Source organism: Lolium perenne, chromosome 3 (genome assembly GCF_019359855.2).
Source record: "Lolium perenne isolate Kyuss_39 chromosome 3, Kyuss_2.0, whole genome shotgun sequence".
NCBI classification, from domain to species: Eukaryota; Viridiplantae; Streptophyta; class Magnoliopsida; order Poales; family Poaceae; genus Lolium; species Lolium perenne.
The window spans coordinates 240,492,635-240,564,723 of NC_067246.2; the positions used below are offsets into that span (position 1 = coordinate 240,492,635).

The window sequence follows — 72,089 nt, forward strand, 5'->3', positions numbered from 1 at the left end:
CATATTGGTAAGGTTCACCAACAACAAAACTTTCCAACCCTGCATTGGAAATCAGATTTTGAACATCCCGCAAGATTTCTGCACTTCTCATAAAATCAACGCACGGGTAGTAGGAATGGTATACTCCCTCTTCGCGGTGAACTCTCATAACTTGTTGCACCTCCAATTCTTGTTGGTTTAGTTGATGACTATTCCACTCCATTTTCTGAAATTTTTCAACAAACATTATAAAATTTGATTTGGTGACATATAATTGAGGGAAACTACTATAGGAACTTGGTAGAGTACTAAACATGCATCAAAACTAGTTTTTACAACTTAGAACAAGCATACAAACTCACTAAACATGTTACCTACAACAGAAAAATATTCAAGATATACTCAACCAAACAAAATTCTACTTGGATAATCGGAGGAGTCACATACCGGAGAGCAAATGTGCCAAATTTCAGACAGAAATCTGGGCTGAGCAAAGAGATCGAGAAATATTGAGCTCTTGAGCAGAAACGCGAGTGAGAGAAAGCTGGCGCGAGTTTTTTCGGGAGAGAGAATGAGATGGGAGGAAGAGATGAAGTAGTGGGGCAAGGAGGGGGCCACACCACAGGGTGGCGCGCCCCCCTTGCTGGCCGCGTCGGCTGGTGGGGTGCCACCCTGGGGTGCCCCACTGGTCATCCCCAGGTGCTCCCAGGTGCCTCTTCGAAAAATATGACCAACTGTATAATTTTTGTAACTTTTTGAAAACTTTCAAAAATGCACATTTCTGGGTGTTAAAATTATTATTACTGGGCAGAAAAAGATTTTCAAATCTCTAAATAACTAAAGAATTTTGCAGAACAAATAGTTCTACAGCAAGTAAAAGAAGTGGAGGAAGAAAGAAATGTTGTTTAGCTCCTCTATGCATATAAAATGTATTTGTTAACAAGGTTGATCAAGTCTTGCCACCAAATAAATTTTACATAGCATGAGATGAAATAAACCTCAAATCAATCATGTTACCTTGTATTGAATTGATATGGATCCAATCATAATATTTTGATAACCTTCTTTATGCTCATATATAGGACAATCAATAGCTCCCACTTTGATAGTTCTCACATTAGAAATTGTATTAACTCCACATACTTTATCAATCCTCTTGGGAAAATAAACAGTATGCTCCTTGTCATCAACATTGAAAGTAACTTTTCCTTTATTGCAATCAATAACAGCCCCTGCGGTGTTAAGAAAAGGTCTCCCAAGAATAATAGACATATTATCATCTTCAGGCATTTACAACACAACAAAATCAGTTAATATCAAGCAGTTATTAGTAACTTGAACAGGAACATCCTCACATATACCAACAGGAATAGCAGTAGATTTATCAGCCATTTGCAAAGATATATCAGTTGGTATCAACTTATCTAAATAAAGTCTCTTATAAAGAGAAAAAGGCATAACACTAACACCTGCTCCCAAATCACATAGAGCAGTTCTAACATAATTATTCTTAATAGAACAAGGAATAGTTGGTATACCTGGGTCGCCCAACTTCTTTGGAACTTTGCCATTGAAAGAGTAATTAGCAAGCATAGTGGAAATCTCCTCATTAGGAATTTTCCTCTTGTTAGAGACAATATCTTTCATATACTTTGAATAAGGAGGCAATCTAATAGCATCAGTCAAAGGTATTTGCAAGAATAAAGGTTTCATCCAATCACAAAATTTATTATAGTGTTCTTCTTCCTTTGATTTTAGTTTCTTAGCAGGAAATGGCATTTTCTTTTGAACCCAAGGTTCTCTTTCATTACCATGTTTCTTAGCAGGAAATGGCATTTGCTTTTGAACCCAAGGTTCTCTTTCATTACCATGTTTCTTAGCAATAAAATCTTCTTTAGTATACTTTTTATTTTTAGCATGCTTTTCAGGTTCATCTTCAACATCTTCTTTATCAGAAGCATCATTCTTATCATTATCTTTATCATGTTCATTACTACTTTCAGTTTCAGCATTAGAAATAGAAATACTATTAGGATCATTAACAGGCTCAGAGGATTCTACAACATTTTTATGTTTCTTTTTCTTTTTCTTAGAAGGAGCACTAGTTTCAGTTCGTTGAGGATCTTGTTCAACTCTTTTGGGATGCCCCTCAGGATATAGAGGATCCTGAGTAGAAACACCGCCTCTAGTTGTTACTTCATAAGCATGTTTTTCTTTAGAACTATTTTTTAACAAGTCATTTTGCACTTTAGTGAGTTGATCAATTTGAGTTTGAATCATATGAAAATGTTTAACAAGCATCTTAACATCATTGGAGGTTCTCTCCACAATATCATGCAAATTACTAATAGCTTGAGAATTTTCCATTAAATGATTCTCTACTCTCATATTAAAATTTTCTTGCTTAACAATATAATTATCAAACTCATCTAAGCATTGAGCAGGAGGTTTTGAATACGGAATATTTTCCCTAGTAAAGTGTTGAAGAGAGTTTACCTCAATCATGGATGAAGGGGGAATTATCTTGCATAAATCTTCTATGGGAGGTAAATTCTTTACATCTTCAGATTTAATACCTTTCTCCTTAAGAGACTTCTTTGCTTCCCTCATATCTTCATCATTTAATTTAATCAAACCCCTCTTCTTCAATATCGGCATCGGGGCTGGTTCAGGTGTAGTCCAATCATCATGATTCCGGCCTATTTTAGCCAATAATTCTTCAGCTTCGTCTGGAGTTCTTTTCCTGAAAACACAACCAACACAACTATCCAAATATGCCCTGGACTCAATGGTTAGTCCACTATAAAATATATCAAGTAAATCATGCTTTTCCAGATCATGTTCATGTCGAGCTCTGATAAGAGAGCAAAATCTTGCCCAAGCTTCAGGCAATTTCTCTCCATCTTCCTGGTCAAAACTATAAATTTTCTGCAAAGCAATATGTTGAGCACTAGCAGGAAAGTATTTCCGAAAGAAAACATCAAGCAAACCACTTGGACTATCAATAGAATCAGGAGGCAAATTATTATACCAAGTTTTAGCATCATCCTTTAATGAGAAAGGAAAAAATTTAGCAACAAAATAAGTACGCTTCTTGATATCATCAGAAAACAAGCTACTCAAAGTAGAAAGTTCATTCATGTGTTCTACAGCACTTTCTTTTTCAGTACCACAAAAGGGTGTTTTCTCAACAATAGCTATATGAGATAGATCAAGAGAAAAATCATAATCCTTATCCTTAATGTTTATAGGAGATGTGGCAAATTTAGGATCAGGAGACAGCTTATATCTAACAGTATGTTGTGGAAGAAACTTTTTAATTTTACTTGCATCAGTAGTAGCATTGCATTTAACAATAAAATCATCATCAAGTTCCACATAATCTTCATCAAGATCATCACTAGAGTATTCAGACTCAGGTGAATTAACAGGTGTAACAATATTTTCATTAGGAGTTTCAGTATTTTCAATTTGTCTAGACCTAGCAATTGTAGCATCTAGAAAAGATCCTAACGAACCACTATCATCAAGCACAACAGAAGCATCATCAAAATTATAAGAATTTTCAGATTCAGCAGAAGTACCAGCATGTGAAGCTTGTGGTGGTGAAACAAGTTGACTTATCACAGATGGTGAATCAAGAGCAGCAGAGGTACTCATAGTTGTACCTTTTCTTGTAGTGGATGGTAATATGGCGACTTTAGGATCGCGAGGTTTACCCATGATGGAGAATTTGCAGCGAACAATATCAATCCAAGTGAACTTGCAAATAAAGCTATGCTCCTCGGCAACGGCGCCAGAAAATAGTCTTGATGACCCACAAGTATAGGGGATCGCAACAGTCTTCGCGGGAAGTAAAAACCCAATTTATTGATTCGACACAAGGGGAGACAAAGAATACTTGAAAGCCTTAACAGCGGAGTTGTCAATTCAGCTGCACCTGGAAACAGACTTGCTCGCAAGAGTTTAGCAGTAGTAACAGTTTTATAGCAGTAGCAGTAGTGAAATATTAGCAGCAGTGTAACAAAGACAGCAGTAGTGATTATAGTAAACAGCAGATTAAAATACTGTAGGCACAGGGATGGATGAACGGGCGTTACATGGATGAGAGAAACTAATGTAACAATCAAAGTAGGGCATTTGCAGATAATGATAAAACAGTATCCAAGTACTAAACAATCCATAGGCATGTGTTCCATATTTAGTCGTACGTGCTCGCAATGGGAAACTTGCACAACATCTATTGTCCTACCAGCCGGTGGCAGCCGGGCCTTGATGTCTACGCGCGCTTCTATTCCTGTAGACAGTGTTGGGCCTCCAAGAGCAGAGGTTTGTAGAACAGCAACAAGTTTCCCTTAAGTGGATCACCCAAGGTTTATCGAACTCAGGGAGAAAGAGGTCAAAGATATCCCTCTCAAGTAACCCTGCAACCACAATACAAGAAGTCTCTTGTGTCCCCAACACACCTAATTGTAACATCCCAAATTTTCAGACAAAGAAGAAAATGACTTTTCCTTTTTCCAAAAATGAGAACCAACAAAAACTTTTATTACATATGGTGCTATGCATAGTACTCATGCTTAATTCTGGTGTGATTGCCATGATTGTTTGTTGAAGTATTTTGAAATAATCTTGAACCCTAAACCTCACCCCTCTTTTCACCATCCATTATAAACAAAATAAAAAGAAATGAAATTAAATAAGAAAAGGGCCTATGTGCCTATGGCTATTTTTGGTAAAACTTTTACCTAGGCCTTTCTACCTTATTTAGAGGTTTTCAAAAACATCAACAAACCTAACCTAGTACTTACCAACCAAACCAAGTGAGAGACAAAAATAAAATCAACCTATGCATGGAGGCATATGTAACACATAGCCATATTACCCAATTTTGACCTATGCCCTCCTACCTTACCCTAATGGTTTGAATACCAAACTCAATCTAATACTAAATAAACCCTAAACCATGCCTAAGTGAAGCAAATAAAAAGAAAATAAGAAACTAAGAAAAATGCACTTCATCACATATGTGGCTATGACCAATTTTGCAAATCTTTAACCTAGACCCTTTTGGCTTGCCCCATTGGTTGGAAATTGTTACTAAACACTTATTAACACTTTTGGAATCAAAGAAACTCAAATCAAATCACATTTGAAATCAAAATGAGCTCACATGCACTAATGGTCAAAATTGACAATTTTAATATCATACCCACTTTGAGCCCTTGTATCAAGAAATTTTCAAACCAAACCCTCCCAACTCTTTGCACCTCATCCAAGACCTCATCAAGATGAACATTTTTCATGTTGACCACATTGACCAAATCATTGACCATTGCTCACCATAGTCAAGCCAAAATGCCACTTTAACACAAATTCTAGATTCCCTCCACTTTTGGAATTTTCACAAACCACCTCCAAATTTCAAACCAAGACTACCCATGAGTGCCAAACATTATTTAGAACTTATCCATGCAGAAAGTTGGTCAAAATTCAAACTCAAAGGAGACCATTACATGTGATCATTTTGTTACATAGAGTAAAAATAGGGTACAACCACCCCCAACCACTATGTACCACCCCCCTTCTTTTTCTCCATGGCTCATCTATAGTGCCAATGGTACCACAGCAACTCTCATGACATCACCTAGCATTGACATGACCACCATGACACCAACCATGCCAAGTACATGACATATGCCACACATATTTTTGACTTTGATCATATGTGCACACTCTAGACCCCTCTCACCTTGCCCACCATGTCTACTAGACTCACCTCACCCCACTTAAGCTTGCAGCACCTTGGTACACAAGAAAAGTATGCACAAAGAACCAATACCATGCCATGCCACTCCAAATGACATCACATGCCAACCCTTGTCCTCCTCCCTCTCTAGTCACCCTCACCTTGTCAAATAAGCTTCACTCACCTCACTGACCCCCACCATGCCAAGGTTGACCTCAGGAGAAGCATAGCATAGCCCATGTCACACCATGCCACTCACATGCTCACCACCATGCACCCACCTGCCCTGGCTCTTTTCCCTCTCTCTCTCACCATGTCATTCCACTTGACATTGACCCTAGACACCTGCTAGACATGACCCTATGTCAAGGAGAGCAAGTGGATGACCACAACACTCGTGCCAAGCCACTTGATCACCCTCCCGTGGACACCATCACCTCCCTGCGTGCACACTGCATCCCATCGCGTCCCACCGCGCCACTAGCCTCCTCTCACCTCAGAACACCTACTAGACACGGACGTTGACCCTCTCCCGCGCCAGGACGACGCCAGGACGCGAGGACGTCGACGTCGGCCACGTCCTCGTGCACACTGCACACGACACCAGCACGCTCGCCACTATGCACGCGTCATCACCTAACCATGAGCTCACTCTCTGACGCCAAAGCCACGCCGGAGAGCCCTGCACACGACGTGCACCGTGACGTCGCCCGCCATGACCTCCACGTCACGTTCCCGTCCCTGGAGCCTATATAAGCAGCCCTCCACGCCTTGGAAATCACCACCCAACATAGCAGCATCCCTCTCTCCCTCCTAGAGCCTCCCTCTCTCCCTCCTTGCCGCACACCGGCGTCCACAAGCTCGCCACGGCCACCGGCGGCATCCCTCAAAACCGCCCATATTTTCATCACCATAGCCCCCGAGCCCTACAGAAAAGTTGTAGCCCTTGGAAAGACCTTTCCAACGCAACCAACCACGTCTTAATCCGAGCTCCGAGGTGAAAGTTAGGGCCCCCGCAAGTTAGCAGTGTCGGGAGGAAGACGACGGCCCAGCACCGTCGGATCCCGATCCGACGATCCGCGCGCCCCGCGGGAACCCAACGTGCATGCGCCATGCACGCCAGGCCCGGGCAGCAACTGGGCCGGCCCAACTTCTTCCCGCCCCCTTCTCGAATTCAAACTTCGTTTAATTTTATTCCCTTTAATTTGCTTATAGATACTTTGCTAGATTTTGAATATCTTAAATTGTACAAATCCAAATTTAGTGATTCAAAATGTTTTGGAAAGCTCATGAAAGTACCTAGCTAATCACACTGGATTCAGTTCAAAATTCTTCGTAGATCCTCTACAATAAAAATAACAAATCAGTAACTTTTCAAACTTCAAATAAATCTTAAAAATCAACCATAAACTATTTTGAGGTGGTTCCACCTCTCATAAATCAAATTTGATGTTGTCTAATTTATTATGTAATAAAATACTATAGTTGTTTCATATGATCATGGGCTAGAGCAAAGTATTGGCTATGTAGTCAAAATCTAGCCCATTTAAACTATTTCAAAAGTAGGGTTTCAAATCTATGTGGTGTAGCACCTCATTTAAATCATCTTCCCAAGTGGTATGAAGTAATATGATGACCCTTGTTGCTTGGTCTCATACATGCTCACTTGTGGATATTAAATCAAATAGGATTTAAATTGCATGAGGTATGGAACCTCATTTAAATCTTGTTTCTCAAATGGTAAATGTGAAGTATTGACCTTGGTCAACATGATCTCACCTTTATGAATTGAGGAAATTAAATCTTAACAATGTTCAATGAGAGGAAATTATTTCTCCCAAACTAAAGAGAAACCCTAATCCACATTTCAATAAGGGGAGTTGTTTTCCAAAACCTAAGAAGAAACCTTAGTCTAAGTTTGAATAATGTTTGTGATGATAATAGATCATCTTGAGTGAGCCAATAAGGCTAAGTAGCCATTTAATATTTGTTTGGTGATTGTTACCCTCATATTCGTTTATAGACGCTAGCACCGGAGACTATCAGGAGGAGGAGGTCTTCTACCAAGAGGAAGGAGAAGAGAACTTTGACCACCACCTCAACCAAGGCAAGCTAATATTCTTGCAAGATTACCCAAGTGCAAAGCTCCTCAAGAGCAAGGCACCATTACTTTTTACTTTATGCTTAATGATCCTATCCCAAGTTTTTACCTTACAAGCTTTTGGTTTTATTTGTCAAAGTTTATTTTTGATTCATGAGTCACTTGGTTTAGTTATGGAGTAGTACAAGAGCATCACACTTAGCCTAGAAAGCTATAAGCTAGTTTGCACCTCTCATGACTAGTTGCTAGTGCTAAACTAAATTAGACTACTCTAGATGGGAACTTGTGAAAACCAATGACTTTGAAAACCTTGGAATGATGATTCATTCTATTGAAAGATTTTGAAGGTGAATATGACTTGTGAATGACTGGGTGAAACTTACCAAAAACTGATGGTTGGGTTCGGATGCGATACCATTCCAATTCTTGAGTATCCCCACAATACCTGAATCTGGGTAAGGCTTAGCTGGAAACTTATGTATTTTAGTATGAGTTCCCTCTGAACAAACGTCATAGGGGTTATGCCGAGGCTGCCTCCGTTGAAAGTGAAATGACGTGAATTGAGGTAAATTGTACGGCCAAGCCCTGTGCAGTTCCCGGGATAACAGTTGGCTATCACCGGGAGGCCAAGCTCATGGGGAGAGGTGCCTATACTAGGATATGTAAATGAAAGGTTAGGATTGGTAGTTCGCGCACTGAGTGTGATAAATCAGGGCCAGTTACCCATGACGGACTATTGCAATTGTTGTGGCACAAGTGTACAACCTCTGCAGAGTGTAAACCTATTCGAATAGCCGCGTCCGCGGTCATGGACAGTTGGAAAGGCCATACTGTTCCGTCATCAGAACTTTTCCAAAAATATGAATGGTGACTTGTGACTTGAGTTTGAAAGGTGACTTTGACTTTGAATCACAACTGAGTTGTGGGAATGACACTAATGTTCTCATTTGAGTTAAGTTAGGCAAATGAAAAGTCTTTGTTTACTAAAGTGCTTATGAAATAAAACTGGCTTTATGCAAATGAAACTAGAGCTTAGCATCCCCTTCCATAGTTGATAATACTTACCTTAGTATTAGTTTGCGAGTACTTTAAAGTACTCATGGCTTTGTCCCTGGCTATTCAAATGGCCAGACTATGAAGAGGAGTACCAGAACCCGGAAGAAGGACAGCAGGACGTCTACGACAACTAGGATCACTCCTGACGTCAACAGTTGCCTGTGGAATAGATGGACTACTACTACGTTACTTCGCTTCCGCTATGTGTTTTGTAATTGATCAATAGATCATCTACTATTGTAATGAGACTGGATCATGTGATCCTTTGTTGTAAGACAATTACGATGTTGTAATGAATGATGTTCTGTGATATCAATCTATTATGTCTCGCAAAAACAATATTCCTGGGATTGCGATGAAGGGCATAATAGGCATCTGGACTTAAAAATCCGGGTGTTGACAAGTTGGTATCAGAGCCATTGTTTGACCTCAGGAGACCCTAATTAGAATGGACGTCTGAAAAACTTAGTTTCAAAACAAAGAAAGTGAATATTTATAAAAAATTATTCTCCCTCTTATCCTTGAAATCTTTTCAAAAAGATTATTTCTGAAAATTTATTCTTACCCTTATCCTTGAGATCCTTTTAAAAAAGGGTATTTCTAAAAACTTATTCACACTCTTATCCTTGAGATATTTTCAAAAAGACATGCTCTACTTTTCTTTGTACTGCTCCATAAAATTTTGCACACCTTGACTTCATACTGCACAAGACCCGCAAGGAATTGGACAGCATCCGTGCCTTATACCAACGACAAGCATCTCGCCTATGAAGATGAAGAAACCACCATTCAAGATGAAGAGTAGTGTCACTAGAGCACTTGCGTAAATTCTTAGCAAGAGAGCACTAAGTGTGAGTTTGGTATCATGTCCCTTGTATCGTAGAACGAAGGAATGGTTCTTAAAACCAACGGTGTGTTAGTTTTGTAATGTGTGATGGTTTGGTATGAATGAAAAAGTGTTGTTGGCTTTTACCCCCTCAACACTACTCAAGTTTTGAAACTTTTCAAATTTTATCTCAAACAAACCATAGAAATTTCCCTCTTATCTGATGATCTACCTCATTGTTCAGATGGCCCCTCCTACCCGCAACAATTCCCGTGCCCGGGCCAACCAGATGCACATTGAGCACGCCAAGATGACTGACACCATCAACATCCTTGCAATGGAACGCAAGGCACTTCGCCATCAGCACGCCAAGAAGGACTACCTCATTGCCCGCCTCCGCGTGAGGTTAGCATCACTGGAGCAGCTCATCCCAATACCCAACCATGCCCCCAGAGACAAGTCCACTGTGACTTGCTATGAATGTGGTGTTACTGGTCATTACTCTAATAAGTGCCCGATGAAAGCCGCCAACAATGCCCCAAGGACTGGAAGCAATGTTGTACCCATTGCCCCAAAGGACAAGTCAACAGTAACCTGCTATGAATGTGGAACTGTGGGTCATTACTCCAATGAATGCCCCAAGAAGCTTGCCAAGACAACCCCCAATACCCCTGAACCTGCCCAGCAACAGCGCCGTATCTCCACCGGAAGAAACCCGAACAACCGCAACGGTCGCTACTTCCGGATGAATGCCACAGAAGCCCAGGAAGCACCTCAGGCCATGCAAAGTATGTCTCCCTGTTAATCCAATTGCTCAATCTTTCTTAGGAACCTAACTTTTCTTAAAATCTCGGGACGAGATTTGTTTAAGGGGGAAGGGTTTGTAACATCCCAAATTTTCAGACAAAGAAGAAAATGACTTTTCCTTTTTCCAAAAATGAGAACCAACAAAAACTTTTATTACATATGGTGCTATGCATAGTACTCATGCTTAATTCTGGTGTGATTGCCATGATTGTTTGTTGAAGTATTTTGAAATAATCTTGAACCCTAAACCTCACCCCTCTTTTCACCATCCATTATAAACAAAATAAAAAGAAATGAAATTAAATAAGAAAAGTGCCTATGTGCCTATGGCTATTTTTGGTAAAACTTTTACCTAGGCTTTTCTACCTTATTTAGAGGTTTTGAAAACATCAACAAACCTAACCTAGTACTTACCAACCAAACCAAGTGAGAGACAAAAATAAAATCAACCTATGCATGGAGGCATATGTAACACATAGCCATATTACCCAATTTTGACCTATGCCCTCCTACCTTACCCTAATGGTTTGAAACCTTTACCAAACTCAATCTAATACTAAATAAACCCTAAACCATGCCTAAGTGAAGCAAATAAAAAGAAAATAAGAAACTAAGAAAAATGCACTTCATCACATATTTGGCTATGACCAATTTTGCAAATCTTTAACCTAGACCCTTTTGGCTTGCCCCATTGGTTGGAAATTGTTACTAAACACTTATTAACACTTTTGGAATCAAAGAAACTCAAATCAAATCACATTTGAAATCAAAATGAGCTCACATGCACTAATGGTCAAAATTGACAATTTTAATATCATACCCACTTTGAGCCCTTGTATCAAGAAATTTTCAAACCAAACCCTCCCAACTCTTTGCACCTCATCCAAGACCTCATCAAGATGAACATTTTTCGTGTTGACCACATTGACCAAATCATTGACCATTGCTCACCATAGTCAAGCCAAAATGCCACTTTAACACAAATTCTAGATTCCCTCCACTTTTGGAATTTTCACAAACCACCTCCAAATTTCAAACCAAGACTACCCATGAGTGCCAAACATTATTTAGAACTTATCCATGCAGAAAGTTGGTCAAAATTCAAACTCAAAGGAGACCATTACATGTGATCATTTTGTTACATAGAGTAAAAATAGGGTACAACCACCCCCAACCACTATGTACCACCCCCCTTCTTTTTCTCCATGGCTCATCTATAGTGCCAATGGTACCACAGCAACTCTCATGACATCACCTAGCATTGACATGACCACCATGACACCAACCATGCCAAGTACATGACATATGCCACACATATTTTTGACTTTGATCATATGTGCACACTCTAGACCCCTCTCACCTTGCCCACCATGTCTACTAGACTCACCTCACCCCACTTAAGCTTGCAGCACCTTGGTACACAAGAAAAGTATGCACAAAGAACCAATGACATGCCATGCCACTCCAAATGACATCACATGCCAACCCTTGTCCTCCTCCCTCTCTAGTCACCCTCACCTTGTCAAATAAGCTTCACTCACCTCACTGACCCCCACCATGCCAAGGTTGACCTCAGGAGAAGCATAGCATAGCCCATGTCACACCATGCCACTCACATGCTCACCACCATGCACCCACCTTCCCTGGCTCTTTTCCCTCTCTCTCACCATGTCATTCCACTTGACATTGACCCTAGACACCTGCTAGACATGACCCTATGTCAAGGAGAGCAAGTGGATGACCACAACACTCGTGCCAAGCCACTTGATCACCCTCCCGTGGACACCATCACCTCCCTGCGTGCACACTGCATCCCATCGCGTCCCACCGCGCCACTAGCCTCCTCTCACCTCAGAACACCTACTAGACACGGACGTTGACCCTCTCCCACGCCAGGACGACGCCAGGACGCGAGGACGTCGACGTCGGCCACGTCCTCGTGCGCACTGCACACGACACCAGCACGCTCACCACTATGCACGCGTCATCACCTAACCATGAGCTCACTCTCTGACGCCCAAGCCACGCCGGAGAGCCCTGCACACGACGTGCACCGTGACGTCGCCCGCCATGACCTCCACGTCGCGTTCCCGTCCCTGGAGCCTATATAAGCAGCCCTCCGCGCCTTGGAAATCACCACCCAACATAGCAGCATCCCTCTCTCCCTCCTAGAGCCTCCCTCTCTCCCTCCTTGCCGCACACCGGCGTCCACAAGCTCGCCACGGCCACCGGCGGCATCCCTCAAAACCGCCCAGATTTTCATCACCATAGCCCCCGAGCCCTACAGCAAAGTTGTAGCCCTTGGAAAGACCTTTCCAACGCAACCAACCACGTCTTAATCCGAGCTCCGAGGTGAAAGTTAGGGCCCCCGCAAGTTAGCAGCGTCGGGAGGAAGACGACGGCCCAGCACCGTCGGATCCCGATCCGACGATCCGCGCGCCCCGTGGGAACCCGACGTGCATGCGCCATGCACGCCAGGCCCGGGCAGCAACTGGGCTGGCCCAACTTCTTCCCGCCCCTTCTCGAATTCAAACTTCGTTTAATTTTATTCCCTTTAATTTGCTTACAGATACTTTGCTAGATTTTGAATATCTTAAATTGTACAAATTCAAATTTAGTGATTCAAAATGTTTTGGAAAGCTCATGAAAGTACCTAGCTAATCACACTGGATTCAATTCAAAATTCTTCGTAGATCCTCTACAATAAAAATAACAAATCAGTAACTTTTCAAACTTCAAATAAATCTTAAAAATCAACCATAAACTATTTTGAGGTGGTTCCACCTCTCATAAATCACATTTGATGTTGTCTAATTTATTATGTAATAAAATACTATAGTTGTTTCATATGATCATGGGCTAGAGCAAAGTATTGGCTATGTAGTCAAAATCTAGCCCATTTAAACTATTTCAAAAGTAGGGTTTCAAATCTATGTGGTGTAGCACCTCATTTAAATCATCTTCCCAAGTGGTATGAAGTAATATGATGACCCTTGTTGCTTGGTCTCATACATGCTCACTTGTGGATATTAAATCAAATAGGATTTAAATTGCATGAGGTATGGAACCTCATTTAAATCTTGTTTCTCAAATGGTAAATGTGAAGTATTGACCTTGGTCAACATGATCTCACCTTTATGAATTGAGGAAATTAAATCTTAACAATGTTCAATGAGAGGAAATTATTTCTCCCAAACTAAAGAGAAACCCTAATCCACATTTCAATAAGGGGAGTTGTTTTCCAAAACCTAAGAAGAAACCTTAGTCTAAGTTTGAATAATGTTTGTGATGATAATAGATCATCTTGAGTGAGCCAATAAGGCTAAGTAGCCATTTAATATTTGTTTGGTGATTGTTACCCTCGTATTCGTTTATAGACGCTAGCACCGAAGACTATCAGGAGGAGGAGGTCTTCTACCAAGAGGAAGGAGAAGAGAACTTTGACCACCACCTCAACCAAGGCAAGCTAATATTCTTGCAAGATTACCCAAGTGCAAAGCTCCTCAAGAGCAAGGCACCATTACTTTTTACTTTATGCTTAATGATCCTATCCCAAGTTTTTACCTTACAAGCTTTTGGTTTTATTTGTCAAAGTTTATTTTTGATTCATGAGTCACTTGGTTTAGTTATGGAGTAGTACAAGAGCATCACACTTAGCCTAGAAAGCTATAAGCTAGTTTGCACCTCTCATGACTAGTTGCTAGTGCTAAACTAAATTAGACTACTCTAGATGGGAACTTGTGAAAACCAATGACTTTGAAAACCTTGGAATGATGATTCATTCTATTGAAAGATTTTGAAGGTGAATATGACTTGTGAATGACTGGGTGAAACTTACCAAAAACTGATGGTTGGGTTCGGATGCGATACCATTCCAATTCTTGAGTATCCCCACAATACCTGAATCTGGGTAAGGCTTAGCTAGAAACTTATGTATTTTAGTATGGGTTCCCTCTGAACAAACGTCATAGGGGTTATGCCGAGGCTGCCTCCGTTGAAAGTGAAATGACGTGAATTGAGGTAAATTGTACGGCCAAGCCCTGTGCAGTTCCCGGGATAGCAGTTGGCTATCACCGGGAGGCCAAGCTCATGGGGAGAGGTGCCTATACTAGGATATGTAAATGAAAGGTTAGGATTGGTAGTTCGCGCACTGAGTGTGATAAATCAGGGCCAGTTACCCCTGACGGACTATTGCAATTGTTGTGGCACAAGTGTACAACCTCTGCAGAGTGTAAACCTATTTGAATAGCCGCGTCCGCAGTCATGGACAGTTGGAAAGGCCATACTGTTCCGTCATCAGAACTTTTCCAAAAATATGAATGGTGACTTGTGACTTGAGTTTGAAAGGTGACTTTGACTTTGAATCACAACTGAGTTGTGGGAATGACACTAATGTTCCCATTTGAGTTAAGTTAGGCAAATGAAAAGTCTTTGTTTACTAAAGTGCTTATGAAATAAAACTGGCTTTATGCAAATGAAACTAGAGCTTAGCATCCCCTTCCATAGTTGATAATACTTACCTTAGTATTAGTTTGCGAGTACTTTAAAGTTCTCATGGTTTTGTCCCTGGCTATTCAAATGGCCAGACTATGAAGAGGAGTACCAGAACCCGGAAGAAGGACAGCAGGACGTCTAACTAGGATCACTCCTGACGTCAATAGTTGCCTGTGGAATAGATGGACTACTACTACGTTACTTCGCTTCCGCTATGTGTTTTGTAATTGATAAATAGATCATCTACTATTGTAATGAGACTGGATCATGTGATCCTTTGTTGTAAGACAATTACGATGTTGTAATGAATGATGTTCTGTGATATCAATCTATTATGTCTCGCAAAAACAATATTCCTGGGATTGCGATGAAGGGCATAATAGGCATCTGGACTTAAAAATCCGGGTGTTGACACTAATACACTTGTCAGATGTATAGGTGCACTAGTTCGGCGAAGAGATAGTGAAATACATGTGGTATGGATGTATATGAGCAGTAGCAATGGCGCCAGAAAAGTGCTTGCCGGCGTGTAGTTGACGTGGGAGATATTGCAGGAAGTAGAGATGCAGTAAAATAGTAAACAAGCGATGATTGCAGTATTTGGAAACAAGGCCTAGGGATCATACTTTCACTAGTGGACACTCTCAACATTGATCACATAATAAAACCACTCTACACTCTCTTGTTGGATGATGAACACCACTAATTGTGTAGGGCTACAAGAGCACCTCAATGCCGGAGTTAACAAGCTCCACAACATTCGATATTCATATTTAAATAACCTTAGAGTGCATGATAGATCAACACAATTATACCAAGTACTAACATAGCATGCACACTGTCACCATCATACTATGAAAGGAGGAATATATCACATCAATACCATCATAGTAATAGTTAAACTACGCCAAGTACTACATGATGCACACACTGTCACCATTACATCATGGAGGAGGAATAGAGTACTTTAATAACATCACTAGAGTAGCACATAGATGAATAGTGATACAAAACTCATATGAATCTCAATCATGTAAGGCAGCTCATCAGATCATTGTATTGAAGTACATAGGAGAGAGATTAACCACATAGCTACCGGTACAGCCCTTAGCCTCGATGGAGAACTACTCCCTCCTCATGGGAGACATCAGCGTTGATGGAGATGGCGGTGGTGTTGATGGAGATGCCTTCCGGGGGCACTTCCCCGTCCCGGCGGCGTGCCGGAACAGAGACTTCTGTCCCCCAGATCTTGGCTTCGCGATGGCGGCGGCTCTGGAAGGTTTCTCGTACCGTGGCTTATTCCTCTCGAAGATTTAGGTCAGGGGCCTTTAAATAGGCGAAGAGGCGGAGTCGGAAGGCTGACGGGGCCACCAGACACTAGGGCGGCGCGCCTAGCTCCTTGGCCGCGCCTCCACCATGTGTGGGCCCCCTGTGGCCCTCCTCTGGTGACTCTCGGGTGTTCTGGAAGCTTCGTGGAATTATAAGATGCTGGGCGTTGATTTCATCCAATTCCGAGAATATTTCCTTACTAGGATTTCTGAAACCAAAAACAGCAGAAAACAGGAACTGGCACTTCGGCGTCTCGTCAATAGGTTAGTTCCGGAAAACGCATAAAATTATCACAAAGTGTGAACAAAACATGTAAGTAATGTCATAAAACAAGCATGGAACATAAGAAATTATCGATACGTTGGAGACGTATCAGCATCCCCAAGCTTAGTTCCTACTCGTCCCGAGTAGGTAAACGATAACAAGGATAATTTCTGAAGTGACATGCTACCAACATAATCTTGATCATACTATTGTAAAGCATATAAGATGAATGCAGCGATTCAAAGCAATGGTAAAGACAATGGTTAAACAACTGAATCATATAGCAAAGACTTTTCATGAATAGTACTTTCAAGACAAGCATCAATAAGTCTTGCATAAGAGTTAACTCATAAAGCAATAAATTCTTAGTAAAGGCATTGAAACAACACAAAGGAAGATTAAGTTTCAGCGGTTGCTTTCAACTTCAACATGTATATCTCATGGATATTGTCAACATAAAGTAATATGATGAATGCAATAGGTAAACATGTAAGAATCAATGCACAGTTAACACAAGCGTTTGCTTCTAAGATGGAAAGAAGTAGGTAAACTGACTCAACAATAAGTAAAAGAATGGCCCTTCGCAGAGGGAAGCAGGGATAAATAATGTGCTAGAGCTTTTCAAGTTTTGAAATCATAAAGAGAGCATAAAAGTAAAATTTTGAGAGGTGTTTGTTGTTGTCAACGAATGGTAGTGGGTACTCTAACCCCCTTGCCAGGCAGACTTTCAAAGAGCGGCTCCCATGAAGGACGTTATCTCTACCAGCAAGGTAGATCATCCCTCTTCTCTTTTGTTTACACATGTACTTTAGTTTTTATTTATGGGTGACACTCCTCCCAACCTTTGCTTACACAAGCCATGGCTAACCGAATCCTCGGGTGCCTTCCAACAATCTCATACCATGGAGGAGTGTCTATTTGCAAAATTAAGTTGCTTACTGATGAATCAGAGCAAAACATGTGAAGAGAATTATTAATGAAAGTTAATTAATTGGGGGCTGGGAACCCCGCGCCAGCTCTTTTTGCAAAATTATTGGATAAGCGGATGAAGCCACTACATTGGTGAAAGCTGCCCAACAAGATTGAAAGATAAAACACCACATACTTCCTCATGAGCTATAGAACATTGACACAAATAAGGAGTGATAAAGTTTTGAATTGTTGAAAGGTAGCACATGAAGTATTTACTTGGAATGGTAGGAAATACCACATAGTAGGTAGGTATGGTGGACACAAATGGCATAGTTTTTGGCTCAAGGATTTTGGATGCACGAGAAGTAATCCCTCTCAATACAAGGCTTAGGCTAGCAAGGTTGTTTGAAGCAAACACAAGTATAAACCAGTACATCAAAACTTACATAAGAACATATTGCAAGCATTATAAGACTCTATACTGTCTTCCTTGTTGTTCAAACACCTTACTAGAAAATATTTAGACCTTAGAGAGACCAATCATGCAAACCAAATTTTAACAAGCTCTATGTAGTTCTTCATTAATAGGTACAAAGTTTATGATGCAAGAGCTTAAACATAATCTATATGAGCACAACAATTGCCAAGTATCAAGTTATTCAAGACATCATACCAATTACCACATGCAACATTTTCTGTTTCCAACCATATAACAATTAACGAAGCAGTTTCAACCTTCGCCATGAACATTAAAAGCTAAGAACACATGTGTTCATATGAACCAGCGGAGCGTGTCTCTCTCCCACACAAGGATGAACTTATTCAAACAAAACAAAAATAAAAACAAACAGACGCTCCAAGTAAAGTACATAAGATGTGACCGAATAAAAATATAGTTTCAAGAGAAGAAACCTGATAATTCGTTGATAAAGAAGGGGATGTCTTGGGCATCCCCAAGCTTAGATGCTTGAGTCTTCTTGAAATATGCAGGGATGAACCACCGGGGCATCCCCAAGCTTAGACTTTTTACTCTTCTTGATCACATTGTATCATCCTCCTCTCTTGACCCTTGAAAACTTCCTCCACACCAAACTCGAAACAAACTCATTAGAGGGTTAGTGCATAATCAAAAACTCACATGTTCAGAGGTGACACAATCATTCTTAACACTTCTGGACATTTCCTAAAGCTACTGGAAGTTAATGGAACAAAGAAATCCATCCAACATAGCAAAAGAGGCAATGCAAAATAAAAGGCAGAATCTGTCAAAACAGAACAGTCCATAAAGACGAATTTTTCTGGGGCACTAAACTTGCTCAGATGAAAATGCTCAAATTTAATGAAAGTTGCGTACATATCTGAGGATTACGCACGTAAATTGGCATATTTTTCTGAGTTACCTACAGACGGGGCGACTCAAATTCGTGACAGACAGAAATCTGTTTCTGCGCAGTAATCCAAATCTAGTATCAACCTTGCTATCAAAGACTTTACTTGGCACAACAATGCAATAAAATAAAGATAAGGAGAGGTTGCTACAGTAGTAACAACTTCCAAGACACAAATATAAAACAAAAGTACTGTAGCAAAATAAACACATGGGTTATCTCCCAAGAAGTTCTTTCTTTATAGCCATTAAGATGGGCTCAGTAATTTTAATGATGCACTCGCAAGAAATAGTATTTGAAGCAAAAGAGAGCATCAAGAGGAAAATTAAAAACAAATTTAAGCCTAACATGCTTCCTATGAAAAGGAATCTTGTAAATAAAAAAGTTCATGAAGAGCAAAGTGACAAGCATAGGAAGATAAAACAAGTGTAGCTTCAAAAATTTCAGCATATAGAGAGGTGTTTTAGTAATATGAAAATTTCTACAACCATATTTTCCTCTCTCATAAAGATTTTCAGTAGCATCATGAGCAAACTCAATAATATAACTATCAAATGAAACATTCTTATCATGAGTCTCATGCATAAAATTATTACTCTCCACATAAGCATAGTCATTTTTATTAATTGTAGTGGGAGCAAATTCAACAATGTAGCTATCATTATTATTCTCATCAAGTGTAGGAGGCATAGTATAATCATAATAAAATTTACTCTCCATAGTAGGTGGTACCAAAAGACCACTATCATTATAATCATCATAAATAGGAGGCAAAGTATCATCAAAGAAAATTTTCTCCTCAATGCTTGGGGGACTAAAAATATCATGCTCATCAAAACCAGCTTCCCCAAGCTTAGAATTTTCCATATCATTAGCAACAATGGTGTTCAAAGCATTCATACTAATATCATTGCTACTAGCATGCAAATAAGGTTCCATAGGTTTTTTAATTTCCGGATCAAACCATCCATGTCTTAAATCAGGAAATAGAATAAAAAGCTCATTGTTGTCCATTATGCCTAACTAGTGTAAACAAGAAACAAAAAGATGCAATTGCAGGATCTAAAGGAAATAGCTTCGAGCACTTATAACGGTACCAGAAAAGTGTTTGGTTACCTGGGACCGGAGTGTGAATGCCTTTTACCTTTCCTCCCCGGCAACGGCGCCAGAAAAGTGCTTGATGTCTACGCGCGCTTCTATTCCTGTAGACAGTGTTGGGCCTCCAAGAGCAGAGGTTTGTAGAACAGCAGCAAGTTTCCCTTAAGTGGATCACCCAAGGTTTATCGAACTCAGGGAGAAAGAGGTCAAAGATATCCCTCTCAAGCAACCCTGCAACCACAATACAAGAAGTCTCTTGTGTCCCCAACACACCTAATACACTTGTCAGATGTATAGGTGCACTAGTTCGGTGAAGAGATAGTGAAATACAGGTGGTATGAATGTATATGAGCAGTAGCAACGGCGCCAAAAAAGTGCTTGCCGGCGTGCAGTTGACGTGGGAGATATTGCAGGAAGTAGAGATGCAGTAAAACAGTAAACAAACGATGATTGCAGTATTTGGAAACAAGGCCTAGGGATCATACTTTCACTAGTGGACACTCTCAACATTGATCACATAATAAAACCACTCTACACTCTCTTGTTGGATGATGAACACCACTAATTGTGTAGGGCTACAAGAGCACCTCAATGCCGAAGTTAACAAGCTCCACAACATTCGATATTCATATTTACATAACCTTAGAGTGCATGATAGATCAACACAATTATACCAAGTACTAACATAGCATGCACACTGTCACCATCATACTATGAAAGGAGGAATAGATCACATCAATACCATCATAGTAATAGTTAACTTCATAATTTACAAGAGATCACAATCATAAACTACGCCAAGTACTACATGATGCACACACTGTCACCATTACATCATGGAGGAGGAATAGAGTACTTTAATAACATCACTAGAGTAGCACATAGATGAATAGTGATACAAAACTCATATGAATCTCAATCATGTAAGGCAGCTCATGAGATCATTGTATTGAAGTACATAGGAGAGAGATTAACCACATAGCTACCGGTACAGCCCTTAGCCTCGATGGATAACTACTCCCTCCTCATGGGAGACAGCAGCGTTGATGGAGATGGCGGTGGTGTTGATGGAGATGCCTTTCGGGGGCACTTCCCCGTCCCGGCGGCGTGCCGGAACAGAGACTTCTGTCCCCCAGATCTTGGCTTCGCGATGGCGGTGGCTCTGGAAGGTTTCTCGTACCGTGGCTTATTCCTCTCGAAGATTTAGGTCAGGGACCTTTAAATAGGCGAAGAGGCGGAGTCGGAAGGCTGACGGGGCCACCAGACACTAGGGCGGCGCGCCTGGCTCCTTGGCCGCGCCGCCACCATGTGTGGGCCCCCTGTGGCCCTCCTCTGGTGACTCTCAGGTGTTCTGGAAGCTTCGTGGAATTATAAGATGCTGGGCGTTGATTTCGTCCAATTCCGAGAATATTTCCTTACTAGGATTTCTGAAACCAAAAATAGCAGAAAACAGGAACTGGCACTTCGGCATCTCGCCAATTGGTTAGTTCCGGAAAACGCATAAAATCATCATAAAGTGTGAACAAAACATGTAAGTAATGTCATAAAACAAGCATGGAACATAAGAAATTATCGATACGTTGGAGACGTATCAGGCCTCTAGGGAATCTACTGGAAATTAAGGTACTCCTTTTAATAGAGCATCGGAGCAAAGCATTAACACTCCATGAACACATGTGATCCTCACATCACCGCCTTCCCCTCCGGTTGTCCCAATTTCTGTCACTTTGGGGCCTCGGGTTCCGGACAGCGACATGTGTATACAACTTGCAGGTAAGATCATAAAATAATGAATATCATCATGAAACAATAACATGTTCAGATCTGAGATCATGGCACTCGGGCCCTAGTGACAAGTAGTAAGCATAACAAGTTGCAACAATACCATCAAAGTACCAATTACGGACACTAGGCACTATGCCCTAACAATCTTATGCTATTACATGACCAATCTCATCCAATCCCTACCATCCCCTTCAGCCTACAGCGGGGGAATTACTCACACATGGATGGGGGAAACATGGCTGGTCGATGGAGAGGCGTCGGTGGTGATGATGGCGATGATCTCCTCCAATTCCCCGTCCCGGCGGAGTGCCAGAACGGAGTTTCTGGTCCCGAGACGGAGTTTCCCGATGGCGGTGGTGTTCTGGATGGCTTTTGGCGATTTCGACTTTCCGTCTCGTGTTTTTAGATCGAAACCCTTAAATAGTCCAGAGGGGGGCGTCAGAGGCTGGCCGAGGCGGCCCCATAGTAGGGCGGCGCGCCCCTCCCTCCAGGCCGCGCCGGCCTAGTGTGTGGGGGCCCTGGGCCTCCCCCAGGCCTGCCCTTCTGGCTCCGTGAATATTCTGGAAAAATAAGCCCTTCGACATAAATTCCGGGGATTTTCCTGAAAGTCGAATTTCTACACAAAAACGAGACACCAGGGCAATTCTGCTGAAAACAACGTTAGTCCGTGTTAGTTGTATCCAAAATGCACAAATTAGAGGCAAAACAATAGCAAAAGTGTTCGGGAAAGTAGATACGTTTTGGACGTATCAGTATCAAGAAGTGCATGCTAGCACCATTGGAAAAAGCTCGACATACTTGGCCAGAGGAGTTGCCCAGTGTGTTATGGAGTATTCGAACAACACCAAATACAGCGACACAGGAAACTCCGTTTTTCCTGGTCCATGGAGCTGAGGCAGTAGTGCCGATAGAAATAGAGCATGATTCTCCGAGAGTCACGGAATATGACGAAGAAGCTTCAAGAAAAGCATTGGAGGATGATGTCGATGCACTCGATGAAGCTCGAGACGAAGTGTTATCACGGGTCACTAAGTACCAACAAGACCTGAAAAACTACCACAGTCGACGTTTGCGACCAAGATCCTTTCAGGTAGGCGACTTAGTTCTTCGGCTTAGACAAAAAAGCCATGAAAAACTCGATCCGCCGTGGCTTGGCCCTTACATCATCACAGAAGTAATCGAAGGAGGAGCATACAGGATAAAGGACAAGAAGACAGGGGTTGCTGAGCCAAATCCTTGGAACGTGGCGCAGCTCAGGCGTTTTTTACGCTTGAAGTCAAAATATAGTCCTCCTTGTAAAAATACAATGTATTGAAACGCCCGCGAGTTTTCAGACGCACTCTTTTCCTTTTCAGGGCACCGAGTGGAGCTGAAAAGGTTTTTAATGAGGCGGGCTCGCGATGCTGCAATATAGTAAAAATATTGGTGACATACATCTTCTTTATCGACACGCTTGGGGGCTCGCGCCCGGCAGCTACAATATATATACATTACCGACAAAATAGAACTTGCAAAACAAAATCTCGCCTTGGTGCAATACACCTCGCAAATCAATATAGACACAAAGAAATAGCCAACAAAAAAGCTCGGGGGCTTGTTGAAAGAAAGATAGTTCGAGATATTTGACAATATACATATCATTTACAATATACAGGCACCTTTTGACAGAGAAAAACAATAAAGAAATTCTTCAATCAGCATTTAGTATAGCATCTATATTGACTCCCTCATTATTCGGACCCCCAAGGCTATGTTCAGCATAGCTCACTCTCACGAAGAATTCGGAATCTAGCCGAAGCTGTTCATCCATCATTTCTTCGGCTACTGGAGTTACAGCTTCGTTGATTTTATCGATATTTCTCCTCCTCCTAGTTAGTTTGGTTTGGCATTTTTCGACAATCTTCGTCATGTCTAACTTTGGGTAGCAGATCTGCAACATAATCATGGCAAACCTTGCTCCGGCCGTCAGCTGTGCCTTCACAAACCTGTGGATCCGAGGAGCATCCCGAAAATTTTCCATCAGATCAAGAAGAGTTTCTGGTGGAGGGTTGCGAGGAAACAAGGCGTTGAAAACCAAAGCCAGCGTCTTGGTACAAAAGTCAAGAAAATCACGAACTTGGCAAGCGCGATCTTGGAATCTGACAATTTGGCGGGTACGCTCAGGCGTCGCCCAGAAGTTTGAACCATGCTCCAAGGCGAGTTTTATAAGTACATTAGATCTAGCTTCCACACGTTGATCTTCTGCAGCAGTGTCCAAAAAAGAACCTACCCAATGGAAACATTAGCAGAAGGCGGAGAACAAACAAGCCGAAAAAATAAGAGAAATTGCACTCAAGATGAATACCTGCCATATCCAAGCTTGCATCATTCATCAGTTGCAGCATATGTTCCTCTCGCGAAAAAGCATGTGCAGCCTCAACAACTGCGCTATCCTTCAAAGTTAAGGCTTCTTGGGCTTGTTGAAGGGCATGTTTCTCCCTTTCAGAAGATTTTCGAGATTGTTCCATTATTACGAGAGCTTGTTTTTTCATCGACTGAAGTTGCTGTCGAAGTTCGTACATATCTCCCGTTTGATCGGTACTCGAGGAAGTCTCGATAAACTCGGTAGCAGCAGTTTTTCTCGAGAAAGATACAGCTGGCAACGCATCAGATGGACGAGGCATCACGGTATAGTTGTCAAAAACCAACTGGAGAAGAATTTTTTTGATATCAATAACTTGGCAACATAGATTTCCATTGATTCATTTGAATATTTACACAAGCATTACAAAAAAGAGAGTTCCTAGTGAACTAATGAACAGCTTTCGCCAAAGCTATTACGGCGATAGTGGCAAAAGGGAAAAGAGCAAAATAAAGATAAGAGGACAAGACGGTCTACTTGACCTCCGGCTTTGATGAACTAGGGGCAGGAGTCAGTTTGCATCCGAGGAAGGAGAGGATCTTCTTTGACTTCGGCTTGGCAGCGTTAATCAAAAATTGCCATTTCTTCGTATCCATCTTCTGTGCATCACCAACTTTCGCCCAGTCGACGTCTTGTTGGCTGTCCGCAACCAATGCAATGGTGCCTTCAACCCAATCTTCAAGCCTTCTTGACGAAGACCCATCCCAAGATCTTCTTGCGAGTTGAAGCACTTGGCCAGAGCAGCAAAAGTATTGGGTTTCTCTTTCTTCGCGAAGAAATAAGGAAAAAGCTGCGACAGACCGGATCTAGCATCAGCAAGGCCTTGGCGCGCCTCGTCTCCATGAATTTCAAGGAGGGAGAGCGCGTCGAGAAGACGATCCCCTTCAGGATGCTCGAGCTCATAAGCTTGTTGCGTTCTCCCTGATGAGGCAAATATGCAGCTTGTCAGCAAAAAAACAAAGAACAGTATGGTTACCCGAGGAAATCACAATGGTCAGACCACTTACTAACAAAACGTCGGCTCTGCGACTCCAAACGAGTGATGATTTTCTCCTCACGAGCAGTTTGCTGAGCTATGTTTTCATTTAAAGAGTTTTCCGCGTCCTGAAGTCTTCTTCGAAGATCTTCGACAGCGGTGGCATCTGATTCAGCTTTCTTGCGAGCTTTTTCGCTTTGCTCTAACTCATGAGCAAGAGCATCAGCGCGCTTGTTAGCTTCAGCAAGGTTAGCTAGCAAAATAAAGGATGACAAATGTCACGACAAAATAGAAGGAGGAGAATATATTCAATGGTAAGAGGCAAGAAAAGAATACCTTCAAGCTTCTTAGCATGATCACGGTACCCGATGAATTGGGTACCAAGACGAATAAATTCCTTCATCAAAGGCTGAAAGGAGAAACGAAGGAGGATAAATCAACATAGGAAGCAAAAGATCGACAACGAAAAATAAAAACCAAGGGAGAATCGGAAGTCTTAAAAAGATTGACATGTAAATGAAAGAAGGACTTACATCATCCAGCGGTGGAGTCGTTGAACTACTGTCCAAGAGAGTGGGCTCTTGGCATGGCTCAATCCTTGCCCTTTTTGGCGATGAGGCTCGGGGGCTCTCAACAGGAGACGGATGCCCTACGTCCTGTTGAGGAGGCGAGGTTTCGTCGGGGCGAGCCTCCGACAGAACTAAAGTACGTGACGTACTCGTTTGAGCAGTCACGTTAACAGGAGGATCTTCTTCCTCGCCACTATTCATCAAGCAAAATAAAAAGAAACAAGGCGGGCAAAATGTCGAGAGAGAAAATAGAAAGGCGATAGAAACTTACGAGCTGACAAGGGCATCGTCGTAAGGGTTAAAAGTTATCCCTTCTTCGGGAACAGCTTCTTCGGCAGGAGGTTTGCCGGCTTTGGAGGTGCCAGAGTCGACAACTTCATCCCTTTTTCTTTTGTTCCTCGGAGAAACAGTAGACGGGAGGGAGTATGTTGACTCGGTGGCTTCAGAATCAACTTCTCTTTCAGAGGAAGCCGCAGATTTGTGAGAACCCGCGACTTCGCTCTCAGGGCGAGAAGTACCCTGGTTGTCGTCGGTGACAACAGCCCGTTCTTCGACTTCCCCACCTTCAGGAAGAGGAGGAAGAGAAGCTAGAACTGGATGATTCTACAAGGACAAAATATGTCGACAAGAAGTTACGCAAGGAATGTCAACAAAATAGTAGTCGACAAATATTAAAAAAGTCGAGAGGACAAAATAATAGTCGAAAAAATTACCTCGGGGAGGGCGTTGGTGCCACTATATGGCTCCACGCGGCAAGAGGATGGAATAGCATCTTTCTTGCTGAGCGACGAAATTCTTCGGATAAGCTTCTCCAAGTCCTTTACAGAAAGGTCTTTGGAGAGCCTGTCGGCATCTTCTTCGCCAGCATACATCCAAAGGGGATTTTGGCGAGCTTGTAAAGGCTGCACTCTAATCCTAAGGAAGTACGCCGTAATCTGGATACCCGACAATTCCTTGCCACGGGTGTTTTGAAGCTCGTGGATACGGGACATCAGTGCTTCTGTCGCCGTTTTTTCTTCTTCGGTGGCTTCAGCGTCCCAGGATCGGCGGCGAAGAATCTTGGCACCTCCATCGAAAGGAGCTATGTTGTACTCCACCGAGTTGGAGCTTTCTTCGTGCACATAAAGCCATCTTTTGCACCACCCTTGGACGGAGTCGGGGAATTTAACGTCAAAATACTCGACGTCAGGGCAAACGCAAATAACAACACCGCCTATGTTGTAGGCGATGTTGTGGGACCATTGCGGCGGAGGCCGAAGATGCGCTTCCACAGAGTCCAATTAGGATGGACTCCGAGGAAGCATTCGCAGAGGGTAATGAAAATGGAGACATGGAGGATGGAATTGGGAGTCAGCTGATGCAGCTGCAACCCGTAAACAAAGAGAAGACCGCGGAGGAAATCGTGAATGGGGTCAGAGAGGCCGCGAATAAGATGGTCAACAAAACTGACCCGATACTCGATAGGAGGCGATGGATAGCTTTCCTCGCTGGGGAAGCGCAGCGCGTCCTTCTTCTTCATTAACCCGAGCTTCTTCATCAGGTTGAGGTCTTGATTCGAAATCTTGGATCTCTCTCACTCCAGATCTTCCGCCGCCATCTTTGACTCAGGGGTGCTGTCCTGGTGATCCGTGCGCGTGGTGGCATCAACAATGGCGTAGGCGTGCGTGCGAGTATGGTTGAGCTCAGAGAGTATTGGGCGCAATGGGGGATTTTTTAAGAGGAGAGCAGAGTTGCGGCGCAAGCGAAAAGATGAACGGAGGAAGAAGAAGTCCTTATATAGGGATTTGGCGAATCGACGCACCGTTGGATGGAATAATTTTGAGATGGATGATGCACACGTGGCTAAGGGGTAAAAGTGTATTTTGAATGTGAAGGAACGGAACAGGCGCTACAGTGCGTGCGCCAGAAAAAGTGGAGGACGTGTGTCCCCCACTTGCACGACGTGTCAAATTGATGAGGGTTTTGGGCCCGCAAGACAGAGAAAGAGTAGTGCTCGCGTCTTCCCGATACAGTGATCGTGGCTATCGTCAGTAATGATGTCACCTTGCCAAGAGAAAATCTCGACTGAGAAGATTACTGAAATTGGCGGCAGTACAAGACTATTGATTATCTCGAGATCCTTTGATCAAATACAAGTTTTTGATCTAATGCTCGGGGGCTACTCTGGAAAAAAGAAAAAACTCGAGTATGACAAAATAGAAATGGCGAGAGCCTATGATCAAAAGCAAGCATTTGTTCATAGCCTCGGGGGCTACTCCCATCGGGAGCGCTGGTCGCGCACCCGATAGAAATAAAAAGCTCGAGAAAGAATGACAATATAACGACATAAGGCGAAAGTGTTGAGCCTACAACCAAGCACAAGTCCTTGGCTGTAGCCTCGGGGGCTACTCCCATCGGGAACGTTGTTCGCGTGCCCGATGAAATTATAAAAAGTATAGTGAGCATATTTCGAGTTATACAAATAACTCTACATATACTCCCATCGGGAAGACAAGATAAGTCATCCGTTGATTCAATAAAATGTGCTATTCCAACAGCCGAAAAAGCACTCGACAATATATTCTCAGAGCGCCAAAGCTGCGAATAATCTCTGAATGCCGCAAAATTATGCGAAGGTAAGACCCCAGATCCGTTCTGAGCGGCGTGGCACCGTCTCTGACGTCGGTTTGCTACTTTTTTCCGTATCAACAGATACGAAGAAAAAATCCTAACGGACGCGTTAGGTACCCGATAAAACATGACTGGGACTCGATAGATGGTAAGACCTTAAGCGGCACCTGTCGAGTTAACACCAGTATCCCGAGATCATGTCCAGGGACGTGATCTTGAAGTAGGTTTTTGCGGATTGCCACTAGAGCAGTTAACTAGTACCTGATCCGTCAGATGAACTAGCCCCAACTACCATTATCCCTGTACAATATATAATTGCGTATCCAAAGATATGTTATAAATTTGACAGAGTTTTAGGATGATTATAAAGTTGGAGATTTTCCCTGATTCTCCGATTCAAGCAAAATCTCGGGGGCTACTGACATAGGCATCCCCAATGGGCCTGCCAAAGATGGTACCTGGGGTTTACCGAAGGCCCACGAGTCGAAGAATATGAAGTTTGGAAGCCCAAGTTATATTAAGGAAACTTAGAGTTGTATTAGGAAATATAGACTTGTAATTTTACGGGACGGGTTAGAAACCCTCCCGGACTCTGTAACTTGTGTATTACGAATCCCTCGGCTCCGCCTCCTATATAAGGGGGAGTCGAGGAACAAAGAGAGGATCGATTCATTGTTTCACGCAACCCTAGTTTTCATAATCATCGAGTACTTTTCGGCTGAAACCATCGAGATCTACTTGCCCTCTACTAGTCTACAATACGTAGGCATTGATAAGTTAATCCCTTGTCAGCCAGCAGCGTGGAACTACGAGGACGTTTCGCAGCAGAGCTGGCTAGCTAGCAGGCATAGGTCGGGACGGGACTCGCATGTCCAAGATTCATGGCCGATCAAAATCGGCCAGTAATCCCCGCGGGCGTCTAGGTAGATGGTGAGACGGTGAAGACCATCACCGTCGTCTCAGCTACCATCAGGTCCGCGAGGTACCCGGAGATGCGGAGGCGGTACACGCACCTTGCTTGGACGGCGGAGGTAACAAGAGCAGGACAGGTCGAAGAAAAGAGAATTTGGAAATCTCTATAACTTGTCCGATTTTCTGTCAAACTTGGGGGCCTTTGTGCAAAGAAAGCCTGTCAAACTTGGGGGCCTTTGTGCAAAGAAAGCACTTCCACGTGTACGCGCTATGACGATTTGGACTAGTTAGGAGGCAGGCTCAGGTCTGAGGGTATGCTTGCGGGTCTCCCGAGAAACTTTACGGGATGGACTCAGCTTGGGTGGATTATGAAGCTCCATCCGAGCTTCACAACCGGGCCTGAGCTTCACAACCGGGCCCGGGCCTGGCTGAGGAGCATTTTTTTGTATGAGGTGGGCATAGCTGAGGAGCATTTTTTGTATAAGGTGGGCATAGCTGAGATGAGTTGACACAGGCTAACAAACGCTAACAAACACATGTTTGGCTGAGAATCTTCTTCGAACTAGGCTTTCGCCCCGCTTTATAAATAAAGCCACAACGGCCGAACCGATACAAGGTGGAGAGGAGAACCTCATACAAAGCAGATCAAAGAAAGAAAGAAAAACACAGAAAACCCCACACTTGCCACCGAAGACATTAAGGTGAGACCAAGTTGACTCGGGGCTCCACAACGACGCCCCCAAGAGGGTAACGACGCATTCCGCCGCCGTCGTCGAGACCGTGAGGTCTAGGGTTTTCACCCGGAACCGTAGCGCGGGACGGATACCCACAACGACGCCCCCAAGAGGGTTACGACACCCGCAGGCATCGCCGTCATTGGCGCCGAGGCGCTGAACTTTCGCTCGAAAGCAGCCGCACACCGCGCCCGAGAACTTAGTCACCCGCTGTCTCCAAGATGGGATCTCCAAACACGATCTGGGGGTTGCCAAAGCCGAAGCGCCGCCAACACCAGGAACTCCCACCGTCCGCTCCACGCCATCCTCATGACCGAAGAGAGAGACCACCACCGCTGCCACGTAGCCCGCCGTAGAGCCATCCGCGCAGTCCGCCTTCCAGGGCCGCCGCCCCGGCATCCCCACGAACTCGAGCCCGTGACTCGGCCATCACATCGCAACGCGAATTGGACAAAGTAGGAGGCACCGTTGCCAGCAGCCATCAGAGCACACGACAACCTAGGGGAGGGGATCCGCCCTCCGCCACCAGGAGGTGCCCGCCGACCGGACACAGTACCATAGCCGATTCAGCCAAGATCAGGCCCGGCCGCCTGCCAGGCCTCGATCAAGCCTCCTTAGCCATGCCACTGTGCAGCTGCGCCCAGGCCGCCGTCGCCATCCACCTGCAACACCGTGCCAATCCTAACCGTGCCACCACCGAATCGCCATGCGCTAGCCAGAGACCATGGGCGGCGTCGCCGCGACCTCACTTCTTGCAAGACGGCCTCGGCCGAAACCGCATACCGCCGCAGAGAAGCACCCCCACCGCGACGCCCAGGGACAAAGCCGCACCGTTCCCGACGCCGCCATGTCGCTGGTCAAGCCCGACACTTTGTCGGCAACCTCGCGCTCGCCATTGCACTCCCGCAAGAACACCGCTTTGACCCCCCAAACGGAGGAGGATCGGCTCGGACCGTGCCGCCGAGGACCGCCGGAGCCAAGCCCACCTGGCTCAGCCCTGGCACCAACAGTGGAGAGAGCAGGGCGGACGTCCGCCGGAGCTGGCCCCGACCGAGGACCGCCTGTCCCAGACCGAGGCCCTTCTGGCCCAGATCGGGGCCCGCCCGGCCCCCAACCGGGCCCCAGCGCCGGCAGCCGCCCCGCCACCCCCTCCGCCGCCGCCCAAGGCCACGAGCCGCACCAGCCCGTCCTCCGCCGGGACCGTCGCCGCCATGCCCTGCCATCGTCGCCGGACCGAGCACGCAGGCGCCCCGAGCCGCACCGCCGCCGACCGCTCCTGCCTCGCGCAGGACCACAGCGCGCGGGTAAGGGAGAATCTCTGGTTGAGACGACCTACCAAACACACCCTTAGTGTACCAGGTGACCACAATTTTCAAGTTTATGTACTACTTTGCACCTGCCGCACAAGTTGTTGTATGTGTGGTGCTATTGCCTCTATTTTAAAATAGATTTTTTTGGTAGAGGAAGCTTATGCACCCGAGAGTCGAGATAGCTACGAGTATTTCTGCAAGCTAGTATTCCATTTTACAAACTCTAGGGAGGTTTTATTGGCTATACCATCTTGGCATCTTGCAACAGTTCCACAGCAGAAGTGACCGGACTACCGGAGCTACGAAACAAGATGCACCCTAGCTAAAGAACACGAAAGCACCGAACCCAGCTCTGGAGGACCCCGGACGAAGGTCGCTCACGGCTCACGGGAACGGCGCGTGGCGCTTCATCTCGTGCGGCACGACGTCCAGGGCGAACCCCTTGTGGTGGCGGACCCAGTAGTCTGCCTGGCCCGGGCGCGGATCCGCCGGCGCCTCCACGTCGGCCCTCGCCGCCTTCAGCTCCTCCGTGGAGAAGCCGTACTTCTGGTCGCGCTTCCTCACGAGGTCAGGGAGCACGGTGGCGATGCGCTCAGCCTGGGGCGACACCATGAGCGCGGGCGCGCCGAGCGGGAGGCGGTCGCCGCGGTCGACCTGCCAGGTGCACCAGAACTTGCCGAAGGTGCCGGCCATGTGGTCCAGCTCCGTCTTCTCCAGTAGGTCCGGCACCCGCGGGCTCGCCCACAGCCCCGCCTTGATCTCGTGCGCGTGCGAGTGCCACAGCCTCTGCTCCTCCTTCGGCAGCGCCTCGAAGATCTTCCTCGACACGATGTACTCCACGCCTACGTACATACGGTGCAGATACGCACACAGCGGAGGGCGGCAAGGCAACAGACAACTGAGCACGTACCGATGAGGCGAGCGTTCTTGTCGTCGGAGTCGTAGACGGGGCACTGGAGGACGTCCTGGGTGAGGCGGGAGACGTAGTGGTGGGTCTCCACCTGCCGGTGCGGGTCGTGCGCGTACAGCGCGAACGTGCACACGTGCTGATTGATCTGCTTCACCGGGCGTAGCGACTGCAGCGCCGCCGCGCCCTTGTCGAGCATCATCGTCGACATGGTCGTTGGCTTCCCCGGCGGGCCGCCGTCGCCTCCTGTTGAGGCCGGCGTCGGCAGAGGCTTCTTGTCGCTAGACGCCATCGATCTATCGGGGAGTTTCTTGGCTGGCTGCAATGGTCTAGGAGTACTCTCTTCGGGTGGGCTTTAAGGCGTGGCACCGTAGGGACTTGGAAGGGCTGTTGAGTGACACGTACGAAGTGACGAGGCTGGACGTGGCACACGGCATGCAGGGTAGTCCGGAGTAGGTGGCAGGTGTTCGATGACAAGTGTTGGAGCGCACCGCGCATGGCGTTCGAGCCTTCGAGACTCTGAAGGCAAGCAATGGTGCTGATGTAAAAATTCAGCAAAACTGCTAACCTGAAGGAGACAGCAAACAAGGAGTATCGTAACCTTGCACACAAAATTCAAGTCTGTGCTGAAGGAGTACATGACAACATGATAATTAACCTTCATGAACCTGAAGGGCACAAAACATCACAAAAACCTTTGCATCGTTCTTATTAGAACTCTGATAAGGTACTAGCAAGCAAGACAGACAGGAAGCTTGGTCGTCAATCGTCACACTTGCTCCGGCTGCTCCGACACATCCTTGGGCTGGTCTTGTTGCTTAACGTACTTGTACCAGCTGGACCAGTAGAGGTAGTTGAGGAAGTTGAGGAAGCTGAGCACGGCGAGCAGCCAGAAGAAGAGGTCGAGGTGGTTCCGGTTGATGTTGTTGCCCTGCAGCCAGCCTCTGCTGGTGGTGTAGTTCTTGGTGGCCGCGTTGACTGCTTTGACGATGATGGTGCTGAAGTAGTAGCCGAGCGATAGGGCGCCCCATAAGAACGCGGACGACATGGACTTGAGCGGGGGCGGCGCCTGCGAGTAGAAGAACTCGAGCAGGCCGATGAAGGTGAACATGTCGGCGACGCCGAACACGGCGTACTGCGGGGCCAGCCAGAAACAGGACATGGGCAGCATCTGAATCGTCGGGATCGCGTCCAGCATGTCGTGCTCTCTGGCCACCCTCTTGCGGTACATCTCCACCACGGCGGCGAGGCACATGGAGATGATGCAGAGCACGAGGCCGACGCCGACGCGCTGCAGGTAGGGGATGCCGTTCGGGTGGCCCGTGATGCGCCGCGCGAAGGGCACGAAGACGCGCTCGTAGATGGGCACGATGAAGATGAGCATGCCCAGCGGTATGATGGGCAGCGACGCCGGCGGCATCGTCAGGTACGGGCCGAGCCTCGTGTCCATGGTGGAGCCCTGCTGGATGGAGAAGGTCTGGAACTGGGCGAGGCAGGTGCCCATTATGATGGCGCTGCAGAAGATGGGCACCATGGCCAGCACTGTCTTGGCGTACTCAACCTGCGTCACCCGGCACTGACGCCACGGGTTTGGCGCCTCGCCTGCCGGTGTCTGAACTATAGCTGCCCTGTCCAAGAACCTGCATGCGCATGCAGTATCGCAATTTAGTAAGAAAATGTCAATGCATGCATCACCATGACCAATTCACCATTGTAAATGATTGAATCACCTGAATGGCTTGTTTCTATGGGGCACGAACTCCGTCTCAGGGGAAGCTTTGCTTCTGCTGATCTCGTATAGCTCCTCAGGATTCTCAGGGAGCTCCAGGTTCCAGTTCCTGATTGCAGCAACGTACACCTGAAAACGGCACATATTCAGCAATCGGCACTGCACATATTGCCTGTTGGATTCTCTTCTAAAAAATAAGCTATAGCTGGAGGAGACCGGAAGCTCCCGACGTACCCGGAAGATTTCAAGCAGCGCGCTGCTGCCCTGTGCGGTGTAAATCCGGTACCGCGGCAGGCCTATGAGGAAGGCGATGAGAGCGAGTCCCATGACGCCTGTCGCGCCCCCGAACCCCTTGTCCCAGCCCTTTTTGTTCTGGATCCAGACGAAGAAGGTGACGCTGAAGGCCCCGCCGATGCACAAGGCGAGCAGCAGCCAGTTGAAGAAGCTGGACATCTGGCGCTTCTCCTTGGGGTGCTTCTCCTCGAACTGGTCGGCGCAGTGCGCCGGCAGCGCCGCCTTGATACCCGCCGAGCCGATCGCGATCAGGTACAGCGCCGCGTAGAGGAGGATCTCGTTGTTGCCGCTCACCTTCTCACACGGCGGCAACGGCCAGTTGCACTTCGGCGGCATCAGCTTCTCGTAGTGAGCTTGCAGCGTCAGCAGCAGGAGTCCCTGGGCGTATCAAACGTGTGAAGCAAAGCACGCGGTCGGAGAGAAGTAACAGCCAAAAATCAAATGAAGGGTCCTTACGATGATCTCAACCATCGACGATATGATCACAGTCTGGTACCGTCCGACGAAGGTGTCCGCGAAGGCGGTGATGAGCACTGCGATCATGTAGCTCGTGCCCATGTAGTTGGTCAGCAGGTTGGAGGCATCGGCCAGGTTGATGTGCATAATCAACATGAAGTACATGATAAGGTTCACCGCCAGAGACAAAGACGCAAGGTTCTCAAGTCCAAAGTTCGCTGCAACAACAAACAACCCAAGATAGTTCAGATTAGCAGGCCTCACTTCTTCAGATTGTTCATGAAAATATTAGCTGATATTGTTTTTATTTTATTTTATTTTAGTTTTTAAACTGCTCATTTAGTGCCCTGAATTTCTGCGTGGTCATTTAGCTGATATTGTTCATTAAAATATTACAGCTCCCATTATAGATATTTAAAATAGTAAATATTTTAGATGCTAATTGCATGTTTATTGCCAATAAAATGGTTCTCCAATTGGTTAAGCCAACTCTATACATATCTATTTACCTTTCATGTCGCATGTTATCAATTACTAACGGACGAAAAACTATCTTGGCTAAAAACAACTCAGTGCGGTAATGAGCATATGGACAAATAAATATTTACCAACATTATACCAATTTAGTACAATCCCGAGCGCCAATCCAGCTTGTGCACTATGAAGACTGATAATGAGATTCTACTTATTTAAGAGAGTATGATTAATATGTATGACCAAGAATAGGAATTACACAGAATGAAGAACGAATTGCCAACACCGCCATGGCGCCCTCGCACGGCAGGTCTTCCCCTCCAATCAACCTTTCCTTCGATAACTTCGTACGTTTTCCCTTCAACGGCCTCAAGTGTACCCACCTAAGGACCACATATGACTTTATGTGAATAACAAAGTCGATTTCATGACTATGGACATGGAGTACTAGGGTTTAGATGAACCATGTAATTACCTTGTTGTTCGCTTCAATTGTTTGGCCATCTCCCTTGAATTCCTGTTGAATTTAAAAAATTAATTGCACAAATAGTGAGAGATGCTGGTATGGGAAATGGACATGTAAAATTTCTGAAAGAAGGGGGAGATTCTCTATAAACGAGTATGCGCTACTCTTATGTGCAACAAACACGGTTAGCTAGCTTCTATCCTTTGTTCTTGTTAATGTCCATGAGTGTAAAGATATCAGTTTGGATGTATTTCCCTTTCACAGTTGTATAAGGATCCTATTAGAATCTACATATTTCAGTCCATGATAGAAGCAATAATCCATCAACGCCTTTCATGTATAAACAATTATGCCTAGTAATTTATACCTTATTCCTATCTTATTACCAAACATATTCGACAGTCGAAGAAAATTCATCCTGCAGTTTAGATAGAACGGTACTTTTTACGTTTTTATGATATGTTATGGTAATCCTTAGCTATTCAAAAGTCAAAACGAGGAAGGAGAGCATAACATGAACAAAGAAAGATACCATGGAGTCTACTTTGCCGGTGGCTTCAGTGACTTTGCTCATCTCCTCGTGCTCCTATCATGATTTCAAGAAAATCGCACGGCAGTGAGAACGTTTGCACATAGAGAAGGATAGAAGTTGGACATGTCAGCAACCAAGAAAGTGAGCTAACCATTTTGGCCAAGAGCTATACGAGATCAGCAGAAGCAAATCTTTGGTGGTCAGACAGAAGGTGCAGGTGCTAAGCAATATAAGGCACCTGCTTTCACGAATGAGTCTTGTTCCTATGATTGTTTTATGGCCTCTCCATTTAGTCTGTTCTTGTTGCAAGTATTATTAGCCGCGACGTCCACTAGATGTGGACATCGTAAACCTCATTAATACAGTACAACCTGGCCGTTATGTACAACCTACAGTTGTCATGTAACGGATCGGAGCGTAGCCAGCTCAGATTTTTTACATAACAGGATCAGCCAGATTGATTTGTCCACCCTTGCGCCGTTTGTAACTCTCCAGTCGTTTTGTAATTCACACACTAGGCTCTCCAAGGAAGCATCCATGGCTGTGCCTTTCATGGCATATGATGTTTTGTCACTGTCTTCTTGTGTGTAACAAAAAATACATACTGCTAGTTGCTCTCTATGTGACCACATCAGAGATCATCTTCAGTATGAACGCTGCTTTCACAAACTCGAAATGACGCCATGCGATCCATGCATTGGTGAGGCTGATGAAACCGAAGCACAGCTTGTTCACAGTTCACATGCAGCACCCGACATGTTGCTGGAGCATTTGCCACCAAGTTGCCAGTAAGTGCCGGCATCGGCACTTAATTATTCCACGCTCCATAGAGACGTTAACAATGTCCCTGCGGAAACAACAACTTAGAACTCGGAAGGAATCTGGGAAGCAGATTCACCTAATAATTCCCCCAGCTAGAACGCTGCAAATTCTTAATTCTTAGATTGTTCATAAGCTAATATGTCAGCAGTTGACATTGTCAGTGTGCAAATAGTAGACAGGAAAAGAGGAAATACTCCCAACGTTAACAATTTCCCTGCGGAAACAACAAGTCAGAACTTGGAAGGAATCAGGAATCAGGAATCATATTCACCTAATAAATCCCCCGGCTTGAACACTGCAGATTCGTAATTCATACATTTTTTATAAGCTAATATGTCAGCAGTTGACATTGTCAATTTGCAAATGGAAGGGAAAAGAGGAAAGGTTAGCCAACATTCATGGGCTTCCTTTTGTTCCATTTGGAAACATGTCCTCCTGGTCAGTACTGCTCCTAGTGTCCACAATACAAGGTGCCAAAAGATCAGTGCAGCCAAGCAGCAGCAGTGCGCATACCTATGCTCATTTCACATTTTCAGTAACTCATGTGTCGGGGAAGACTTAGGTAGGATCACCCTTTAGATAGGATCTATGAGAACAATTTTTTTGAAGCACAAAACATGTTCAAAATATTATGAAAAAAAATGACAATGCACATATATGTTACATATGCAAGACCAAAAATATGCAGCTTCAAATTCGACATATACTTAGAGAACCAAAAAAGACAAATTTAGGTGTGAATAGTGTGAACTAGAATTCAATCAGATATGACACTATTCATAGTCAGATTTGTCTTTTTTGTTTCTTCAAGTGTAGATCAAATTTTGAGCTGAATTTTTTTTGGAGTTGTAGATACAATCCATAGGTATGTTGTATATTATTTTCAGATTTTTCCGCATGATAAAAATATGTTTTATGTGAGTTGATCTTATGATCTTACTTAATAGATAGATCCTATACAAGTCTCCCCCCTCATATGTCCCATGATCTGTTTCAGTTTTGCAAACGCAGAGAAATTTGCTTTAACTTTCCACCCAAAGTGCACAAGTCATCGGTTTTAGTGAACACTGTTTGACTGTTTGACAGCTGACACCAGAGTGTGCATAGCTCAGTTACATTCTGCTGGACTAAACTTCAAAGGGAGAATCACAAAACACTAACGCAAAATCCATAATATACATGAAATTTCACTGCCAGAAAGAGAAATCTGGGGCCAGATGAAATATTTTTGAACTAGACAAAAACATCTGGATGCTACTTTGCTCAGAGCACCAGCACAAGAACCCTGAATCCACAACATGTTACAAACAGTACCTTTTACATGAACAAAAGAACAAATGCTATCTTTAAACACGGTGCTTCATAGCAGAGTGAATGAATGAATGCTCAACATTTTGGTCAATAATTTAACAAGGAGTACTTCGCACGCACAATAATCCTTCCCTTCTCCACACCTAATTTTGCTCCTGTGACCAGCCAGTGGCCAGGAGCATCCTGTGGGCCCTTCAGCGTCTCTGTCATGTCAACAATCTTCAGAAGTTTAGAATTATCACTTGAGGATGATGAAGATTCATCTGTTCTTTGCATCGAAGAAATTGGACTGTGATCCCACACTGATCTCCTAATTGTGCACCCAGGAACTCTGGAGAACAACAGTTTAAGGTGTAGCACACTCTTTGCACCAAAATCCCACACTCCCAACTGTGCACCCGTGACAATATAAACGCCAGACAGGTCTGTGATATTTGTTTCGGTGTACTCTATGGGCGCAGTGCTGACATGAGCAAAATTCTTCCACTTGATTGGTTCAAACCATCGGCTATCCTGCTCTTCCGGCCCTTGCCATTTCGGTGGCCCAATCGTGATATGCGCATCCCAATGAGGTACAAATATTTTTGGCAAGGAACCAAGGTGCTGCAAATGAATAGTCAAACGGTTTTGTTTTGTTCCTTCCAAGCACAGCCTGAGGCCAGTGACTGGTCTACGCCCAACAGATATCTGCATGTACACCATTGCAAAAAAAAATCATCTTAAAAAAATATAATTCAGGCTTTCACTGAATGGAACCCCCAACTTAAGTTGTTGACCCCTAGTTTCTCTGTGCCATCTTGTGGCCACAAGACATGATGAATTGAACTTAAATTCATTGTATTCTCTATTGAAATCTTTGTATTCTCTACGCAGCCAACATAAAATTCACATCTCAAGCAAATTATTACTGAAGGTATCAGAAAAATATTATTTTGTTTCTATTTTAACGAACACACTTGGTGAATCACAAGATAGGATCCAGGCCTTAAGTTAATCTACCAGTGGTAATTAGCAGTATTTAAATCTAAGGGCACCCTTTACCTGTTCTGTGCTAACAAAGAGCTTTGGACCCATCAAGCTGAACTGAAGTGATGGGCACACAGGTTCCTTTCTGTTTTGACCAGCAATACCCGGTGGTACTGGAGCCCAAACTAGTTGAACTTGGAAATCTAAGAAGTATTGTAACTCTTCAACCGGAGGTTTGTCTGGAGAACAAAAAATACTAACAATCATTAACAAGATACATATAATATTATAATTTTAAAATTCCATCAGGAACCACATTGGACTACTGATTTAATCATGGCAGACATGATGACTTTATGGCAGATATGCTGGTCCTGAACATACAAACATTACCCATGCTACAACATTTCAGTCCGAACAGAAGAACTGTACAGAGACCCTACTACTCAGTAGTTCAGGACAATGGCTCAGGTATTAAAATTTTGGAAGTCACGCTGATATGGCTAATGCACGTTAAAGCAGTCCTGAAAAGGAACCAGATGCATGTCTTACATGTCAAGTATAGATCAATTGCACGAGCAATGTGCTTCTTCCCAGGTACATCATCAACAAGGGAAACAATAGGGAGAAATGTCATGCCTATGACATCTGGTGCTGAGGGAACAGTTTTTATCCATTCAATAGAACTTTGAACAAGATCGCAACCTCCCCTCCTTCTGAAGATTACTGTCATATCCTGTATAAGTAACTGGAGTTAGGAACTTTCGCAGCTAAAGAGGTGTAGCAGACACAACACATATGTATAATGTATCCTACAGTATCTTTTCTTCTTCCATTGAACATGTGTGAAGTTCAAAAGTAGCCGGAAATTCGTCTTGGCTCCCGGGAGCATTTGCTCCCGGATTTTTGGGGAGCAAATTTTGTTTTTCAAAACTTCTCAAAAAAATCCGAAAAAAATCATGCACGTACCTGACCATGGCACGCACCACCTTGTGAAATGTCGCTGCGAAATGTCATCGTATGCGCCCTGGGAAAAAATGACAAATTCTGACATGAAATGAGATCCAAAAATTTGAATCTCAGATCTGGAAATTTGTTATTTTTGCCCAGGGCGCATACGATGACATTTCGCAGCGACATTTTACGCGGTGGTGCGTGCCATGGTCAGGTACGTGCATGATTTTTTCCGGAATATTTTGATAAGTTTTCGATTTGTTCTAATTTTTCGAAAAATCCAGGAGCAAATGCTCCCGGGAGCCAAATCGCCGCTCCCAAAAGTAGCTATGTTCCTACTTGTGATACTTAAGGTGGTTTTAAAAACGCATCAAATAGATATCCCCAGTACAGATGTCATCCTTTCAAGCTCACACAGCCCTCAAGGCGCCCCAACAAAGGACATCTCGGGAAGTTCCTATTCTTATCAACAATTCTTTACTCCTCTTAAAGACCCAGTTGTTTTCAATGGTGTGTCTATCTCTTATCTTCCCCTGCTTCTATATCAAAATAAAAATTTCTGCAACTGGGGCTCTGTACAAAATGCTGCCGCCATGGGCTCTGTACTGGAATAAGAAAAGCTGCAGCAGGGGATCTAACACACAATTCACTGTTGAAGTCGCACCTACGTACAAATTGGGCAGGGACCTGGACGTGGTTAAGTTGGAAACCTACTGGTCAAAGACTGTTTCTGTAGATGCTTTTACAGCCGTTGAAGACCCAACAGCTGACAAAGCATTGACACATTGAGAGCTCCAACCTGGGGGGTGGGGGGGGGGAGTTTTGTTAATCTCGTAACATTGTGATCAGAGCAATGGTATCGTATTAATTTGTATTTTCCAGTTAATTCTTATCAAACCTTTGCAGCCTTGTAAGTAACTAACAAAAAACATAAAACCTAAAAATGAAGTAACAACTTATCATGTCTTTGAAGCGCAAAATGCATATAGCATCACCAAAATCGCATTTTCTACAAATATGTGTTGCGTGAGGATTGGTAGAATCGTTACATTTATAAATTCTGTAGCAACGCATGGTCACTTAGCAAGTGCAATAGAAAAGGTTACACCTACTCCCTCCATTCCTGATAAGAAGGCATATAAATTCTTTTCAAAGTCAAACAATGTGAAGTTGACCAAGTTTATAGAAAGTTATCAACATCTACAATACCAACATGTAAGTGTTGATGGTTTTTTCTATGAATTTGTTCAAACTTTACACTGTTTGACTTTAGAAAAAAATTATACGCCTTCTATACAGGAGAAGAGGGAGTAATATTGAACTATTAATACCAAATGGAAGACAAGGAATTGGCTAACCTTCTCACTATAATTGATGGGGGGTTCATTTGACTTGCTTTCCGCACCCGAGAATCTTTCATTCCCAATTTCCCTCACATAATTTCTGAACTCCAATTCAGACAGTTGGGACGAGGAGTGCTGCTTTATGTATACCTCATCCTTACCACCAACCATCACAGAAGTAATAATATGCGTGCCGTAGTTCTCAACAAAGCTGGAGAGAAGTGAGACAAGAACAACTCGTTATATGATATAAGGGCAAAATTATAAAGGGGTGGCCATAATTAGAACTGACCCTGATAGCAAGGTCAATGGAGAAGATTACCTACTGACCTAGCCAATGCTGATGGATCCCAAGTATACGGAATCGCGAGCTTTACACTCTCTTGCAGAGTCAGTTCATCGTTAGCTATCTTAACTCTATACAGCGGCACGGAGTAGCCGTCGATGGCGAGGGACTTTGTCGCGGCCGCGTCGTTCTTCCAAGAACCGGTGAAGCTGAAGAGCGAGTTGAAGGAGCCCAGCGGTACTGTTTCCAGCAGGCCCGCCTTCCGGTTGAAATGTTCGGCCATCTAAGCAAGAAATGGCGATGAATTAAGATTTGCATCGCAGCACATGGAACATGCACGATCCGATCAGAAGCAGCGATTTATTTGGGGCTTGGAAGAATTTTCGCTCACCTTGTGGAAGCTGCATACGAAGGGCTCGTCGAGGGGGCCGCCAGGGGAGACCGGGCGGCTGCGCTCGGGGCTGCCGCGGTAGGCCTCGACCTCGACGTCCGGGGGCACGCCGCAGAGCAGGCCGCCGGCGAGGGGCAGGTCCCGCGCGCGGGCCTCGTCGAGCGCCACGAGCCTGCCGGCGCCCTTGCAGTAGAGCAGGCGGTGGTCGCCGGCGGCGTCGAGGCCGCGCCCCACCGCCTGCAGGGCCGCCTCCAGGGCGGACCCGGCGAGGCTCATGGGCCCCTCCACTTCTCCGCCGCCGTCTCGAGATCCGTGGCGATTCAGCTTGGCGACGACAAGAAACGGAGGCTGCTCCGCCGCTCCTTCTCGGAGATTACGGGAGGGGAGGGAAGAAGACACGGACGGAGGGTTGGAGGGGTCGTCGGTGGAGAAGCTTTTGACCGCCGCGATTGCTGTCGATCGGAGAAGGGAGAGGGGAGGGGGACACGGTTTCTACGGAGGAGGGGAACTCAAGGAGAAGAAGGCGACACTGTCTGCCTGCCTGCCTGGAGTAGTTTGGTTTGACTGGTTTCCTTTTTTCTTTTCATTTGCTCTGGTTCGATCTTGTCAAATCACCACAGATATTAGTATTTCGATGCACGTCTTCAATGTTGTCATGCCGGTTTTCTGCTTGTAGTGGTTGAAAACTGGAATGCATGGCCATTGAAAAGTTTGTTTGACTTTCTTCTGAGTTGCAATTATTTGGGAATCTACACACAAACAACATGTCAAATTTGGGGGCATCTACTTTTCCTTACTGACAAATTTCAAAACTAATCTCCTAGTATTAAGAAATAGTCAAACTTCTATAATTTATTTTAGTTATCTACAAAGATACTCCCTCCCTCCCCAAATACATGCGTATAGTTAGTTAAAAAGTCAACTTTCTAAGTTTGATCAATAATATAGAAGGGAACATGAAGGGATATTCACTTTGGCTCATAGGAGCATTTGCTCCCACTATGTGAATCTACATTTCGAAGTGTCAAAAAATTCTAAAGTAATTTTTTTCATGTACATCTATACATTTTATGTTCGTGCACAAGTTTTTAAAAGAAACTAAAAAAATTTGTGGCTCCTGTAAAAAAGACAAATTTTGATGCTATAACACGACTACGTACAGGACATTTTTTTGTCTTTTTTGTGCACGCCACATAAAATATTATTTCTCCATGAAAACTTGTGAACTAACAAAGAATGTCACGATGTACACCAAAAAATTGATGTCATAATTTTTTGACATTTTTAGAATTGTTTTTTAATTATTTTGTATAATGGGAGCATTTGCTCCTATGAGCCAAAACGCCACCTCCGGAACATGAACAATTACAATATTATGGCGGATATATTGATATTGATTTGATATTATAAACCTTCCTAGTTTTTTTTATATATGTTTGGTCAATTCTTTTTAGATAACGGTTGAACTAAATTTATACGCCATGTATTTGGGACGGATGGTGTATATTACTTGTTCTTTTGATGGTCCACCAAAATGATGAGATTGGAATGTATCCTCTAATTTATAAAAATAATTACAAAACATAGTCCACTCTCATCCTTTGTAACCTATGCTGCAATAGTTGACAGAGTGCCGTGTGATCCACTAGAGCCCACCAACTACACTTCAATAGTAAGGAAAGTTGAACATGGTGTTTTAGCTCATATATCTAGATGCATTTATGAAAAATGCATCATAAATATATTTAAAATGACAAAATACTAGGTCCTTTCGAGAAATCCACTTTGACTCATATGCGTCGATGCATCTATTACCGAATTTTTCGTGTGTGTAAACATAGAATGTCTGGCGAGACACCTACATATATTTCTTCGGATATTTTTAGATATTACTACCTCCATCCCAAAGCTTAAGGCTTATATTAGTGTTAGAAAGTCAAACTATATCAAGTTTGACTAAGTTTTACCAAAATCATTAACATGCAAAATACAAAATTAATATCATTAAATAGATAATGAAATATATTTTCGTATGATATCTACAAATATTATATTTGTTGATAGATTATTCTAAAAGTTTGGTGAAACTTTACTTGGTTTGACTTTTCAAAAAAAAAAAGTCTTAAGCTATGGGATGGAGGTAGTATGAATTATGTTTTTTAGGCAATGGGTATATCTACACATATGAGTCAAAGTGGATTTTCGGAAGATATATCTTACATTCCACTAATCAAAACGAGAATTGAAGGGTATTGGCAAACATATACACGCATAACAACACTACCCTAATTGTAATCGCGCATTTGTTGCCCTTATAGTGAATTATAGCATCATGTAGGATCTTGCAGCCGTTGCGAGATCTGAAGCTAGCTAACTCGTGTCTCATCGTCCTGGTAGCTACCCGCCTTTCACCGACCTCTCTCTCTCTCCATGTTGTGAGGTATCCTCTACAGCGTCACAACGATAGTTGGTGCTCATCATGGGGCAAAAGGCGCCTAGAGCACAGATCCAGGCGGGAACCTCCTTCGTAGGCATTGGCGACACCATCGCCATTGGACGCGTTCTCTACGCTAGCAACCTTCCCATTGTCCCTGACGATGAGCTTTCGATTCCGTCTAGGAGCAACATCGTCCATTGCACCATCATTTCGATTGGTGATATTCACATCTTCATCGGCGAAACTGACGAACATGACACTGACACAACACCAAAATCCGCATGGGCCGCCGTTGAGCTAGACACATTCCCGGAAGATGGATCCGGATAGGAATCCTCCCAAGAGTTTCCCTCCTTGGATCTACCAAAATACCCACGGACCACCATTGAGCTGGACATGTTCGCGGAAGATGGATCAGGATAGGAATCCTCCAGGAGTTTTCCTCATTGGATCTACCAAAATCCGCACGAACCTCCGTTGAGATGGATAAGTTCGCGGAAGACCAATTTGGGAAGGAATCCTCTCAAGAGTTTCCTGCCTTAGGTTTGAAAAAATCAAAGGCCCGCACGGACCGCCTTTGAACTAGATACGTCTGCGAAATATCAATCTGAGCAGGAACTCCCATATAATTTTTCCAGCTTAGATTCAACAAAATCAAATCCCATCCAAACTGCCCTAGGGCAGGAGATAAGGATGAAAGTATGTTCTGGACTACACAAGGAGGGATCCTTATGCCTTAGGCAAGGTGAAATCCTTACCACCTTATGCAAGGCGGAAAATGGAGTGCAAGACAACGAGCGTGACCATGGGTCACAAACTGCCACATCTGAGTATCTGAGTGACGAAGGTGGGAAGTACGGAACTAGGCCAACACCATTACAATATCCTCTCGCTCCGCCAAGGATAACGGAAAGCGGGTCATTTTCCTACTCCGTCCCCAGTCCCCACCTCGTAACAACCGTTGCGGCAACTGCCGGCAAGAAAAATAGCCGCCTCATCCCCGCAACACGATGCCACCACCAAAATATAAAAGACCTTCAAGAGACAGTTGTCCTCAAGGCGGAATCATGATCCGTGACCAAGGTAAGCCGAGCCGAAGCTGAGACGATGGCCGCCATCACCTAAGGAAAAAAAAAGGAGCCGCAATGAAGACCACCACAACTACACCTGGACAAAGTTCAGGCCGGGTCAGGCTTCGGGGCAGGCCTAATAAAGCCCAGTGGTAAAAAGTGAAGGATCGTATGCCACACCTAGAGGGGGGTGAATAGGTGCTAACCAATTTTTAGTTCTTTTTCAATTTAGGCTTGACACAACGGTAAATTCTCTAGATATGCAACTAAGTGAATTTACCTATATGACAAGGTAATCAACTAAGCAAGATATAGCTACGCAATATAAGAGATAGAATATGATAGAGGTAACCGAGAGTGGAGCACGCGGAGACACGGAGATGATTCCCGTAGTTCCCTTCCTTTGCAAGAAGGTACGTCTACGTTTGGAGGAGTGTGCTTGCTACGAAAGCCAAACCAACAGCCACGAAGGCTTCACTCAGATCTCCTATGGGCAACGCCACGAAGGCCTAGCCCACTTCCACTAAGGGATTTCCTCGAGGCGGAAACCGGGCCTTTACAAGGTTCTTGGGGCACACATCCACAACCGAATTGGAGGCTCCCAAATCTGTAACAATAAAACAATCAACAACAACATATCAACAACAATCAACTAGGGAACCAAAGAGGAACACTAGCAAGAGGGCCCTCAAACAAATGAGGGGGAAATGTAAATTGCTTCGGTGAGAATGTAGATCGGTGTCTTCTCCTTCGAATCTCCAAAGATCAAGAGCTTTGGTTGGGGGAGGAAGGAGATCTTGCAAATCTTGTGTTCTTGAGGTGGCTCTAATGGTGGTGAAGCTTGGAAGATTTTTGTGCAATGATTGAGCAAGGAGCAAGGTAGAAGAAAGGGGGTATAAATACCCCCCTCCAAAATCCAGCCGTTGGAGCTTCCGGGGGGGCGGATAATCCGGCCTAAGTTAGGGCCGGATAATCTGGCACCCCCGGAAAATCCGGCCACAGGGAAAAACCGGCCAAATATCCGGCCAAATATCCGGCCCATGTCCAGAGCTGCTTTGCCTCAGGTCCTTAGCCGATTTTGGGGGCCGGATATTTTGGAAATATCCGGCCCGGATTATCCGGCCCCGGGGAAAATCCGGGCAAATGTCCGGGCAATTATCCGGCCCATGTCCAGGGAGTACTGAGCCACAAATCCTCTAGTCCTTAGCCGAAAAATGGGGGCCGGATATTTTGGAAATATCCGGCCCGGATTATCCGGCCTGGTGATCCTGTTACAGCTTCTTTTTGACACGACTTATCACATCCATCACACATATACATGTATCTATATAATCCATGTACCACTTAACCAAACATTAGTGTATCACATACATTGACATCAAACACACAAAATATATTATGAGAGATGTTCTTTCAATCTCCCCCTTTTTGGTGTTTGATGACAATATACGGATTTGCAAGAGAATCACTATAGAGATCAAGCATGTTGGCAAAACATAGAGGCACTCCCCCTACATGTGTGCATATAAGTAATTTGCATTTGAATACAAATACACAACACATAGGTGCGAGGTGCCTCAACACAAGAGGTAGAGCTCTAACAAGAGAGACATAGACATATATGAAGTTGAGATAAGGTGATAGAAATCATACCCATATGGAGATATATAATACAGAGATATAGCATCACACACAATATAATAACCTTGATCTCAACATATAGAAATCCGAATACCTTAACAATGTCTCACACCACATATAGCACATAGTTTTAAATGGAACACAACCAAACCAAATAGTTCAAATAAGAGGGAACACAAGCAATAAAGGAATGATAAACGCATATGCTTGTTCCCAAACCATGCAAATCCCCGAGAGAAGTCCTAATAGAACACTTCTCCCCCTTTGGCATCGAGACGCCAAAAAGGGGAAAAGCGCGATGCTACTCGCCCCATGGAGATCACTCGGAGCCCTCTTCGTCCTCGGACTGGTACACCTCTTCCTCTTCTTCTTCTTCAGTGGCAGGGGCATCCGGAGAGCGGCGAGTGTAGTTGGCCCTTTGAATGCAGTCATCAAGATCATTCCACGGAACCTGTGAAGAATGCCACCCACTGTAACCTGGGTGAACTGGAGGCTGAGGCGGAGGTCCTTGCTCACCACTGAGCTTATGAAGAATGACCGCCTGAGTATGCTGAATCTCAGAACGCTCTCGGCAGGCCGCATAGTTCTCCTTATGAATCTTAATATTCATGCATAGAATGTGACCCTGAAACCAACTAAGCTTCCTCACTTGCTTCTTCATGGCAGGAAGATCAGCATGGCGAGCAGAAGCAAAACCACTAGTGCGAGCATCTCCCATAAAGGAGTCAGGAGCAGGTGCAGCATGGGGAACCGGCTTAAGCTTGTAAGCCTTCTTGACAGTGTGCTTCACCAATGGGAACCGGCTCAAGTCTTCATCCATGGCCACAAAGTTGTTGATGAGGAGCTGGATATATGGTGCATATGGCATGGTGGTCCGGGAGACCATGGCATCATGAATCTCATTAAAGATGAAGTCCATGACATCAAGAGAGAAGTCATGTTCCTCATTAGCATCACGAGCACACCTAAGACTGAGGTGCATAAGATCCACAAGAGCTCCCCGGAGTGCATCATTGTTTCCACCACTTGGAGCAATGGTGGCTCGAAAGAAACGGAGCAACTGACCGTAGATGGGAAGCAGCCCCTTGGTAGTACCAACCGCTCCAGAAGAGTTATAGAGATCAAAAAGCACATTCTTATCTATCTTCTGAGGACCATGGAGGCGATGGCCTCCTTCTGCAGAGAGTCCAAGAATAGAGGCAAACCGGCGCAAGGTTGCCTCACAGTGAGTGGAGCCAAACATCCATTCCATAGTGCGCTCAGCATCTTTCTTGATGGCCAGAGTAGCAAAGAATTGCTTAATCAACTCTGGACTGTAGTCACACTGAATCTTCATCAGATGCTGCAAGCCCATCCTACCAGTCACCCAGATGGCATCCTCAAAATGATTATTGATTGCCAGAAGATCCACATTAATTGCTTGCATGGGTCGCACTTTCCTCATGGGCTCATAAATATCCTTGTAGATGAACTCCTGCTCCAAGCACCAGAAGCGCCTGGCCTCTATCTCATCATCCCTTGGAAGGTCTTCATACCAGTTCTTCATACGGATTGCTGCATAAGAGACAATGTCCATTGTCTTGTAGTTATCCCTAGGAGCCTTGCTCTTCTGCCTAGAAGCTGTGGACTTGCGAGGAGCATTCGGTGCGAATTCATCACTTGACCGATCATGCCTTGGGCGTCTCCGAGAACCCCGAGAAACACTACCTGTGAACAGCAAAGGCGGATAGCAAAGAGAAGATACTGCTCATAAGTCATGTATGATACAGTAATGTACTCTAGAAACATACTATAAGCCGGTAGAAGTCTAGACAAGATAGATTGAATCAACACTGCAGCGGCGATGAAGCTCCAGGCTGGATAATCCGGTGTCCCCGGGGGGCAGATAATCCGGCCTGACCGGATAATCCGGTCTGCGCGGGGGCCGGATAATCCGGCCCTGCGAATTTTGCAGAAATTGCAATCAAAAACTTGTCTACGACCAGATTGGCCTTTTAGCATGCAAGAGGAGTATACTACCCACAATTTGGAACAACTAGACACCATCTGTTGGAGATATGCCCAAGAGGCAATAATAAATGGTTATTATATATATATATCTTTGTGTTTATGATAATGTTTACATATCATGCTATAATTATATTAACCGAAACGTTGATACATGTGTGTTATGTAAACAACAAGGAGTCCCTAGTAAGCCTCTTGAATAACTAGCTTGTTGATTAATAGATGATCATGGTTTCGTGATCATGGACATTGGATGTTATTAATAACAAGGTTATGTCATTGTGTGAATGATGTAATGGACACACCCAATTAAGCATAGCATTAGATCACGTTATTAAGTTCATTTGTTATAAGCTTTCGATACATAGTTACCTAGTCCTTTCGACCATGAGATCATGTAAATCACTTATGCCGGAAGGGTACTTTGATTACATCAAACGCCACTGCGTAAATGGGTTGTTATAAAGGTGGTATTAGGTATCCGGAAAGTATGAGTTGAGGCATATGGATCAACAGTGGGATTTGTCCATCCCGATGACGGATAGATATACTCTGGGCCCTCTCGGTGGAATGTCGTCTAATTAGCTTGCAAGCATATGAATGGTTCATAAGAGACCACATACCACAGTACGAGTAAAGAGTACTTGTCAGGAGACGAGGTTGAACGAGGTATAGAGATACCAATGATCAAACCTCGGACAAGTAAAATATCGCGTGACAAAGAGAATCGGTATCGTATGTAAATGGTTCAGTCGATCACTAAGTCATCGTTTAATATGTGGGAGCCATTATGGATCTCCAGATCCCGCTATTGGTTATTGGTCGGAGAGAAGTCTCAACCATGTCTGCATAGTTCGCGAACCGTAGGGTGACACACTTAAGGTTTGATGTCGTTTAAGTAGATATGGAATATGGAATGGAGTTCGAAGTTTTGTTTGGAGTCTCGGATAGGATCCAGGACATCACGAGGAGGTCCGGAATGGTCCGGAGAATAAGATTCATGTATAGGAAGTCATTTTATAAATTTGAAAATGATCCGGTGCATTTATGGAAGGTTCTAGAAGGTTCTAGAAAAGTCCGGAAGAAATCACTATGGAAGGCGGAGTCCCGGAGGGAATCCACTAGCTAGGCCGGCCAACCCTAAGGGGAGGAGTCCCAGGTGGGCTCCACCTAAGGTGGCCGGCCACCCCACCTCAAGGAAAGGTGGGAGTCCCACCTTGAGTAGGACTCCCCCCTTGAGTAGGTTTCCCACCTATGGGAGGTTTTGTTGTTGGGGTCTTATTCGAAGACTTGGACTACAACTCTTGGGGATTTCCACCTATATAATGAGGAGGAGAGGGAGGGGGCAGCCTACTCTTGGCCGCACCACCAAAGGGTGCCCATGGCCGGCGCCCTATCCACTCCCTCTCTCCCAAACCCTAGCGCCCCTCCTCCACATAATACTCCCGCAGCGCATAGGCAAAGCCCTACCGGAGTTCTCCACCACCACCGTCACCACGCCATCGTGTTGCCGGGATTCCGAGGAGGATTTACTACTTCCGCTGCCCGCTGGAACGGGGAGAAGGACGTCCTCTTCATCAACACCGTACGTGTGACCGAGTACGGAGGTGCTGCCCGTTTGTGGCACCGTCAAGATCTTCTACGCGCTTTTGAAAGCGGCAAGTGATCATCTTCTGCAACAACGAGATCTAATCTCGTAGGCTTTGGAAATCTTCAAGGGTTAGTCTCGTGATCCCCTCGTTGCTGCCGTCTTCTAGATTAGATCTTGGCTTGTGTTTCGTTCTTGCGGTAGGAAATTTTTTGTTTTCTATGCTACGAATCCCTTCAGTGGTATCAGAGCCGTGTCTATGCATAGATTGGTTGCACGAGTAGAACACAATTGTTTTGTGGGCGTTGATGCTTTGTTGTCTTTACTTCGTGTACTTTGCATCTTGCGGCATGGTGGGATGAAGCGGCTCGGGCTAACTTTACATGATCGCGTTCATGAGACTTGCTCCACGTTCGACATGCAACTTGTATTGCATAAGTGGCTTTGCGGGTGTCTGTCTCTCCCACCATAGTGAAGATTCAATTTACTCTTTCTATTGACAACACTAGTATCACCGTTGTGGTTCATGTTCGTAGGTAGATTGGATTTTACTCGAAAACCCTAAACCACGTAAAATATGCAAACCAAATTAGAGACGTCTAACCTTTTTTTGCAGGGTTTGGTGATGTGATATGGCCATGATGTGATGATGAATATGTATGAGATGATCATTATTGTATTGTGGCAACCGGCAGGAGCCTTATGGTTGTCTTTAAATTTCATGTTGAGTAGTATTTCAAAGTAGTTGTAATAGTTGCTACATGAGGTGAACAACCATGAAGACGGCGCCATGGACCTTAACGCTACACCGATGATGATGGAGATCATGCCCGTTGATGATGGAGATCATGTTTGTGCTTTGGAGATGAAGATCGAAGGCGCAAAGACTAAAGGGCCATATCATATCACATATGAATTGCATGTGATGTTAATACTTTATGCATCTTATTTTGTTTAGAACGCGGCGGTAGCATTATAAGATGATCCCTCACATTAATATCAGGATAATAAAGTGTTCTCCCCTCGTATGCACCGTTGCTATAGTTCGTTGTTTCGAAGCATCTCGTGATGATCGGATGTGATAGACTCAACGTTCACATACAACGGGGGTAAGCCATGTTGCACACGCGGAATACTTGGGTTTGCTTGACGAGCCTAGCATGTACAGACATGGCCTCGGGACAACAGAAAACCGAAAGGTTGAACACGAGTCATATGGATGATATGATCAACATGTTGATGTTCACCATTGAAGCTACATCATCTCACGTGATGATCGGTTTTGGTGTAGTGGATGTGGATCGTGTACCACTTAACAACTATGATGGATGTTGTATTAAGTGGGAGTTCATTAGTAATTAGATTAAAACATGAACTAATTATCATAAACATAGTCTGAGTAGTATTTTGAATTAATTTTGTACTATTGGCATCCGTATTCTACTATGCGCTAGTCTTGTAATTGAGATAGAAATACTGTTAAAATCTGACAAGAAACTTTACGGACTGGTACCGTATTGTTAAAGAATCAAGAAATGATTAAGTCCTATTGCAAACTTTTAGTAAACCTCACATTGTTGATTCAAAGAACTATGGTTTCAATTAGTACCTAAAGTTATCTTGTCTCCGTGAAACTTGAAGTTCAAATCTGTTTGAAAAGTAAGGAGCTAAAAATTTAGTTTTCAGAAATAATCAAGGTATGAGATATATGTGATATCTAAGACCTTATTGCAAGATGATAGAATATAATTTGGTGAGACTACATAAACTCATAAGTTTTATGGGAATGTACGAAGGTTGAAGACGCAAGGCGTCCCAATCCTCCAACTATTGGGGCACTAACGATAATCGCATATCCATGAAGTGATCATCCTTAGTATGCACCGCTGCTAAGACTCGTCGTTTCGAAGCACCACGTGATGATCGGGTGTTATAGATTCTACGTGTGCATACAACGGGTGCAAGCCAGATTTGCACATGCGAATACTGAGGTTAAACTTTACGAGCCTAGCATGGACAGACATGATCTCAGAAAGTCGTCATGATATGGTGGATAAAATTATGTGTGAAATTGTTCATCATATTAAAAAAGTTACTAATAGTGAAATCTGAAACACTTGTCACATGATGATCAACTTCAAAGTAAGAACCTCAAGGTTATTGGTATTTGACCAACAAACCTAGAAGTTATTGAAGGTGAAGTGTTTTCTGAGAATGAGGAAAGCTAAAAGAGAAACTACAAAAGATATTTTGGCAGAAAGAAAGAAAAGACTAGAAAGTCTAACTCAGGTATATATAGAAGATATACATGATATGGATGTATTCCTTGTTTTGTCACATAATGAAATTCTTGGGTATTTGTACCATATTGGTTGGTATGAAGTGTCATACAAAACAACGCAATACAAGAATACAATGGCCTAAGTGACTGACAAGGAATATGATAGAAATGCACGTTTGGAACAAAAATAAAGTGTTATCATGTTCGTCGTTGGCATTCTATCTAGCCCTTAGAATTTATAATAAAGAACTTAATAATTGTTATTTTGCTCTGGTCAAATCAAAACAAAGAGTTTTTCAAATTATTACCTTACTCCATGTACGATGGATAAGTTATTATAAATCTTAATGGTGAAAAACACACATACATAACACTGACGCTAATATGCCATAAGGCAAATGATTTGAATTCCACTTATTTGTGGAACCGCCATTTAGGTCATATTGGAAAGGAACGCATGAAGGAACTCCATGCAAATGGCTTTTTGGAGTCATTTGATTTTTGAATCGTTTGGCGCTTGCAATTTTTTTTTAAAGAGAATGACTAAAATACCGTTCATAGGCCAAGAGTTGAACGGGCAACTAACTTAGTGAAAACATACATGATGATGTATGTGGTTCACTGGGCATAGTTGTGTGCGGGAGATTCTTCTACTTCATGAAAACTTCCAACAATGAATTGAGTATATAAATGTGGATATATTCGATAAGGAAGAAGTTTGAAATATTTGAATGGATTCAAATAAAATTCAGCATGAAGTGGAAATCATCGAAATAGAAAAGTCAAATATCTATGATTGGATCATGGTGGAAATATTTGAATTACGAGTTTTTAGCGAACATCTAAGAGAGTTATGAAATTGTTCTACAACTCACGTTTCTTGGAGTATCATAGTAATGATGGAGTATCCGAGAGATGTATCCAAACCTTGTTGGATCAATGATGAGATAAAATATTGATGCCATTATATTTTTGTGGATTATGCTTTAGTGACTACCGCTTTTACACTGAATAGAGCATCATCATGATCCGTTGAAATGACACCATACGAGTTATGGCATGGGTATAAACCCTAATAGTCCTTTCTTTAAATTTTGGTCTAAGAGTTTACAACCAAAATCGGATGAATGTATTTGTTGGTTATCCCAAAGTATTGATTGGGTATTCTTTCCACTATGAATACAAAGACAAAAGTATTTGTCGATGTTTCTTATTTATTTCCAAGAAATTGTTTCTAGCAAAGTATTTGAGTGGGAGGACAATAGAACTTGATAAGGTTTATGAACCTGAGCATAATGATCAGAGTAGCGCAGCATCGGAAATTGTTCCGGAAGCGGCCACGACGATCATGGCTCCCATGACTACAAAGTGTTTTAGCCATGGAGATCGAAGTATTTATTGAACCTTGTCGGTATGGTTTACTTTGTGATCAAATAAATGATTTGTGGACAAAGGATTGATTTTGAACAATGATAAAACCAACTACATACAAAGAAGTTATGATGGGCCCTGACTCCGTTAAAATGGCTATGCCTCATGAAATCCAAGATAGATGAATATTTTTTGAAAGTAAATTGATCTGTAAAATTGATGGACTTGGATGTAATATCCTTGATGAAGCTCAACTTGTCGAAAAATTGTTTACGACAAAGTTCAAGGAGTTGACTACGATAAGATTAGATCTTCCGTAGCGATGCTTATAGTCTATGTGGATTATTCTAGTAATCGCTACATATTTCTTTTATGAGATATGCTAGTAGGATGACAAAATACATTACTTAACAGAAGTATGTATTAAAGGTGTATAAAAGATACAACCAAGAGTTTTTGCTAGTCCGTGGAATACTAGATAGGTATACGAACTTCAATTGGATGAAGTGAGTATCGCGGAGTTGGAATCTTCACCAGATGAAATAGTCAAAGAGTTTTTTGATTTCATCAGAAACAATGAAGATGCTTGCATTTGCAAGAAATTAAGTGGGAGCGCTGAGACATATTTATAATGCTTTATGTAGATGACATATAGTTAATTATAAATGATGTGATTATATACTTGATTAAAAAGGTTTCATTGAGAATTAACTTCAATGAAAGGATATGGACTGAAACATATTTAGTGTCAAGATCTATGAAGATAGATTGAAACACATAATAAGTTTAAGTCAAAGTACATAGAATGGATATTGAAGTAGTTCAATATAGAAATATTAAGAAAATGTTCTTGTCATGTGAAGGTTTAACAATACTTGAGTGTATCTGACACTCAATGAGTAAAAACACATGAGTGATTATAGATCACGAATAATATGTACACAATCAGATGTCCTGTGCTCTAAAAGTGTTATGAGCATGTACCAGAACGATTCATGTGATGATCATTGAAAAACAGTAAGAATATTCTTGAGTACTTAAGAAGAACCAAGGATATATATATAGTTTTGTATGGAGAAATGACAAACAAATCATTGTAAGGTGTTGCACCGATATTGGTTTTGTCACATATAAAAATAAAATTTCAATCTCAAATTGGACTAAGTGTTGAATAAAAGGTAGCACAATGAGCTAGAAGATGTCTATGCTAGATTTAGATGAGTTCTAAATATTGTGACGGATTCTACAAACATAGGCAAAGAATGTCATTGTTTTGACAATGACTGAGGATGTTGAGTCGAGAAGTTCTTTGAGAACTTGGTGTAGTTCCGATAGTGTCAGAACTTTGAAGCTATATTGTGTGTGACAATATTAGTGACATATTTCAGACCGCGGAATTAAGGTTCCACCAGAAGACCAAACATATTTAATGCCAACTCATTTGGAAAATGAGTGATGCGTTGAGACGCAAATGAATTGCAAAATACATACGTTTCTGAGCGTGTCAGATCCGTTGACTAAAACCTCTCCCGTGAGCAAAACATGATAAAGCACCGGAAGGCCAAGGTGTTATATCTTTACAAATGTAAACTAGATTATTGACTCTAGTGCAAGTGGGAGACTGTTGGAGATATTCCCAAGAGGTAATAATAAATGGTTATTATATATATCTTTGTGTTTATGATAATGTTTACATATCATGCTATAATTGTATTAACCGAAACATTGATACATGTGTGTTATGTAAACAACAAGGAGTCCCTAGTAAGCCTCTTGAATAACTAGCTTGTTGATTAATAGATGATCATGGTTTTGTGATCATGAACATTGGATGTTATTAATAACAAGGTTATGTCATTGTGTGAATGATGTAATGGACACACCCAATTAAGCATAGCATTAGATCACGTTATTAAGTTCATTTGCTATAAGCTTTCGATACATAGTTACCTAGTCCTTTCGACCATGAGATCATGTAAATCACTTATCCCGGAAGGGTACTTTGATTACATCAAACGCCACTGCGTAAATGGGTGGTTATAAAGGTGGGATTAGGTATCCGGAAAGTATGAGTTGAGGCATATGGATCAACAGTGGGATTTGTCCATCCCGATGACGGATAGATATACTCTGGGCCCTCTCGGTGGAATGTCGTCTAATTAGCTTGCAAGCATATGAATGGTTCATAAGAGACCACATACCACGGTACGAGTAAAGAGTACTTGTCAGGAGACGAGGTTGAACGAGGTATAGAGATACCAATGATCAAACCTCGGACAAGTAAAATATCGCGTGACAAAGGGAATCGGTATCGTATGTAAATGGTTCAGTCGATCACTAAGTCATCGTTGAATATGTGGGAGCCATTATGGATCTCCAGATCACGCTATTGGTTATTGGTCGGAGAGAAGTCTCAACCATGTCTGCATAGTTCGCGAACCGTAGGGTAACACACTTAAGGTTTGATGTCGTTTAAGTAGATATGGAATATGAAATGGAGTTCAAAGTTTTGTTCGGAGTCTCGGATAGGATTCAGGACATCACGAGGAGGTCCGGAATGGTCCGGAGAATAAGATTCATATATAGGAAGTCATTTTATAAATTTGAAAATGATCTGGTGCATTTATGGAAGGTTCTAGAAAAGTCCGGAAGAAATCACTATGGAAGGCGGAGTCCCGGAGGGACTCCACTAGCTAGGCCGGCCAACCCTAAGGGGAGGAGTCCTAGGTGGGCTCCACCTAAGGTGGCCGGCCACCCCACCTCAAGGAAAGGTGGGAGTCCCACCTTGAGTAGGACTCCCCCCTTGAGTAGGTTTCCCACCTATGGGAGGTTTTGTTGTTGGGGTCTTATTCGAAGACTTGGACTAAAACTCTTGGGGATTTCCACCTATATAATGAGGAGGAGAGGGAGGGGCAGCCCACTTTTGGCCGCATGATGGCGTGTAACTCACACGTTCGTTGGGAACCCCAAGAGGAAGGTATGATGCGCACAGCAGCAAGTTTTCCCTCAGAAAGAAACCAAGGTTTATCGAACCAGGAGGAGCCAAGAAGCACGTTGAAGGTTGATGGCGGCGGGATGTAGTGCGGCGCAACACCAGGGATTCCGGCGCCAACGTGGAACCTGCACAACACAACCAAAGTACTTTGCCCCAACGAAACAGTGAGGTTGTCAATCTCACCGGCTTGCTGTAACAAAGGATTAACCGTATTGTGTGGAAGATGATTGTTTGCAGAAAACAGTAGAACAAGTATTGCAGTAGATTGTATTTCAGTAAAGAGAATTGGACCGGGGTCCACAGTTCACTAGAGGTGTCTCTCCCATAAGACAAACAGCATGTTGGGTGAACAAATTACAGTTGGGCAATTGACAAATAAAGAGGGCATGACCATGCACATACATATCATGATGAGTATAGTGAGATTTAATTGGGCATTACGACAAAGTACATAGACCGCCATCCAACTGCATCTATGCCTAAAAAGTCCACCTTCAGGTTATCATCCGAACCCCCTCCAGTATTAAGTTGCAAAGCAACAGACAATTGCATTAAGTATGGTGCGTAATGTAATCAACAACTACATCCTTAGACATAGCATCAATGTTTTATCCCTAGTGGCAACAGCACAACACAACCTTAGAACTTTCTCACATCGTCCCGGTGTCAATGCGAGCATGAACCCACTATCGAGCATAAGTACTCCCTCTTGGAGTTACAAGCATCTACTTGGCCAGAGCATCTACTAGTAACGGAGAGCATGCAAGATCATAAACAACACGTAGATATAACTTTGATAATCAACATAACAAGTATTCTCTATTCATCGGATCCCAACAAACGCAACATATAGAATTACAGATAGATGATCTTGATCATGTTAGGTAGCTCACAAGATCCGACAATGATAGCACAATGGGGAGAAGACAACCATCTAGCTACTGCTATGGACCCATAGTCCAGGGGTAGACTACTCACACATTACACCGGAGGCGACCATGGCGGCGTAGAGTCCTCCGGGAGATGATTCCCCTCTCCGGCAGGGTGCCGGAGGCGATCTCCTGGATCCCGAGATGGGATCGGCGTTGGCGGCGTCTCTGGAAGGTTTTCCGTATCGTGGCTCTCGGTGCGGGGGTTTCGTCACGGAGGCTTTAAGTAGGCGGAAGGGCAAGTCAGAGGGGGCACGGGGGCCCAGGACCACAGTGCCGGCGCGGCCAGGGGGTGGGCCGCGCCGCCCTAGGGTTTGGGCACCCTGTGGCCCCACTTCGTTTCGTCTTCGGACTTCTGGAAGCTTCGTGGAAAAATAGGCCCCTGGGCTTTGATTTCGTCCAATTCCGAGAATATTTCCTTACTAGGATTTCTGAAACCAAAAACAGCAGTAAAACAAAGAATCGGCACTTCGGCATCTTGTTAATAGGTTAGTTCCAGAAAATGCACGAATATGACATAAAGTGTGCATAAAACATGTAGATAACATCAATAATGTGGCATGGAACATAAGAAATTATCGATACGTCGGAGACGTATCAGCATCCCCAAGCTTAGTTCTGCTCGTCCCGAGCAGGTAAAACGATAACACAGATAATTTCTGGAGTGACATGCCATCATAATCTTGATCATACTATTTGTAAAGCATATGTAGTGAATGCAGCGATCAAAACAATGTATATGACATGAGTAAACAAGTGAATCATAAAGCAAAGACTTTTCATGAATAGCACTTCAAGACAAGCATCAATTAAGTCTTGCATAAGAGTTAACTCATAAAGCAATAATTCAAAGTAAAAGCATTGAAGCAACACAAAAGAAGATTAAGTTTCAGCGGTTGCTTTCAACTTGTAACATGTATATCTCATGGATATTGTCAACATAGAGTAATATAATAAATGCAATAAGCAAGTATGTAGGAATCAATGCACAGTTCACACAAGTGTTTGCTTCTTGAGGTGGAGAGAAATAGGTGAACTGACTCAACATTGAAAGTAAAAGAATGGTCCTCCATAGAGGAAAAGCATCGATTGCTATATTTGTGCTAGAGCTTTGATTTTGAAAACATGAAACAATTTTGTCAACGGTAGTAATAAAGCATATGCATCATGTAAATTATATCTTATAAGTTGCAAGCCTCATGCATAGTGTACTAATAGTGCCCGCACCTTGTCCTAATTAGCTTGGACTACCGGATCATCACAATGCACATGTTTTAACCAAGTGTCACAAAGGGGTACCTCTATGCCGCCTGTACAAAGGTCTAAGGAGAAAGCTCGCATTGGATTTCTTGCTATTGATTATTCTTCAACTTAGACATCCATACCGGGACAACATAGACAACAGATAATGGACTCCTCTTTTATGCATAAGCATATAACAACAATTAATAATTTTCTCATATGAGATTGAGGATATATGTCCAAAACTGAAACTTCCACCATGGATCATGGCTTTAGTTAGCGGCCCAATGTTCTTCTCTAACAATATGCATGCTTAACCATAAGGTGGTAGATCTCTCTTACTTCAGACAAGACGGACATGCATAGCAACTCACATGAAATTCAACAATGAATAGTTGATGGCGTCCCCAGTAAACATGGTTATCGCACAACAAGCAACTTAATAAGAGATAAAGTGCATAATTACATATTCAATACCACAATAGTTTTTAAGCTATTTGTCCCATGAGCTATATATTGCAAAGGTGAATGATGGAATTTTAAAGGTAGCACTCAAGCAATTTACTTTGGAATGGCGGAAAATACCATGTAGTAGGTAGGTATGGTGGACACAAATTGCATAGTGATTGGCTCAAGTATTTTGGATGCATGAGAAGTATTCCCTCTCGATACAAGGTTTAGGCTAGCAAGGCTTATTTGAAACAAACACAAGGATGAACCGGTGCAGCAAAACTCACATAAAAGACATATTGAAAACATTATAAGACTCTACACCGTCTTCCTTGTTGTTCAAACTCAATACTAGAAATTATCTAGACCTTAGAGAAACCAAATATGCAAACCAAATTTTAGCACGCTCTATGTATTTCTTCATTAATGGGTGCAAAGCATATGATGCAAGAGCTTAATCATGAGCACAACAATTGCCAAGTATCACATTACCCAAGACATTTATAGCAATTACTACATGTATCATTTTCCAATTCCAACCATATAACAATTTAACGAAGGAGAAACTTCGCCATGAATACTATGAGTAGAAACCAAGGACATACTTGTCCATATGCTACAGCGGAGTGTGTTTCTCTCCCATAAAGTGAATGCTAGGATCCATTTTATTCAAACAAAACAAAAAAAACAAAAACAAACCGACGCTCCAAGCAAAGCACATAAGATGTGATGGAATAAAAATATAGTTTCAGGGGAGGAACCTGATAATGTTGTCGATGAAGAAGGGGATGCCTTGGGCATCCCCAAGCTTAGACGCTTGGGTCTTCTTAATATATGCAGGGGTGAACCACCGGGCATCCCCAAGCTTAGAGCTTTCACTCTCCTTGATCATGTTGCATCATACTCCTCTCTTGATCCTTGAAAACTTCCTCCACACCAAACTCGAAACAACTCATTAGAGGGTTAGTGCACAATATAAATTGACATATTCAGAGGTGACACAATCATTCTTAACACTTCTGGACATTGCATAATGCTACTGGACATTAATGGATCAAAGAAATTCATACAACATAGCAAAAGAGGCAATGCGAAATAAAAGGCAGAATCTGTCAAAACAGAACAATTCGTATTGACGAATTTTAAAATGGCACCAGACTTGCTCAAATGAAAATGCTCAAATTGAATGAAAGTTGCGTACATATCTGAGGATCATGCACGTAAATTGGCTTAATTTTCTGAGCTACCTACAGGGAGGTAGACCCAGATTCGTGACAGCAAAGAAATCTGGAACTGCGCAGTAATCCAAATCTAGTACTTACTTTACTATCAAAGACTTAACTTGGCACAACAAAACACTAAACTAAGATAAGGAGAGGTTGCTACAGTAGTAAACAACTTCCAAGACACAAAATAAAAACAAAGTACTGTAGGTAAAAACATATGGGTTGTCTCCCAAGAAGTTCTTTCTTTATAGCCATTAAGATGGGCTCAGCAGTTTTAATGATGCACTCGCAAGAAATAGTATTTGAAGCAAAAGAGAGCATCAAGAGGCAAATTCAAAACAAATTTAAGCCTAACATGCTTCCTATGAAAAGGAATCTTGTACACAAATAAATTCATGAAAAGCAAAGTGACAAGATCAGGAAGATAAAACAAGTGTAGTTTCAAAAATTTCAGCACATAGAGAGGTGTTTTAGTAACATGAAAATTTTTACAACCATATTTTCCTCTCTCATAATAACTTTCAATAGCATCATGAGCAAACTCAACAATATAACTATCACATAAAGCATTCTTATCATGAGTCTCATGCATAAAATTATTACTCTCCACTTAGGTATAATCAATTTTATTAGTTGTAGTGGGAGCAAATTCAACAAAGTAGCTATCATTATTATTCTCATCATCAAATATAGGAGGCATATTGTAATCATAATCAAATTTATCCTCCATAACAGGCGGTACTAAAAGACCAATATCATTATCATAAATAGGAGGCAAAGTATCATCAAACAAAATTTTCTCCTCAATGCTTGGGGGACTAAAAAGATCATGAAAACCAGCTTCCCCAAGCTTAGAACTTTCTATATTATTATCAACAATGGTGTTCAAAGCGTTCATACTAATATTACTACCAGCATGCAAATAAGATTCCATAGGTTTTTAATTTTCGCATCAAACAATCCATGTTTTAAATCAGGAAATAGAATAAGAAGATCATTCTTGTCCATTATGCCAAACTAGTGAAATAAAAACATGCATGATATTAAGTAAAGTAAAACAAGTAACTAATTTTTTTTTTGTGTTTTTGATATAGCAAAGAAGATAGCAAATAAAGTAAAACTAGCAACTAATTTTTTTTGTATTTTGATTTAGTGCAGCAAACAAAGTAGTAAATAAAACTAAGCAAGACAAAAACAAAGTAAAGAGATTGATAAGTGGAGACTCCCCTTGCAGCGTGTCTTGATCTCCCCGGCAACGGCGCCAGAAAATATGCTTGATGGTGTGTAACTCACACGTTCGTTGGGAACCCCAAGAGGAAGGTATGATGCGTACAGCAGCAAGTTTTCCCTCAGAAAGAAACCAAGGTTTATCGAACCAGGAGGAGCCAAGAAGCACGTTGAAGGTTGATGGCGGCGGGATGTAGTGCGGCGCAACACCAGGGATTCCGGCGCCAACGTGGAACCTGCACAACACAACCAAAGTACTTTGCCCCAACGAAACAGTGAGGTTGTCAATCTCACCGGCTTGCTGTAACAAAGGATTAACCGTATTGTGTGGAAGATGATTGTTTGCGTAAAAACAGAGAACAAGTATTGCAGTAGATTGTATTTCAGTAAAGAGAATTGGACCGGGGTCCACAGTTCACTAGAGGTGTCTCTCCCATAAGACAAACAGCATGTTGGGTGAACAAATTACAGTTGGGCAATTGACAAATAAAGAGGGCATGACCATGCACATACATATCATGATGAGTATAGTGAGATTTAATTGGGCATTACGACAAAGTACATAGACCGCCATCCAACTGCATCTATGCCTAAAAAGTCCACCTTCAGGTTATCATCCGAACCCCCTCCAGTATTAAGTTGCAAAGCAACAGACAATTGCATTAAGTATGGTGCGTAATGTAATCAACAACTACATCCTTAGACATACCATCAATGTTTTATCCCTAGTGGCAACAGCACAACACAACCTTAGAACTTTCTCACACTGTCCTGTGTCAATGCGGGCATGAACCCACTATCGAGCATAAGTACTCCCTCTTGGAGTTACAAGCATCTACTTGGCCAGAGCATCTACTAGTAACGGAGAGCATGCAAGATCATAAACAACACGTAGATATAACTTTGATAATCAACATAACAAGTATTCTCTATTCATCGGATCCCAACAAACGCAACATATAGAATTACAGATAGATGATCTTGATCATGTTAGGCAGCTCACAAGATCCGACAATGATAGCACAATGGGGAGAAGACAACCATCTAGCTACTGCTATGGACCCATAGTCCAGGGGTAGACTACTCACACATCACACCGGAGGCGACCATGGCGGCGTAGAGTCCTCCGGGAGATGATTCCCCTCTCCGGCAGGGTGCCGGAGGCGATCTCCTGGATCCCCCGAGATGGGATCGGCGTTGGCGGCGTCTCTGGAAGGTTTTCCGTATCGTGGCTCTCGGTACTGGGGGTTTCGTCACGGAGGCTTTAAGTAGGCGGAAGGGAAAGTCAGGAGGGGGCACAGGGGCCCCAGACCACAGGCCGGCGCGGCCAGGGGGTGGGCCGCGCCGCCCTAGGGTTTGGGCACCCTGTGGCCCCACTTCGTTTCGTCTTCGGACTTCTGGAAGCTTCATGGAAAAATAGGCCCCTGGGCTTTGATTTCGTCCAATTCCGAGAATATTTCCTTACTAGGATTTCTGAAACCAAAAACAGCAGAAAACAGCAACTGGCACTTCGGCATCTTTTTAATAGGTTAGTTCCAGAAAATGCACGAATATGACATAAAGTGTGCATAAAACATGTAGATAACATCAATAATGTGGCATGGAACATAAGAAATTATCGATACGTCGGAGACGTATCACCGCACCACCAAAGGGTGCCCATGGCCGGCGCCCTAGCCACTCCCTCTCTCCCAAACCCTAGCGTCCCTCCTCCACATAATACTCCCGCAACGCATAGGCGAAGCCCTGCCGAAGTTCTCCACCACCACCATCACCACGCCATCGTGCTTGCCGGGATTCTGAGGAGTATTTACTACTTCCGTTGCTCGCTGGAACGGGGAGAAGGACGTCGTCTTCATCAACACCGTACGTGTGACCGAGTACGGAGGTGCTGCCCGTTTGTGGCACCGTCAAGATCTTCTACGCGCTTTTGAAAGCGGCAAGTGATCATCTTCTGCAACAACAAGATCTAATCTCGTAGGCTTTGGAAATCTTCAAGGGTTAGTCTTGTGATCCCCTCGCTGCTACCGTCTTCTAGATTAGATCTTGGCTTGTGTTTCGTTCTTGCGGTAGGAAATTTTTTGTTTTCTATGCTACGAATCCCTTCACCATCTTCACCAAGAAAATAGCACATACAAATCACAACACCTAGGGTTAGGGATTGTGAGTCATACCCGCATCCATTGGGGAAACCGCTTGGAGAAGATGATAGCTAGGGAGGAGGGGCACCCGATCAACCCAAAAACTCCGAGAGGGAGCGGACGAGGCGGCTCCGGCGAGGAGGAGGAGCTCCGGCGGCTATGGAGGAGAGAGAGGGTGCGTGGGGGGGAACTGGTTGCTGTGGCAACTGTCCACCCCGCGGCCTCTCTAAATCCCCTCGCAACCAGCCCAGGCCGGATAATCCGGCCCAAAGTAAGGCCGGATAATCCGGTCGGGCCGGATTTTCCGGGGTGCCACGAGGCCGGATTATCCAGTTTTCTGGAAATTTCCAGAACACCGGAAATCCTGCCTATCTTTAGTTGGTTATTTGCATAAACCCATATGTGATGCAATAATGTATCACGTCACATATAAGATGCATATTTACCAATAAGATGGGGCAACCTAGATCATCCGACCGAAAATCCTCAAACTCCAAGTTTTTTTTACCAAAACATGACATATGAGCAAGATGGAAATGGCTTATAGATGAGTGTAGGCTTAGGTTTAGAAGGCACAAACTGTTAATGGTACATGATCACTCAAGTTTGCAAGATATGAGCAAATAAGGCCAAACTAGAGTGATTTCACATAAGAACAAGGAGTTGTCAAATAAAAAGGCGATAAGATCCAAATAACTCCAACTCTTCACAAAGAAGAGTGTGGTGGCCTAGGCCACCATATATGAGTGTTATGGCATGGCACCACGAAGATATATCTTGGGTCCAAGCCACTACTCATCATTGAAGCTCACATATCAACATATGATATAAAGAGAATGATTTCTTAATGTTGGCATTATGGGGGGAGGGATAGCTCAATAATTTAAACCGCACTCCCCCTATTTCCATGCCCACATCTAAACCAAATAAAGTTTTGAGACAAAGGTGTGTTTGCAAGATGGTCAAGCTATACTCCTTGAATCAATGATATTTAGCTCATTCCTCAAATAAGAGAACCTTGCTTCATCAAGAGGCTTCGTGAATATATCGGCAAGTTGATCTTTGGTAGGAACATAGATAAGCTCAATATCACCACGGGCAACATGATCCCTAATGAAATGATTCCGGATCTCAATATGCTTCGTTCTTGAATGTTGCACCGGATTATAGGCAATCTTGATGGCACTTTCATTGTCACATAATAGAGGCACTTTGTCACAAATGACACCGTATTCCTTTAAAGTTTGCCTCATCCATAACAATTGAGTGCATCCACTTGCGGCGGCAACATATCTGGCTTCGGCGGTGGAGAGAGATATACAATTTTGCTTCTTAGAAGACCAACACACCAAGGACCTACCAAGGAATTGGCAAGCCCCGGAAGTTGATTTCCTATCATCCTTATCTCCCGCCCAATCCGCATCGGTGTAACCATTGAGAATAAAACTTGAGCCTTTGGGGTACCAAACACCATATCTTGGGGTATCAACCAAATATCGAAAGATTCTTTTGAGAGCCATCATGTGGCTCTCCTTAGGAGAAGCTTGATACCTTGCACACACACCAACACTCAACACTATGTCCGGTCTAGATGCGCAAAGGTAAAGCAAGGATCCAATCATGGAGCGATATACCTTTTGATCCAACTCTTTACCATTGGGATCAAGTGCAAGATGATATTTAGTAACCATAGGAGTGGCCACACCCTTCATCTCGGTCATCTTGAACCTCTTGAGCATGTATTGGAGATATTTTGCTTGATTGATGAAGGTCCCTTCTCTCAATTGCTTGATCTCAAAACCAAGAAAGAACTTCATCTCTCCCATCATAGACATCTCAAACCTATCGGTCATAAGCTTTGAGAATTCATCATATATTGAAAGCTTTGTTAGTAGAGCCAAAGATAATATCATCAACATATAATTGGCAAACGAAAAGCTCCCCATTGACCCTCTTAGTAAAAAGAGTGGGATCGATTAGCCCAACATCAAATCCACGGTCTATCAACAATTCCTTAAGGTGCTCGTACCAAGCTCTAGGAGCTTGTTTGAGACCATAAAGTGCTTTATCAAGCTTATAGACATGGTTAGGAAAGTTGAGATCCTCAAACCCCGGGGGTTGCTTAACATAAACCTCTTCATGCAAAGGACCATTAAGAAATGCACTTTTCACATCCATTTGTTGTAACTTAAAGTTATGATACGATGCATAAGCAAGAAGGATACGGATGGACTCAAGGCGAGCCACGGGAGCATAGGTTTCTCCAAAGTCAATTCCCTCAACTTGAGAGAACCCTTGAGCCACCAATCTTGCCTAGTTCCTCACAACATTTCCAAACTCGTCTTGCTTGTTCTTGAATATCCATTTAGTGCCTATAATATTGTGGCACCCCTTTGGCTTTTCTACTAAGGTCCACACTTTGTTGCGCTTCAAGTTGTTGAGTTCATCGTGCGTAGCTTCCAACCAATCCGAATCTTCAAGGGCTTCAAACACTTTCTTGGGTTCCACTAAGGAGATATAAGCATGATGATTGCTAAAGTTAGCCAATTGCCTTCTTGTGGTAACACTTGCCCTTAAATCACCAAGGACATTGTCATGTGTGTGTTCAAGGCGTTCAAGTTGTCTTTCTCTTCTTGCTAAACGACGGGCCTCGATCTCCTCCTTGGTTCTTCTTGGCCTTGGAGGTATCACTTGATCAACTTGATCATTTGGGTCCCCGTCTTGACCTTCAACTTGAGCAAATTCAATTTCTTGAGAGTGCTCAACATCATGTGCTTGATCTTGCACATCATTTGGTGAGGAGCAAATATCAAATGGATACTCGTCGGAGCCATCATGAATTCTTGGTTGATCTTGTCCTTGATCTTGCACACAAGGGGAAGGGTCTTGTTCTTGTTCTTGGGTTGGTGCATCATTTGCTTCACTTGATGGGGTTTGTTGATATTGAGAAGATGAGGGCTCCACCGTGGTAGAGCATAGTCCTTCCCGAGACGCCACACCGTGTCCCTCAATGGGGCGAAAAAATCCCACACCCATTCCTACTATGGCATCTTGAGGTATTTCATCACCTGCACATACATCAACTTGCCCCACTTGGGAGCCATCATTTTCTTCGAACTTCACACTACAAGATTCTATGATAATCCCGGAGGATACATCAAAGACTCTATAAGTGTGAGATTCGGCACCGTAACCAACAAATATACCCTCCAAAGATTTAGGAGCAAATTTAGATAAACGAATTCCTTTGATTTTGTAGAAACACTTACACCTGAACATCTTGAAGTATGAGATATTAGGCTTGTTCCCGGTGAGTATTTCATATGGAGTCTTGTTCAAGCCCTTGCGGAGATAGAGCCGGTTAGAGGAGTGGCAAGCGGTGGAGATGGCTTCGGCCCAAAAGTTATAGCGGGATTTATACTCCGCCATCATAGATCTTGCCATATCCATAAGAGTCTGGTTCTTCCTCTCCGCAACACCATTTTGTTGAGGGGTGTAAGCAGCGGAATATTGATGTCGAATCCCCTCATCACTAAGAAAATCATTGAGTGTATAGTTCTTGAACTCGGAGCCGTTGTCACTTCTTATTGCCATAATGAGGAGGTTGTGTTGGCGTTGCACCTCGGTAGCAAAGTCAATGAATATTTGTTGAGTCTCATCTTTCGTCTTGAGAAAGTAGACCCAAGTGTATCTTGAGTAGTCATCAACAATTACCAAGCAATGCTTCTTCGCACCAAGACTTGCATGAGTGACGGGACCAAAGAGATCCACATGAAGGAGCTCCAAGATCCTCTTGGAAGAGATGATAGTCTTGCTTGGATGCGGAGAGTCATGCATTTTGCCTTCAACACAAGCCCTACAAACACGATCTTTGGCAAAAGACATATTTTCCATTAGTCCCACAATATGGTTCCCCTTGTGAAGACTTTGCAAAGTTCTCATGTTGACATGGGCTAGGCGGCGATGCCACAACCAACCCACATCCGCCTTTCCGAATAGGCACATCGCACTTGTCATGGTGGTCCCCGAAAAATCCACCACATACAAGTTGTGTTCGCGATACCCAACGAAAGAGACTTTTAGAGTCTTGCTCCACAAGAGGACCACAATATCTTTATCAATAAAGATGGCGAAACCCATCTTGCCAAGGGCGGAAATGGAAAGTAAATTGTAACCAAGGGTTTTGACAAGCATGACATCCACAAGAGTAATGTTGTGTGCAACCACAACCTTGCCAAAACCCAATACCTCGGATGTAGAATTATCGCCAAAGGAGACGGTGATATTATTTACATTGGGCCTCAACTCCTTGACGAGGTTCTTGCCGCCAGTCATATGACTTGTACATCCACTATCAAGTACCCATTTTGAACCTCCGGCGGCATAGTCCTACATGAGATCAATTCTTGGATTTAGGTACCCATTTCTCAATGGGTCCTCTTTTGTTAGCAACAAGGGTCTTTGGGACCCAAATAGACCAAGCAATATACCCATCATATGGACCAACATACTTTGCATAAACATCACCATAATAATCTTTAAATAAAACATAGTGAGGATTATCAATTCCCGCATCATCATTATTAATGACATTGGCCTTAGGGGCTTCATCATTAGTGATGACCTTATTTTGTGCAGGCTTGGCTTTTGGCTTGTTTGCCTTTTTAGCCTTGGTATTAAAACCAAGTCCCTCCTTCCCATTGTTTTACCTTTGCTTACTCAAAAGATCATCCAAGGAAAGTTTACTTTGGGGAGAGGAGGCCTTAGCAAGTTCATCCTTCAACCTAGCATTTTCCTCAATAATATTTGCATGATCACAGGAAGGAGTAGAGGTACTAGGTATGTCATATGAAGCAAGCCTAATTTGAAGTTGCTCATTCGACTTGGAGAGGAGAGAGTATTCACTCTTCAAGGCTTTGTGAGCCTTGTCTAGTTCATCTAGACCCTTCACAAGTTTCTCATGATCAACACCAAATTTGGCCTTTTCTTTTAAAAGCACTTTAGACTTAGCTCTAGCAAGATCTCTAGCTTTAGTGAGCTTGTTAATTTTATCTTGAGGGTCTTCAAGATTTTCTAACCTCTCTTCAAGAGAAGCTATGGTTTCTTGACTTTTCTCAAGAGCATTTTTAAGAGCATGTAGTTCAAGAGCGTCTTCCCTCTCTATTTGACATTTTTTCTCAAGAGTATCATTTTGTTGTGCTATACGAATCATGAGATTGGAAACATGCTTTTTAGTGTTACCTTGCAAGTTAAGAATGAACTTATCAAAATCTAGCATTTCTTGTTTCACTTTTAGACTAGCAAGATCAACCCCTAGATCATTTGAAGTGTTAGGCATAGAGGGGTTAGGAGATGATACCTCGGAAGATTTAGCCATGAGGCAACTTTCTTCCTCCACATGAATGACCTCATTGGGGGATTCACTTGGTGATGAAGAGTTAGTGGAGAGGGAGGAAAGATCAACCAATCCATTCGAGGTTGCATCTTCTTCTTCATCAACATCATCATCTCCGGAGGTATATTCTTCTTGAGTTGATAGCACAATAGATGTGTCCAAAGTGGACCTTGCCATGAAGCAATGTGCATTCTTGATATGAGTAATCTCATTGGGGGAATCAAAGAGAGATGAAGAGGGAATGTTGGTAGTGACAATGGCGGCCAATTCCTTGGAGCTTTCTTCATCTTCATCATCACTACAACTTTCAACTTCATCGGAAGAATATTCTTCCTTAGTCACTAGCACAATCCTTGAGGGCCTCTTGCCCTTCTTGCTCTTGTTATAGAATTTCTTGTTGGGGGCTTTTGAAACTTTGCCCCTTGAATCTTCGCTCTTGTCCTTGGGAATGAGCCTTCCACCATTAGTTTCCCTATTTTCATAAGGGCATTGAGCGATGAAATGGCGCTTGTCATCACAATTGTAGCAAAATCTAGTTCTTGGGCCCGAGCTTGTGAAACCACTCGAGTTGTTTCTCTTGATGTTGTCTTCCTTGGCCTTGGATGGGTCAACCCAAAAGGTTTTTGCATGGAATGCCATGTGGTCATGGTAGTGGTGTTCCAAGTCTTCCGGATAGGACATACTCCAAGATGCCCTATAAGATTCTTGAGGAATCACTTCTTCCATGGAGTTGACCGCCAAGGCAAGGTTGGATCCTTTTGACATCCCAACAGCTCGATTGCGAGAATCATGAGAGTTTTGCTCAAGCACCTTGAGAGCTTGCATCTCGTGCACGGCTTGTTGAGAAGTGAGAGAGGGAAAGCATTCTCTCCCGACAAGAGTCTTGACATCAATGGGTTCAAACAGCATCATGCAATCGATGTACTTATCCTTGATCCAAGAGTCATTGATGTGAGTGGCACCCACATTCCGGAAGGAATCGGCAGCGGTGAGCAGTCTTCCATACATGGCTTCATGATCTTCATCCGGTAGCCTCAAGAAACCTTCGGCTTTATTCCGAAGAGCATTATACGTGTTCCTTCTCATGCTATCACTTCCAATGCAACTAGCGGCCAAGCCATCCCAAGCTTCCTTGGTGGTGGTGAAATTCCGAACATGAGACAAACCCTTTGTCCCCACACTAGTTTGAATCATGTGCAAGGCAGTGTTATTGAGTTGACTATCAACCGCTTCTCTTCTAGTCAACTTGTCGGGGTTGTAGGGCTTGAAGCCTTCCACGATGATTCTCCAAAGTTCATTGGAGGCACTGCGAACATGAGAGCGAAACTCAAATTGCCAAGTATCGAAATCATTAACAGAAAACTTAGGTGGGTCGCCCCGAATGTTTATATGAGGATGGGGAACCGGTATATCGGGAGATAGGAAAGGCGGAGCCACTCGATTGTAGCTCTCACCTCCACTAGTTCCCCTAGGAGATGCAATGGGAGATTTTATAGTGTTTAAGTTATCACCATCCACGGGTTTGGTAGAGGAGGGTAATGTCGAAGCATCTCCCTCTTCTAACCCACCCGTGTCCTTTACCTCTACGGTGGGAGCCATGGGAGGGGCCGGAGTCAAAAGCTCGGAAATCATTTTTCTCATGCTTTCCATTTGAGCTTCCATGGAGTACCTCAATGAATTGAAATCATCCATGGAGACCATCTTAGCGGCCCCTTCCGCAGGCTCATCGTCCGGCATACTCTTAGGCGGTTAAGCCCGAAATAAGAGCCGAGGCTCTGATACCAATTGAAAGGATCGTATGCCGCACCTAGAGGGGGGGGGGGGCGAATAGGTGCTAACCAATTTTTAGTTCTTTTTC

The 72,089-nt window shown here is 43.5% G+C and overlaps 3 protein-coding genes across 3 annotated transcripts; all 3 read right to left on the bottom strand.

The window, feature by feature from the left end:
* Nucleotides 1-31,492: 31,492 nt before the first annotated feature.
* Nucleotides 31,493-32,579, bottom strand: LOC127343853 (oil body-associated protein 2A-like). Its single transcript, XM_051370048.2, has 2 exons — nt 32,211-32,579; nt 31,493-32,142 (listed from the first exon to the last, which is right to left on the bottom strand). The coding sequence occupies exons 1-2, from the start codon at nt 32,497-32,499 to the stop codon at nt 31,685-31,687; spliced, it is 747 nt and encodes a 248-aa protein (XP_051226008.1). The 5' UTR covers nt 32,500-32,579; the 3' UTR covers nt 31,493-31,684.
* Nucleotides 32,580-32,832: 253 nt separating this feature from the next.
* On the bottom strand, nt 32,833-37,077 carry LOC127343852 (protein NRT1/ PTR FAMILY 4.5). The gene is made up of 8 exons (XM_051370047.2): nt 36,310-37,077; nt 36,159-36,212; nt 35,636-35,677; nt 35,420-35,543; nt 34,687-34,904; nt 34,171-34,608; nt 33,938-34,065; nt 32,833-33,847 (listed from the first exon to the last, which is right to left on the bottom strand). The coding sequence occupies exons 1-8, from the start codon at nt 36,310-36,312 to the stop codon at nt 32,977-32,979; spliced, it is 1,878 nt and encodes a 625-aa protein (XP_051226007.1). The 5' UTR covers nt 36,313-37,077; the 3' UTR covers nt 32,833-32,976.
* Nucleotides 37,078-38,131: 1,054 nt separating this feature from the next.
* On the bottom strand, nt 38,132-42,796 carry LOC127343851 (MACPF domain-containing protein CAD1). Its single transcript, XM_051370045.2, has 6 exons — nt 42,232-42,796; nt 41,885-42,123; nt 41,570-41,765; nt 39,810-39,993; nt 39,333-39,496; nt 38,132-38,978 (listed from the first exon to the last, which is right to left on the bottom strand). Exons 1-6 carry the CDS (start codon nt 42,505-42,507, stop codon nt 38,379-38,381), a joined length of 1,659 nt encoding a protein of 552 aa, XP_051226005.1. The 5' UTR covers nt 42,508-42,796; the 3' UTR covers nt 38,132-38,378.
* Nucleotides 42,797-72,089: the final 29,293 nt, after the last annotated feature.

Bases quoted from the DNA above. Each gene is read 5' to 3' on its own strand.
- LOC127343851 (XM_051370045.2), bottom strand. From the start codon at position 42,507: ATGAGCCTCGCCGGGTCCGCCCTGGAGGCGGCCCTGCAGGCGGTGGGG. The intron at 39,497-39,809 runs GTAAGACATGCA...TTTGTTCTCCAG, and splicing joins AATTGATCTATACTTGACAT to ACAAACCTCCGGTTGAAGAG. The intron at 38,979-39,332 runs GTAAAGGGTGCC...GTGTACATGCAG, and splicing joins TCTTTGTTAGCACAGAACAG to ATATCTGTTGGGCGTAGACC.
- LOC127343853 (XM_051370048.2), bottom strand. From the start codon at position 32,499: ATGGCGTCTAGCGACAAGAAGCCTCTGCCGACGCCGGCCTCAACAGGA. The intron at 32,143-32,210 runs GTACGTGCTCAG...GTATGTACGTAG, and splicing joins CAAGAACGCTCGCCTCATCG to GCGTGGAGTACATCGTGTCG.
- LOC127343852 (XM_051370047.2), bottom strand. The intron at 34,609-34,686 runs GTAAGGACCCTT...TGATACGCCCAG, and splicing joins CGTCGATGGTTGAGATCATC to GGACTCCTGCTGCTGACGCT. The intron at 33,848-33,937 runs GTGATTCAATCA...ATGCGCATGCAG, and splicing joins CATAGAAACAAGCCATTCAG to GTTCTTGGACAGGGCAGCTA.